Source organism: Pelophylax lessonae (genome assembly GCF_965119305.1).
Source record: "Pelophylax lessonae genome assembly, chromosome: 4".
NCBI classification, from domain to species: Eukaryota; Metazoa; Chordata; class Amphibia; order Anura; family Ranidae; genus Pelophylax; species Pelophylax lessonae.
Window position 1 is genome coordinate 569,148,711 of NC_138771.1, and position 72,089 is coordinate 569,220,799.

The window sequence follows — 72,089 nt, forward strand, 5'->3', positions numbered from 1 at the left end:
GTACATTGCTTGTAAACTGTTTGTCTGTATTTTGCAAAACATGAAAAAAAACATTCTTAAAAAATAAAAAAAATAAACAAATTCCAGAAACAGACACAGGAAACTGGGTTTTTGATGAAGGGTTGTTTATTTTTGGTAGTTTTATATTTTAGATATTTTTTATTATTTTCCATTTTTTTACAAAAACATAAGTTATAAAACTATATAGTTTATAAAACTACATAGTTTTATTAATATTTACAACAAAAAGTTCAACTCCATCCAACATTTAGTTTAGTCTTTTGGATTTCGATGGAGTGGGAAACAGTTAGACTATCTGTCAAGTTTTAATTGCTGTCTGTGAGCTTTCTCCTCACTTCCTGTTTTGTGTTAGAACAGGAAGTGAGAGAAGCCTCTCCAGTGGGGACACAGATATCAATAAAAACATATCAGGTTTATACTGATTTCTATGTCCCCTTGGGTAGATTTCTTTCAGGTGTTAGAATATCCTGAAGAAACAGCAGTAGCAACCAGAACAGGGGTTCTAACTCTTTCCCACTCTATCCAAATCTAAAAAAAAAAAAGAAAACGTTTGTCTGGAGTCAGACTTTACCGCTGGTCATCAACACAAATACACAATGACAAATCAGAATCATGTTCCAGGCCAAAGGTCAAAACCGGAAATCACAAGAGGAAAGTACCACATTGAAATGATCAAGCCTTATTGTTGGCTCTGTTCGATGTACAGTTCTTCACTGATCAGCTGATGCGTGATGTCATGTGCAGCCTTTTCCATGTCTAGCTTCCGCAGGGCTTTTAGAAGGGTATTGATGTCAAATTGACCTTTCTGGTACCAGGCTTGCAGCATGGCACTGTACTGATTATTGACATTGTTAGGGTTGTCCGCTTTAGCTGTTTCAATTTCATTAAGCCTCAGTCCCAGAGAGTACATTAAACTCTCAAACCCTTTTGTGGGAACACACCGCACAATAATGGGCCATGATTTAAAGATGTCTGTGAAGAAAACAAGACAGAATGTGTTAGGCTAAAGAATATGTTTATTCTATTACTCCACATATTTCAAGTTTATATTTTAGTGTTTACTTCACTTGGTTTACAATACTTTCACAGCTTTATACGATCTCTGCATCAATTTTCAGTATCCCCCAATCACCAGCAGCACATACCTTTTCTTCACTCTTCTGACATTACATGTAGCTGCTGGGAAAGACTAAAAACAGTCCTGCGTGAGGTCTGAGTTGCCCTAGTAGTCACAGCTTACACTGGACTGAGGCCACATATGATAGCAATGGGCTAACCACTAAGCACCAGCACTGTCTCATGAAGGAGAAATACCATACCTGGCAGTAGAGGATATTTTCCTTACTCTCTTTGGCCGGACAAATCAACAGGTAGCAGAGGAAAGGATGTTAGGGGATCAGAATTTCAGAGACTACGGGGTTGATTTACTATAACTGGAGAGAGCTTCCAGGTTTTTTTTTTGTCAAAGCTTAATTGAACAAGTTGAAGTTAGAAGCTAATTGGCTACCATGCACAGATGCACCAGTTTTTTGCACTCTAGTTTTAGTAAATCAACCCCTATGCCTTCTATTGTATAATGTACAAACTATGTAACTCACAAAAATATAACATCAGCAAGGTTCCACCTTCCATTCAACCAAGCATGCATGCTCTGGTGACCTGAGTATCATTTTTTGGGTCCCAGATAGTTGCCAGGATATTTGACTAATAGTCCAGTTGTGTCAATGCAGTACAAAGCAACATGTCTTTATTAATACTGTCCCCTTCATCTGCACTTCCCTTGCACTTGTTAAGCCGCTCTTTCTAGTGCTGACCATACACCCACAGATTACTTTTCTAACATATCCTGCCATCCATGCTAAGCAATGTTGATAGCATTGTATTGGCAGCTCTGGCTATCAAGAAGACCCAAATGGTGCCGGCATCTAACTTAATGCAGCTGCTGTTTAACGATCAAATTTCCAACAGGCTACTTCGATTTTCTTCAATCGAAGGATGTTGGGTGAAGTGGTGCTGACAGGGCCACCCACTGATCAAGTTTTGTACAGTTCATTAGAATCTGTCCAAAGTTTGCTTAGTGTATGGTTAGCTTAAGCACCAATGTGTGACTTTTGATATACATCGGACTGAGGACCCTCCCTCTCCTTCAACATGTGACAAAGCTGAGTTCTTGAGCAGCCAACGGCCAAGCACTGTTACATGGGGAGGAATGCCCATTGGCCAAAGTGACTGGGCATGCTTATGTTAAGAATGATTGTCCAGTGCCCAGATCTCCCAAACACAATCTTATGTCTATGCGGGGCTCTAAAGGTAACTGTTGATTGGTCTATTAATGGCACTAAATGTAATTGTTGATTGGTCTCACTGGGCACTGCACTTTAAACATTGTTTGTTACATGAGCATATATCTAAGATGTTACCTAAATACTACATACAGTCAGGTCCATAAATATTGGGACATCAACACAATTCTAATCTTTTTGGCTCTATACACCACTAGAATGGATTTGAAATGAAACAAACAAGATGTGCTTTAACTGCAGACTTTCAGCTTTAATTTAATGGTATATACATCCAAATCAGGTGAACTGTGTAGGAATTACAACTGTTTGTATATGTGCCTCCCACTTTTTAAGGGACCAAAAGTAATGGGACAGATTAACAATCATAAATCAAACTTTCACTTTTTAATACTTGGTTGCAAATCCTTTGCAGTCAATTACAGCCTGAAGTCTGGAACGCATAGACATCGCCAGACGCTGGGTTTCATCCCTGGTGATGCTCTGCCAGGCCTCTACTGTAACTGTCTTCAGTTCCTGCTTGTTCTTGGGGCATTTTCCCTTCAGTTTTGCCTTCAGCAAGTGAAATGCATGCTCAATCGGATTCAGGTCAGGTGATCGACTTGGCCATTGCATAACATTCCACTTCTTTCACTTAAAAAACTCTGGTTGCTTTTGCAGTATGCTTCGGGTCATTGTCCATCTGCACTCTGAAGCGCCATCCAATGAGTTCTGAAGCATTTGGCTGAATATGAGCAGATAATATTGCCCGAAACACTTCAGAGTTCATCCTGCTGCTTTTGTCAGCAGTCACATCATCAATAAATACAAGAGAACCAGTTCCATTGGCAGCCATACATGCCCACGCCATGACACTACCACCACCATGCTTCACTGATGAGGTGGTATGCTTTGGATCATGAGCAGTTCCTTTCCTTCTCCATACTCTTCTCTTCCCATCACTCTGCTACAAGTTGATCTTCTTCTCATCTGTCCATAGGATGTTGTTCCAGAATTTTGAAGGCTTTTTTAGATGTTGTTTAGCAAACTCGAATCTGGCCTTCCTGTTTTTGAGGCTCACCAATGTTTTACATCTTGTGGTGAACCCTCTGTATTCACTCTGGTAAAGTCTTCTCTTGATTGTTGACTTTGACACACATACACCTACCTCCTGGAGAGTGTTCTTGATCTGGCCAACTGTTGTAAAGGGTGTTTTCTTCATCAGAGAAAGAATTCTTCGGTCATTCACCACAGTTGTTTTCCGTAGTCTTCCAGGTATTTTGGTGTTGCTGAGCTCACTGGTGCGTTCTTTCTTTTTAAGGATGTTCCAAACAGTTGATTTGGCCACACCTAATGTTTTTGCTATCTCTCTGATGGGTTTGTTTTGTTTTTTTCAGTCTAATGATGGCTTGCTTCAATGATAGTTACAGCTCTTTGGATCTCATATTGAGAGTTGACAGCAACAGATTCCAAATGCAAATAGCACACTTGAAATTAACTCTGGACCTTTTATCTGCTCCTAGTAAATGGGATAATGAGGGAATAACACACACCTGGCCATGGGACAGCTGAGCAGCCAATTGTCCCATTACTTTTGGTCCCTTAAAAAGTGGGAGGTACATATACAAACTGTTGTAATTCCTACACCTTTCACCTGATTTGGATGTAAATACCCTCAAATTAAAGCTGAAAGTCTGCAGCTAAAGTACATCTTGTTTGTTTCAGTTCAAATCCATTGTGGTGGTGTATAGAGCCAAAAAGATTAGAATTGTGTTGATGTCCCAATATTTATGGACCTGACTGTATGTAATCTCTGAAAAAACAGTGTAGCAGCTTGTGTGAAGGGTACATGCCCACTTACTTTCTTCTTTTGTTTCTTTATCGGTCCCTTCTTTAAACTCCAATTTAATGCGTCTTTGAAGCAGGTCACCTTTGGCCTCATCATGGTCTTCATTTCCCTTGCAGATATGTATAGTTAGCTGTGAGCATAAAACAATGAGTGTGAACTATCCCACTGGCGTTCACATTAATATTTTTATTTGAAAGTCAAATACAGTTAAAAACTATATATAATATAATATATATATATATATATATATTGTGACAGGAAGTCAGGTAAATCTATGGGTGTTGTCACAGACGGGAGATACATTTCTGCCTTGTTTAGACAATTCACCAATTACTATCGGGTGTCGGCTGCGAGAGATAGCCAGAAAGGTTTAGGACGTGGAAAAGGCTTCAGCTATTCAGGATGAGGCAATTAAGGCCTCTATAAGTTATCCAGAGGATGACTACTGATTGCTGCCTCCTGAAGCTGTGTGCGTTAAGGAGAGCAGTGAGCTGAAAGACTTCTGAAGGTGAGGTGATGGACTTTTTCTGTGTGAAAAGAAAACAAATGGACTATTGGTTTTCTGCTGTATGACCAGCAGTGTCTGCCCAGCAGTAGGTTGGGACAGACTCCATAGGTAGGTTCCTGTGTGTGAAGGTAGACGCCCACATTGGCCAGGGTTTATTTTATGTTTATTTGGATTTATGCTGTTTTGATGCTTGCACTTGTTTGAAGAAAATTGGAAGAATAAACCATAGACTGTTGTTTTCAACCACTCCTCGGCTATCTCTCTGTGTAACGAACCCCCCCAAGGGGTCATCCACACCAGCTACCGAGCGAACCCCTCACAATATATATATATATATATATATACATATATATATATATATATATATATATATACATACACACACACACACACCCTCCAAACTGCAAATGCAAATGGTCAAAGTATGGTCAAATTTCACTAACAGTGGGAATCTTAAATGGGCATTAAATACCAGGAGTGCATTATGTACATAGTGCAGATTTCTGTGGGGTTACACACAGAGTGCAGAGTTCGGAAGTGTGCTACGTATATGGTGCAGAGTTCAGAGGTGCGCTACACACAGAGTGCAGAGTTCAACCATTTTGCACAGCTGCTTACCTCTGCTTCCCAGATTATCATCTCACTTTTACCCCTCTTCTTCTCTAGTACCTCCCTGCACACTGTAGGTGGCTTGCCCTCTATCACTTGCAGGGAGATTAATCAGTTGGGGTGTAGGCATCTGCACTGTGCCCCAGGCACCTGTATCTCCCTTGTCCCCATTCTGTACTTAGTGGAAGCCACTCAGGAGATCAGATCTATGGGAACCGTTGGGAGGCAAGCTGTCAATTGTAAACACAGAAGACAGACCTCTGTGTTTACAAGTGATAGGGGTGAGCAGAAGGCCTGAGCAAAAGGTGGTGGAACAGAGTTCCACCAAGTTTCAGCTGAAAAAAAAAAGCAATATATATTATTAAAAATTTTTGAGATTGGGCAAAGGCCACAAAGGGAATGTATTGTTTTTGATGACTGTGTAGTGTACAGCGTGTGTATGTGATCAGCTAACATGGCTCTAATTATAATATATATATAAATATATTTATGTAGTATCTCACAAAAGTAGGTACACCCCTCACATTTTTGTAAATAATTTTATTATACCTTTTCATATGACAACATTGAAGAAATTACACTTTGCTACAATGTAAAGTAGTGAGTGTACAGCCTGTATAACAGTGTAAGTTTGCTGTCCCCTCAAAATAACTCAACACACAGCCATTAATGTCTAAACTGCTGGCAACAAAAGTGAGTACACCCTTCAGTGAAAATGTCCAAAATGGGCCCAATTAGCCATTTTCCGTCCCCAAAGTCATGTGACTCGTTAGTGTTACAAGGTCTCATGTGTGAATGAAGTGCAGGTGTGTTAAATTTGGTGTTATCGCTCTCACTCTCTCATACTGGTCACTGAATGTTGAACATGGCACCTCATGGCAAAGAACATTCTGAGGATCTGAAAAAAGAATTGTTGCTCTACATAAAGATGGCCTAGGCTAAAAGAAGATTGCCAAGACCCTGAAACTGAGCTAGAGCATGGTAGCCAAGAGCATACAGCAGTTTACCAGGACAGGTTCCACTTAGAATAGGCCTCGCCATGGTCGACCAAAGAAGCTGAGTGCATGTGCTCAGCTTCATATACATAGCTTGTCTTTGGGAAATAGACGTATGAGTGCTGCCAGCATTGCTGCAGATCTTGAAGGGGTGGGGCGTTAGCCTGTCAGTGCTCAGACCATACACCGCACACTGCATCAAATTGGTCTGCATGGCTGTCCCAGAAGGAAGCCTCTTCTAAAGATGATGCATAAGAAAGCCCGCAAACAGTTTGCTGAAGACAAGCAGACTAAGGACATGGATTACTGGAACCATGTCCTGTGGTCTGATGAGACCAAGATGAACTTATTTGGTTCAGATGGTGTCTAGCGTGTGTGGCTGCAACTAGGTGAGGAGTGCAAAGACAAGTGTGTCTTGCCTACAGTCAAGCATGGTGGTGGGAGTGTCATGGTCTGGGGCTGCATGAGTGGTACCGGCACTGGGGAGCTACAGTTCATTGAGAGAACCATGAATGCCAACATGTACTGTGACATACTGAAGCAAAGCATGATCCCCTCCCTTTGGAGACTGGGCCACAGCGCAGTATTCCAACATGATAACGACCCCAAACACACCTCCAAGATGACCACTGCCTTGCTAAAGAAGCTGGGGGTAAAGGTGATGGTAAAGGTGATGGACTGTCTCCAGACCTAAACCCTATTGAGCACCTGTGGGCATCTTCAAAAGGAAGGTGGAGAAGCGCAAGGTCTCTAACATTCACCAGCTCTGTGATGTCGTCACGAGTGGAAGAGGACTCCAGTGGTAACCTGTGAAGCTCTGGTGAACTCCATGCCCAAGAGGGTTAAGGCAGTGATAGAAAATAATGGTGGCCACACAAAATATTGACACCTTGGGCCCAATTTGGACATTTTCACTTAAGGGTGTACTCACTTTTGTTGCCAGCAGTTAAGACAGTAATGGCTGTGTGTTGAGTTATTTTGAGGGGACAACAAATTTACACTGTTATACAAGCTGTACATTCACTACTTTGTATTGTAGCAAAGTGTCATTTTTTCAGTGTTGTCACATGAAAAGATGTAATAAAATATTCACAAAAATATGAGGGGTGTACTCACTTTTGTGAGATACTATATATATATATAATTTCTGCCAAATTATAAGTTAAATTTAAGTCTAATTAAGTAACTATCTTTTAGGAGTCTGCATTCGGCTATGTAACCAGCTTGAAATGCTTGTTTAATTCTATTCCAGACATAATGTAGTTTACTAAAGCAAATGTATTACCAAGGCAACCTATATCGTTAAAAGGCTAAGCAAATAGTGAAAAGTCAAGGTACAAACAGGTTTATTTGCATAGAGTGAAAGTGAAAATTTGCACTTCTAAAGAGAAGAAGCATATACCATGTGTGAAATACATGAAGTGATACAACCAATCAGATCCCACTGGCCATTTTTTAAAGACAGGCCTGAAAATAAAAGCTGGCTCTGAATTGGTTGTTGCCGCAATAACAGCAGTGTTAGATAATGTCAGTTATGTGCCTGCAGTGTTATCCTTCTGAAGTGCTCAGCCACATGCTACTCCTGGCTCATCCATCCTCTATATTAAATTATAAATTGCTTTGGATCCACAATAATGTTTACTGTATTATTACATTCTTTTTTATACTACCCACAAAATACATTACATACTTACTTTTCCAAAGAGTTTAGACCCTAAAAAAAAAAAAAAAAAAAGACAAAATAAACAGCAGTTATGGCATGCTCTATACATAAGGTCAACTTAAAAAAGAATACATTGAATTTTATATTTGGCTAATGTTCATATAAGGTGTTGTAGGATGTGAATATTTTATATTTGGTTAGCCACATGTGTTTTTAGGTAACAAATATTAGTTTCTGTACCCCATACATAAAAGAAGATAGACACAACATCAAACTGCAGAATTATCATACTAATCCTAAAGTGGTTGTAAGAGGGCACAAGGTTTTTTTTACCTTAATGAATTCTATACATCAAGGTAAAAAACCTTCTGTGTGCAGCAGACCCCCATCCCCCTCCCAATACTTGCCTGAGTCCCCTCTTAATCCAGTGATGTCCACGAGAGTCTCAACTCTCTGGGGACTCCCACTCCTGATTGGCTTTTGGCAGGAGAGGGTGCCACTGTCTCCCGCTGCTGTCAATCACAGCCAATGAGCCAAGAGTCAATCAGGAGATGGAGGGGGCAGAGCCGAGCCGCGGCTCTGTGTGTCCATTCAGGGAGTGCCCCTATATCAATTTAAAGAATGATCAGTGCATACGGGCATGTCTCTACTGTCTGATCACACAGGTTTATCTACTACAGGGATCCTCAAACTACGGCCCTCCAGCTGTTTTGCGGGACTACACATCTCATGAGGCATTGTAAAACTCTGGCATTCACAGACATGACTAGGCATGATGGGAATTGTAGTTCCTGAACAACTGGAGGGCCATAGTTTGAAGACCCCTGATCTAATCTTGGGGGGACAACAAAAATGTCATGGATGGATTGCTTTCATAAGACCGGTTGGCCTGAACATTACTGCTCTAAGCTCACTTATTTATGCCCAACAGAAATACACACTCCTGGTGATTCTCTTGACCTGTATACAAACCCTAACAGACTTCCATGATCTGCTCCCTTTTTATCCTGTTACTGAAAGCTATTATTATTATTATTAATGTTATTATTTCTTTAAGAGAAGTGAAAAAAATACCTGTTCTAATGTCAGAAATTCAGAGCTGTCCTGTGTCCACAGCGCACTCCCTATGTTATCCCAGGGAGAGTAGTTAGCCCACTCGGCTCTTATCTTGGGACTATAAAATGCCTTCATGTTGTGGAGATGGGAACGTGGGTGGGTCTGAGTAGTTTGGCAAATAAAGCAAGGCAGGGCTGACACCACATAAAAACTATGACGTTGTTTTACTAAAACTGGAGAGTGCAAAATCTTGTGCAGCTTTCCATAGACACCAATCAGCTTCTTGTTTTTGTTTTGTCAAAGCTTAGGGCCCTTTCCCACAGGCGGACCGTTCAGATTCGCCTGTCAGTTTTTTTGGCGGATCTGAACGGTCCCCCCATGCATCTCTATGGGGGCATCGGATGTCAGCGGAGACATGTCCGCTGACATCCGATCCAATCCGTCAAATCTGGATGGATGGAAACCCTATTTTCCATCCGTCCAGCGGATCGGATGGGATCGGATGAGAACGGACCGACGATTCCCCCATAGAGATGTATGGGGCTCTGACAGCTGTGTCTCCGCACACAGCGCAGAGAACAGCTGTCATTCTCCTGCTCAGCGGGGGATCGGCGGATTGATCCCTCGCTGAGATAAACGGAGTCCATCCGACGGACATCCTGTGTGAAAGAGCCCTAATTGAACAAGCTGAAATTAGAAACTGATTGGCTACCATGCACAGCTGCACCAGATTTTTCACTCTCCAATTTTAATCATTTGTTGCCGGCTGATATCAGGAGATAAATCTATTTCTGGCAGTTCAACAGGTACTTGTAGGGTCTTTAAAGTTGATAAAACATGGGGAAATTTGCATGTATTGCAGAGATGTACTGTATATTTTGCCTTGACAGATTAAAAAGACAAAAGTGCAAGCGCAGCCAACCATAGTGTAGTAAATAAAAACATATTTTTTTGATATAAAAGTGCAGTAATAAAATCATAAACATTTGGGAAGCAAGGCAAGAACAAGCAATAAGCTAAACTCAGTCTCTACATATCTGTGGCCAGTGGCTGGGAATGCTGGTGGCTGAAGAACTGTGGGTGAAGTCAGGATCGCTGACACCGGACTTTTCACTTCTTTTGCTGCACGGACTCGTTCTTTTCTTGCTTCTCAAGCATTTGTGAGTGTATTACTGCTCTTTTTTACTTAATAAATCTGTATTTATTTACTGCAGTATGGTTGGCTATGCTGCTCTTCCACCTTTGTCCTGATTTTGAAACACTTTGTGCTAGTGCTACAATTTAGTTGCTTCTCTGGGGGCTACCTTAGCTACAATTTAATAATTAGTGTGATTTGTGATATTACATTGAATTCTCCATTTAGTCATTATTTCCTTTATTATATATGTACAATAAATATTTCTCTATTCCTCCTTTTAAAGTGGTTGTATCCCCTGTGTAAAAAAAAAAAGAAAAAAAAAAAGAAAAACCCTGCAGGACAATGGCATAATATGTTAGTACGCATTGCATACTAGCACATTATGAAATACTTACCTTAGAACAAAGCCCCCACGCAGTCACCGGACACCGCTGAGGGAGCTGACATGTTCCCTCTGCGTCTCTTCCAGGTTCGGCAGCTCCAGCGTTGTGAGTGTCCGGAGCCGCGATGACGTCACTTTCCGGCTAGGAGCAAGCAAGGAGCTCTGAAGGTCCGGCATGATACGCCGGACCTTCAGAGCGCATGCGCCACTGGTGTCAGCGGCTGCATGCAGGGTGAATATCTTCTAAACCATGCAGGTTTAGGAGATATTAATATTAAAAGTAAGCCTTATTATAGGGCTTACCTGTATGTAAAAATGAAAAAGCGGAGTGTACTACCACTTTAATACCTATATTTTTTTTCACGTCTTCCATTGATCTGTATTACTATAATGTGCACTTTACTATGCCTATATCCCATTGATCCTCACCTGTGTCATTGCTCCTCTTCTTCTTCCGATAAACACAAAAAGCAATGATGACGATGAGAATGATCAATGAAACTACAGAGGCTGCTATGATAATATCTGAAAAATAAATGAGAGTAGCCAATAGTAAGATTGCTTTGTAAAACAAGGAGAGGTCCACATTAGGAAATATTGCCGAGTAAGTAGAGTGATAAAGTCAGAGAAATTGGAAAATAATGACATGTATACACAAATAGCATTAAATGCCCTGTGACTGCACCACTTGGAATATATTTCCTGACCTATGGTCTAATAGCTGGAGCTAAAGGAAATGTATAGGGTATATTCAACAAGCACGCATTTTGAACACGCCATTTGATGTCATTTTGACATTCCTAAATATTTTATTTTGCAGTTAATCGTTTTGCGAATAGGCCAGCAGAGGGAGCTCCCAGTCACTCAGTGCTATTACTCAGTCTCTCTACAAAAAAGTTTTGAGATTGGGCAAAGGCCACAAAGGGAATGTATTGCTTTTGATGACTGTGTAGCATAAAGCGTGTTTATGTGATCAGCTAACATGGCTCTAATTTTATATATATATATATATATATATATATAACACCTACAAAGTTTTTTTCAAGCAGGGACATGCAGTGAAAAAATGATTATATCTAGCTGAATTCTATCACATTTAACATTAGAATACATTGCATGTGCACCTTAGAAGATAATGGCATACAGTAGCTCCTGGGTAATACAGGGAGAGCTTACCTCTTGTGCTAGAGGAAGAACTTGGAGGGGTGCACTCTTTATCCGATGTTGGATTGCAGGGCGCCTTTGACACATCTTCTGGGCAGCTAAAAAAATAATTGTGTAGATGAGAATAAAAACAATTAGGTGGAGGTGAAATAGATTTTTTTAAGCTTTTTTAGACAATTTTAACAGAGACAGGTAAAAGCACTTAAAATGAATCTAAAACCAAAAAGCTTTAACCATTCCCTACTTTATCCAAAATGAAAAAAGTTAAAATGGACACAGGCACCACTCCCAATTTGATTTCCATGTGGGTGCGGGTGCAGGTGTGTGTCTCTGAACGCAGGCATTGTAAGTTCAGAGACACGCACCGGCACCCTCGCAGATGTCAAATTGGGAGAACCCGCTGTGTCCGTGCAGCCGCTGCATCTCAATTAACATGAATTGGGCTGCCTGTACATGGATACACAGACCTCTGTGCAGCCCATGCAAGCAAACTTACAAATATGCCCTAGCGAACGAGGCCTTACAGTGGTTGCTAGTAGATGCATACCCCCCACACACACATCAGTGGTACCATAAATATATACTTACTTTAGTTTTACTTTAAAGAGGTACTAAACCACACCGTTTAAAAAAAAAAAAAAAACCTGCAAGACAATTGCATCATGTGCTTGTATACATCACATACTAGCACATTATGAAATACTTACTAAAGAATGAAGCCCTCTAGCAGTGCGTTGTCGCCGCTGACAGGACTTTCATCTACACCCAGGCTTACTTCCCGGTTTGAGTGCCCTGGCCATCTCATTGGCCGAGCAGCGATGACGTCACGGCTGCAGCTGGAAGCTCTGAAGGGATGGCACAGGTATACCATCCCTTTAGAGCAGGGATGGGGAACCTAAGGCCCGGGGCCGTATGCGGCCCTCGAAGTCATCTGATCCGGCCCCCCGTGCAGCTGAGTCTCAGCTGATCTGTCAGAATGGAGCTGATGCTTCTTGTATAGTTCCGGCTGAGTGAGTCACAGTGGAGTGATATCAAATGAACTATGCCTGTGACCAATACAGGAAACATCGCCTCTTCCTCCAGCGCGGCGCCGCTGCTAGCCAGCATTTCCCACCAGCAGTACACACAGCAGTACCAGCCAGAACCAGCAGTACCAGCCAGAATCAGCAGTACTCGCAACAGTACCAGCCAGAGCCGGCAGTACCAGCCAGAATCAGCAGTACCAGCAGTACTCACTGCAGTGCCAGCCAGGAACAGCAGTACCAGCCAGAGCCAGCAGTATTCACAACAGTACCAGCCAGAACCAGCAGTATTCACAGCAGTACCAGCCAGAACCAGCAGTACTCACAGCAGTACCAGCCAGAGCCAGCAGTACCTACAGCACAGTACCAGCCTATGTCAGCAGTACCCACAGCAGTACCAGCCAGAACCAGGGGTACCAGCCAGAGCCAGCAGTACTCAACAACAGTACCAGCCAGAACCAGCAGTGCCAGCCAGAGCCAGCAGTACTCACAGCAGTACCAGCCAGAGCCAGCAGTACCTACAGCACAGTACTAGCCAAAGCCAGCAGTACTCACAGCAGTACCAGCCAGAACCAGCAGTACCAGCCAGAGCCAGCAGTACTCACAGCAGTACCAGCCAGGGCCAGCAATACCTACAGCACAGTACCAGCCTGTGTCAGCAGTACCCACAGCAGTACCAGCCTGAGCCAGCAGTACCCACAGCACAGTACAAGCCAGCCGTACCAGCCTGAGCCAGCTGTACCCACCAGCAAGACCCGCCAACAGTTATTTTCAAAACTTACCACCACAAAGATTTGAGTGCACTGCAGACTGACCGACGCAAACATGAAAAACCAGGTGCGAGTAGCATCATCAATACCAGCTAACATCACACACCTCACCAAAGAGAAGCAGTTGAAGCCATCACATTAGGGGTGAGTTAATTAAATATTTGACCAAATATAACAGGCACATTTTTAAGTTGATAATTTTATACGGCCCCCGAATGATTTTATAAATACCCAAATGGCCCTTAGCAGAAAAAAGGTTCCTCACCCCTGCTTTAGAGTGACGTCACCGGCTGCATGAAGAATATTTCTTTAACAGTGCAAGTTTAGGAGACATTCACTGTACCTACAGGTAAGCCTTATTATAGGCTTACCTGTAAATACAAATCTAAAAGAAGATTTTACTACCACTTTAACTTTAAACGGGATGAGTAGTAGTGTTTGAATGTGTCACCTATTTTAAAACCAGATACATTTTTTTGGGATTTATTCAAGCTGAGCTCCAGCAAACAGCTGAATGACCAGTTGAAACACGTCAGGCAGCTGTTTTACCAGCCAGAAGATTTGTATTTCTCTGCATTCTAAAGCTTTGGCTGATTAAGAGAGTGTGCAGACAGAAACTCTGCAGTGTGTTTTTCTTGTACTCCATCTACATTGTTGTGCATTGTATCGCTGTCACCTTGTAGAGAATTGTCTGATGTATAACAAACTGACACCTCACCTGTCTATACAGGGCAAGCAGATCTCACATGGCTGGTCTGGAGGACAGAAGGTTCCATTCTTGCAGTGGCAGACGGTGTTTTTAGTGATGGTACAGTGGGACACTTCTTCTTGATCTGTAAAGACACAAAAATAAAGTACATTGTGGGTTCAAGTGTACTAGAGCCTACATTTGAGCATACCTGTGATCATTTTCTCAGCCCTGATTTATAAATAGCTACCTGTGCTCATAGGCTCAGTCCTGATTTATATACAGCATATCAGTGTTCATAGGCTCAGTCCTGATTTATATACAGCATATCTGTGTTCATAGGCTCAGTCCTGATTTATATGCAACATATCTGTGTTCATAGGCTCAGTCCTGATTTATATACAGCATATCAGTGTTCATAGGCTCAGTCCTGATTTATATACAGCATATCTGTGTTCATAGGCTCAGTCCTGATTTATATGCAGCATATCTGTGTTCATAGGCTCAGTCCTGATTTATATACAGCATATCAGTGTTCATAGGCTCAGTCCTGATTTATATACAGCATATCTGTGTTCATAGGCTCAGTCCTGATTTATATACAGCATATCTATGTTCATAGGCTCAGTCCTGATTTATATACAGCATAACTGTGTTCATTGGCTCAGTCCTGATTTATATACATCATATCTGTGCTCATAGACTCAGTCCTGATTTATATACAGCATATCAGTGTTCATAGGCTCAGTCCTGATTTATATACAGCATATCTATGTTCATAGGCTCAGTCCTGATTTATATACAGCATATCTATGTTCATAGGCTCAGTGTTGATTTACACATAACATACCTTTATTCATAGGCTTGGCCCTGACCTATATAGAGCATACCTTTGTTTAATCAGCAACAGACACAGGAGTGACAGGAGGTCTGAGGACAGACAGTGGGTGTTTGGTGGACCGGTCTGGTGGTGAGTTATGGAAGAAGATAACAGTATATATAACGTATATTTTCTAAATTTTATATTTATAAAAAATAATGGATGTGGGGGCCTTTTGTTGGGCGCAATTTTTGTTTTGGGGGGGGGGGGGGCGCAACATTTCATTCTTGGACCCAGGCAGCACAATGTCTTGGGCCAGCCCTGTATATGTTCATGTGTATATGTATGAATTTCGCTCTCTCCTTGTGCCTTATTTGCCTTATTATGCCTTATTATGAGAATGTAATGTTTGGGGTCTTCCCCTCTAATGTGGTTTAATATTCTTTTACTTTAATCTCCTTTTTACGGCATATTGCATTTTGCTAAAAATTCTAAATAATTAATCAAAAAACCAACCAAAAAGAATGAGAGGTATGTGCAGGAACCTCACAGTTTACAAGTAACATTGTATTAGATTTAGAGACAGGCTCCCTTTAAAGGTAAGCTACACCAACAATTGACGCTGAATCAGCCATCACCTTCATATATTTGTTGGATTTGTTGTCAGTAGTTCCTGCTGTAATCGCTATATCCATCCTCTCCTATGAGGCCAAAATAAAGGTGTCACACTCTTCCTGGTGGACTTCCAAGCTATTGTTTATCCTACATCACAGATCTATTGGAGGAGAGTGACACCATCACTTGGTTATATAATAGCTTTAGCAGAGTCCCTGAGCCATGACAAGCCTTACCTCTTGATTCATCATCCCGCCACTTGTGTAAGCAAAAAAAAAATGACAAGTTTTGGGTGGGGTTGACCTTTTATTCACGAATCACAGAACAAGGTAATATTACATTGAGCTCATTTTTCCTAGACTATAGGGGGTTCATTTTCAAGATGTACATCATCTTCTTCTCGATGGGCTTTTTAGTTATGGGCTAAACTGTATGGACTCTTGAGTCGGCTTATAACCGTTCTTACTGCTAAAAATCATTCCAACTTAATAATTAGGTACCTTTGGCACCATATAAATAGTGCGTCCGCATATCAATACGAAACATATGTTTTAGACCACAGGTGTCAAACACAAGGCCCGCGGGCCGAATGCGGCCCCCCAGGCCATTTCATGTGGCCCTCGCACCTCTCCTGCAGCTGCAGCACCCCCCTTGTTTCTGCCCCCACCTTGTCTCAGTAGTCCGCAGCAGAGAGGACAGAACTCCTTTGCCAGATCCAGAGCTTCTCTGTGCAGCTGCAGAAAGGCTCGCCTTTACCCAACCCCCCTTCCCAGCAGTCCGCAGCAGAGAGGAGGGCAGAACTCCTCCTACAGATCCTGCACCTCTCTGTGCAGCCGCTACACCACCTTGTCTATGCCTCCCCTGATCTGAGCATTTAGCAGACTCTGGAAGCTGACTCCAGCCGGACTCTGGTCCTCCTCCAGACCCTGTACTTCTTTCCGGATCCACCCACATCTTCTTCCTGGCAGCAGCACAAGGTAAGGAGGTGCATTGTGATGTAAGGAAAAGGTGGGTGACTCTTGACTTGTGGGGGAGCTCTTGAGTCTTGACATCTCATGTAAGGTTGTAAGGGGGGTGGGGTGCTCTGGACAATCTAGTCTTACAGATATAACCGGCCCTTTGAGGGCAACCATAATGCTGATGCGGCCCGCGATGAAAATGGAGTTTGACACCCCTGTTTTAGACTATGTGTTTCTCCTGTACCAGACACTAAGGGGTTAATCTTTACACATACATCATCCTCTTCTTGATAGGACTTATAATTATAGGTCAAATAATATGGGTTAATTACTCATTGGAGTTACGAAGATATACTTTTTAACCGCTTGCCGACCGCCGCAAGTAGATATACTGCGGCGGTCAGCCCCTCACAGGCAAAGTGACGTATATATACGTCACTAGCCTGTGAGGCTCTGGGGAGCGAGCGCGCGCCGCCGGCGGCGCGCTCCCGTTCCCGCACGGTCATGGTCCCCCCGCGCGTGTGACCGGCGGACCCGATGTCCGCCGGTCACTCTGCGATCGTCGGGGGAGAGGGAGAAAGGCAGGCAGCTTGTGTAAACAAGCTGCCTGTCATTCTCCCCTGTGTAGAAACACTGATCATACGGTTCTACTATGTAGGACCGTTGATCAGTGTTCCTACAGCTCAAGCCACAGCCAATCACAGTTAGAATCACGCCCCTAGGGACACACACAGCCCCTCCCTCTCAAATAAAGTTAACCCCTTCACTGCCAGTGTAATTTTACAGGAACAGTGCATATATATAGCACTGATTACTGTAGAAATATCCCTGGTAACCCCAAAAGTGTCAAAAATGTCAGTCAAGGGTCCGATCTGTCCGCCCCAATGTCGCAGTACCGCAAAAAAAAAAAATCGCAGATCGCCGCCATTACGCGTAAAAAAAAAACAACAAAAATGACAAAAATCTTTCCCTTTGTTAGTAAACGCGATAACTTTTGTGCAAACCAATCAAAATACGCTTTTTGCAATTTTTTTTACCAACCATATGTAGCAGAAAACAAATTGTCTGAAAATGTTAAAAAATTTAGATTTTTACTTTTTTTTGGGGGGGAATTTCATATAAAAAAATGTGAAAAATATTGTTATTTTTGCAAAATTGACGCTCTTTTTTTGTTTATAGCGCATGATCATAAAATCGCACAGGTGATCAAATACCACCAAAAGAAAGCTCTGTTTGTGGGAAAAAAAGGATGTCAAATTCATTTAGGTACAGCGGCGCACGACCGCGCAATTGTCCGTTAAAGTCACGCAGTGCCGAATCACAAAATACCCCCTGGTCTTTTAGCAGCCAAATCCTCCGGGGCTTAAGTGGTTAATTGTAACAATTTTGTGAAGATTTTTTCACTGTTTATAAATACATCTTTGATTGTATCTTTTCCAAGTGTACTTATACATCCGAGATGATGGCAAGCTTTTACATGTGATTTTTTGAAGGTTACTTATCTATTTATTATACATATAAACATGAATATAAACTTTTCTCGTATGCATGTCAGATTTCAGTGGTACGGGTGTCAGGGGGGAAGAGAGATTTTTTAGTGTTCAGTTGATTTCCAACTAACATCACTGAGGTGTGTACACTGTCAGTACAGATTACACAGAAACATTTGCCTCGTAGATGGATTATGTTTTTTTTTTAGAAACCATAAATGAAGGTGAAACAGCACCCTTTCTATCAAAAACAGAAACAAAACATGGTAACCTAATAATTGTTACAGTTAAACATGAAATGCTCTGTCTTGCCTGAATTTCATTTTTAAGGAAACACTAAGGATCGTTCCAGATGAATTAGGAATTGCCAGCAGCAGATTCACTGACATTCAACTTCCATTAGCAATAGAAGAGTGACACATCTCTGGTCCAGACAGCGATGGAACAACTCCATAGGATAATGTAGGTTCAATTTTACGGATTCTGTCCTTGGAAACACGCCACTATTGATAGAACTGCCAATGTGACATCAGACTAAGCATCGTCTCAAGGTTCTGCAACTTTCACCGAAGCAGTAAGCTTATGGCCTTGTGCTCCATTCCTGGAATGTCTGAGAACTTCAATTCTTAATAACAGCAGGACATACATAATAGATGTTGCATTCAAATTGGTGTTTATAAAGAAAGTACTTACCATCACGGCATGTTTCGCAGCTGAGGCACTCGGGCAACCCTGACGCAAATTGGCTAAAAGTGCCTTCAGGACAAATCTCACATGATCCCCTTGTGTATGGCACAATACAATCTTCTGTAACATAACTACCTTCAAAAGGAAAAAAAACGTTTTAGTCAACACTCTGATCAATTTATAAGAGCTGATTGATTATGCAGAGAGAAAATCCAATCGGATGACAGACAGGACAGTGAAGAGAAAACAGGACAGGAACTAAACAGACAAGGAGTCACTGCTCAAGGTGGTGTAATTGCCTGATGACTCACACAGGTGCATGCCCCGGCTCGCCTCCGTGAAAACTTGATAAAAGAAAAGAAATTGGCAGCACTCCAGGTTGAGTCAAAATCCAGGTTTATTGACTGGACATCCAAATATGACAATCGTGACAAGGTAGACGCGTTTCACACACTGACTGTGTGCTTAATCATTACCATAATGATTAAGCACACAGTCAGTGTGTGAAACACGTCTACCTTGTCACGATTGTCATATTTGGATGTCCAGTCAATAAACCTGGATTTTGACTCAACCTGGAGTGCTGCCAATTTCTTTTCTTTTATCAGGACAGGAACTAACACCTTATATCAAAAGTGTATCCATATATGTGGCTGCCGTTAGGATATTCAGTGGAGCATAGCCCCACATATTCAACCTGGTAACCACCTAAGGACCGCAAGGTTTTACCCCCTTATGACCAGGCCATTTTTTGCGATTGGGCACTGCATTACATTTACTTTAACTGATTGCACGGTTGTGCGACGCTGTACCTAAATTAAGTGTATGTCCTTTTTTTGGTGGTATTTGATCACATCTGCAGTTTTAATTTTTTGCGCTATAAACAAAAAAAGAGCGACAATTCTGATAAAAAAAAACAATATTTTTTACTTTCTGTTATAAAACATTTCCAATAAAAAAAAAAAATCAAGGAGGAAATAAATAATTAGGAGGAGGATCCCTGTGTTCATCTCTGACAGAACAGCGGTCTGCCTTGTTTACATCAGCAGACCGCTGTTCTGTCTCCATGGAGAGCCATCGCGGGTGCCCGGCAGACATCGCGTCTGCCGGATCCACTGATTGGCTTCACCTCTAGCCAATCAGCACGCGCTCCCACTATCTGTTATATGGAGCGACGTACAAGTACGGCTAGTTGGCAAGCAGTAATATGTTTTATGTGGTGTTCATCCACAGGGGGGGGTTTTCCACTAATATTAGTTCTTCCCTGATTTCTCTTCATGTTATTGTATACATACATTGTGCATATGGGCCATTAGTGCTCACTGTCTGTTTTTTTGTGTTTTTTTGCTTTTTTTTCTTCCCAATTTTATTTGTTTGATTCTTTTGTATTGTGAAAACTTTGAATAAAGAATTAAAATAAAAAGTGTATTCGTATTAAAAAGTTTGTTGTGTTTCTTTCCACTCATACTTATCAAAGTAGAAACTTTTTATTCCATTTTGTATAGAGTAAGGGAGGGTTATAACCTCTGTTTTTTTGCCATCTGTGTCCCATTGTGAGCATTTTCCTTCACTTCCTGCCCCATAGTCAAAACAGGAAGTGAGAGGAAATCCCTCCAAAGTGATGGAGTCTGTGGTTGTCACCAAAGTCAGAACTAGTGTCCCCATTGGAAGATTTCCCCTCTATTTCTGTTGGGGGGGGGGGGGCAACCCAAAATTTGGGATTTCTTTTCCTTGGTATGCAGGACATATAATGAGGATGAATCTCCCTAACTGGGGCACAGAGAGTGATAAAAACCTGACAGGTGTTCTGATCCCTCTCCATTCTATCCAAAATGTAAAAAAATGTTTTGGCTTTAGTTACACATTAATTATTGTTATACATACATATATAGGACCAAAAGCAGCTCTTCTCCTTCACTGTATTGAGGGCCCCTTATAATCCTAAATGGATGGGTTGGACTTATCATCGGGGAGCTTGTGGCCTAACATCCAGCTGGTCAGCCAGGCAAGGAAACCCTCCTCACCAAAGCCCAATGCCAGCCTGCTCACACTTACATACAAAACCACCCGTGATTCCCCGAAAATAAGACCGGGTCTTATATTAATTTTGGCTACATAAAACACACTAGGGCTTATTTTCAGGGGATGTCTTGCTTATTTACGGTATGTAAAGGACGATCTTAAAGTGGTTGTAACCATGGGCGTCCGCAGAACTTTTTTCAGGGGGGGGCAACATTTTAAGGTCACCAATGCTCTGCCCCTTTTTCAACAATGTCATGAAGGGGAGGGGCTTATTCCGTATACTTATTTTGAGTATTCATTTTTAAAGAGCAAACAGGAGCATTTATTTTTAAAGCATTTGTTAACCTAAAAAAAAAAATGTATCCTGTTCCCTTAAAGCATGTTATACAACACAGTGCTTTTGCTGTGTAATTTGGCCCCTTCTATCACCTAAAATACCTGGCTGATCCTGCCTGGCTATGTCCTCCCCTCTGTAAACTGACCACGGTATACCATGGCGACTAAGCCCTGACACTGTGGTCAGTTTATGTGCCTCCGTCATCCATAGCTCTCCTGTCCTCCTCTGTCCTCTCCGCTGCAGGCAGCTGTCAGATAGGGAGAGGAGAGAGACAACGGGTCATGTGAGCGGCCTCAGCCCTCTGAAAACTGGTAAAGAATGGCTTATTTTTTTTAAAACACAGACTCTGGGGCAAACAGGTCTATTAAAAAGACCAGACAGGATGGTATAAAGTGGCTTAACAATCACTTTAAAGGGGGAAGTAGAGATTCCAGGGGGGGCATTTGCCCCCCCTTGCCCCTACCTGCGGATGCCCATGGTTGTAACCCTACAAAAAAAAATATATATATATCCTTATCCATTAAAGCATGATAGGCAGCACAGTCCTGTCATTTACCCCTCTCTGTTTTAAAAAAACCTGGAATAAAACAATATTTTTTTTTTAAAAAATGTGTCCCCTATCTTCTCTTCTCCTCATTGAAACATTATGTAATCTGCTTTGTAAAAAGATTATATAATGTCCAGTGAGTCTCCTTTTTTAACTTTATTGTGAAAAATATCTTATTTACGAGGTCTCTGGGCGCTCACGTGACCCGCCAGGGCTCTTCTTCCCTGCTCCAAATACTGCAGAGGGAGGGGACAAGATCACAGCTTATGTCAGCCCTGCTCTGAGCACTGCAGAGGGAGGGGCTGCTGATGTCATCCGGGAGGAGAGGAGAAGATCTCCTGCTGGTCATGTGAGCGCCCAGCAGCGCTGTAAATAAGGTATTTTCCCCATTAAAGTTACAAACGGAGACACACTGCACATTATATAATCTTTTTACAAAGCAGATTACATGTTTTTCCAAGGATTTTAACTAGGGCTTATTTTCGGGGTAGAGCTTATATTGCAGCCATCCCCAAAAAACACGCTAGGTCTTATTTTCGAGGTAGGTCTTATTTTCAGAGAAACAGGGTACTACTACATTGCCACAGCACTGAACCATTCACTGATTTCTAAAGTGAAACTTCTGCTCAGTGTTTTGTAACCTTTCTCAGTAGCAATCAGCTTCTGAGAGAGGTTAAAACTATTAAAGACTAAAGCCTCGTACACACCCACCGATTGGTGGCCGACCGATCGGCCGTCTTTTGTCCAGTGTTGCTGTGTTGGTTGGAATGTGCCTAGACTGCACACGAATTTTCTCGGCCAACAACAACCAACTTCAGAAGTGATTTAATGTTCTGGTTTACTTTCCGTGTGTTTTTTCTTCTCTGAGCATGCCCAGTCTTGCTCATCAGATTTTTGTCTGCCGAAATCTGTACTGACTGACGAAAAATCGGCCGTTCTGTTGACGGCCAACACAAATTTTATAGCATGCACACCAGATTTTGTTCGGCCGAAAAGTCGGAGTCGGTTGTCGAAAGCATCATACTAACAAGCCGAAAATCGGCCGATCGGACGTTGGCCGAAAATTCACGGCCAACTATCGATGTGTGTGTACGGGGCATTAGTATACTTTTTATAATAATGTATATTTTTATATAGTTACATTAGTCCAGCTTGGAATAATGTAACTATGTATATACCGTACCTGGCAGATCCCACTGAAAGCTGGAAATCATTGTAGTAGGCACAATGACCTCCACTTGCTTCCAGGTCCAGAGCTGAGCAGCCATCCTGATGCATTGTAAATAAAGGTCAGCCGCACGACGCAGGCTTCATTCACAGAATGCTTCGCATTTTCTAAATGAATGCAAATCATTCTCTGATTGGACGAGGTGGAGAGGCAGAACAGTGATGTCAGGTTCTCTACCTTGTCCAACAGGACCTTTACCCAACAGTCAAATATATCACAATGGTTTGTTTCAGCTGGCTTTTCTCTAATGTCTATCACCTAAAGTGGTACACATGGCAAAGGTGACAATGAATTTTGTAGCAGTGCACTCCTTCCCTAATACCAGTAATAAAAGAGACAGAAACCTTTTACTCATCAGAAAAATTGTATTTATTCCAAGTGCACCACCCTGGAATCTCCTGAACTTATGGCATATCAGCATGCAAATACCAACTAAAACACCGACCCAAGTTACATCTCAGGCATTTCACAATGCCCTGTAGACCTCTTTCTATAGACCTAAGGTGCATGCATTGCATTGTTGGGTGTGGATCTTGTAAACCTTGTATTTGCATACTGAGCATGCTCTGCATTCTGGATGCTTGAGGTATGGAAAGAAGGAATCTGAGTCTATGTATTGTCATTTTATGGGCCTAGCAAGGTCTCTTTTTTCACTTTGACTTCATAACTTGGCATAATTTTGGACTTCATAACTTGGCATAACTTTGGACTTCATAACTTGGCTGATACTTGGCTAAATTCTTCTCAAGATTCCACATTTTAGGCTAAAGAGGCAATGGGAGACACAAGGCCAAGTGATAGATGATAGAAGGTCACATAACCTATCCCAATTCTTTAGTTCTCTATATCCTCTAACTGCTGAAATTTTGATATCTCTAGCAATTGTGGTAATAGGCAAAAGAAGACTGAAGGCAATATTGTGTAAAACACATCTAAGGATTGGATTGGAGAAAAATAAATGAATTGCATCGCCCACAGCAGCCCCTTGCATTTTTTACTTGGTAGCCTTAAAAGAGGAACTAAACTCCCCTATACTTTACAGCCAAGGAAGCTGCCATGTTAGCCTTTGTTTCGTCTTCATTTGTTATTTGATGGCTTGACAGTTTGGTTGAGAGCTAACATAAGCGCACTAATATGTATAACAGTCATCATCCACACCATGCTTTGAAAGTAACTGTTTTGTGAAACTGTTAAGTCTGTGGGTTTAGTTCCCCTTTTAAAAGAAAACAAATAACTACCATCTGATTGGCCCATGAAGGCAAAACTACCTTCCTCCACTGCACTATGCATCCTGTGCAAATGACAGTTTCAATTATAAAATTATAGCCTTGATATAAAGTTTCCACCAATAGGAAAACGCCCAGAGAGAGGTGTGTGATATTCATTTATTCTTGAAGCCATAATTAGCAATAAAAGATTGAACAATTTAATACACAGGAAATTCCAAGCATTCTAATCTAGGTGTCAAGCACTCTATTAAAGGACCAGTGATCCAGAAATACATTTCTTTCTAATACCCAGTGCTTCAATGTATGGGAGAGCATGTGACCTTCCCCATTTCTTCCAAAAGTTTGTATTTGGGCCTGAGTGGCCAACTGCCATACCTGAATGTTAGGGTTTACGTAGACTTTTTTAATGCCCCTTCCTCCTACCTAACAATGAACTCCTCTTTTTTGCTCCATTTTGGTCTGTTAAAGCGGAGTTCCACCCAAAAGTGGAACTTCCGCTTTAGGTATTCTAACCCCCCGACATGCCACATTTGGCATGTCATTTTTTTTGGGGGGGAGCGGGTACCTAGTTTTGACAGGTACCCGCTCCCACTTCCGCTCGGAGCGCCGCGGCGCCCTGAGCGGAAGTTCTCCTCTCCCCCTCCCTCCCTGCAATCTTCTGGGACATGTCAGAGGTCCCAGAAGATTGCCGGCCAATCAAGACGCGCAGCGCGACTCGCGCATGCGCAGTGGGTACCCGGCTGTGAAGCCGCAAACTGTCACAGCCGGGTGCCCACAGCAGTGATGCCGGCGCCGAGGGAGAGGATCGAGTCTTCGGGCGGCCGCATCGCTGGACCGTTGGACAGGTGAGTGAAATGGCTGGAACTCCACTTTAACTATTTCCAAACAGGACACTTTCACCCCCTTCCTGCCTAGGCAGGTTTTCAGATTTCAGCGCTGTCTTGCTTTGACTGACAATTACTCAGTCATGCAACACTGTACTCCAACATTTTTTTCTCTGCTATATAAATGAAAAAATACAAAAAAATAAAAATAAATAATAAAAAAAACATGTTTTTCTTAGTTTGTTATAAAAAAATTTTGCAAGTAAATAATCTTTCCTCATAAATTTAGGCCAAAATGTATTCTGCTTCATTAATTTGGTAAAAATACCCAAATCAGTGTATATTATTTAGTACAGTACAGCCTTTCTCGTTATGCCGCCCGGGGTCCTCAGATGTGCCGTGGGATCATGGGAGAGTTGAGCCCAATCTCCCGATCCCCAGCCGAACTGGACATCGGCACTGCGAGGGAGCTCCAACAGCCTCAGCAAATTGAAAGTAAAGAGGAGTGAGCATGGCGAGTTTTAACCATTTAAAAGTGTTTTGTTATAACTGTTCCATAAGTGCAAAAAATGGCTCTTGATTTTGGCAGAAGTTTGAAGAGCTGGTAACTTCCTGTGCATAGGAAGGGTTATGGAGACGAGGAAGGAGGGAGGAGATGGCTGGAGGTTTGTGTGTCTTTGCAATTTATTAGAAATTAAATAGTCAGGGCTGGCACAACGTGCTTGGTATTTCAGAGCCAAATAAATACACTGTGTTGTCATATCAAGGAGGAACACGTTATATTTCTGGAACACCAACAGTAACCTTTCTGTACGTGCAGCAAGTTTAAAGTGTAACTAAAGGCAAAACTAGATTTTCTCCCACTTCCTGTTTTGACTATAGGACAGGAAGTGAAGGGAAATCTCCCCTATGGGACACAGATGGCAAAAACACACAAAAAAACAAAAACAAATGGGGTTATAACCCTTCTTTACTCTATCCAAAATAGGAAAAAAAGGTAAAGCTACACAACATGGGGAATGTCCACGTACTGCAAAGATGTGTTTTTTTTATTTGTCTTGTCATACGCTTTACCTCTGTGGATTAAACACTCACAGCTCCAACAGAGAGATGTACCCGAAACACAACAGGAAGTTATGGGAAATATGTGCAAAGCAAGGGAAGTTATGGGAATCGTGTGCAAAGCAAGGGGCATGTCATTGGAACAGGCGTCCACAATGGAAGATTTTCCCCCACCTTGTATTCTGGTGATGTTACAATTTTGGATGCCCTATCACAGTGTTGGCCAACCTTGGCACCTAGATGTTTTGGAACTACATTTCCCATGATGCTCAACTACACTGCAGAGTGCAGGAGCATCATGGGAAATGTAGTTACAAAACATCTGGGGTGCCAAGGTTCGCCATCACTGCGGCCTATCACATTCTGACATTGATCTCCAAGACAAGTAGAAAAGGTGGAAATCTAACTAAAGCTGGGTACACACAGGCCGAATGTCAGGAGACATTTACCGGTTCCAAAGAAAACTGTCCGACAATTGGCCTGTGTGTATATCGGTCTCTCTAAAAGAAGCCGGCCATATGGCTGGCTTCTGTTGGACGAGCATGCTGGAAAACCAAAGGAAAACAGGTGCATAGGTGCTACAACCTTCCCACAGTGCTCAGACCTTGAGGCTGCTGACACCTCCAACGTACCAAAGTAAAGAAAGGGATGATCGGCACTCAGGATGACATTCAAAATATTCCTTTATTAGGTAAACTTGTACAATGCTGAAAAACAGTCTAAGCATTTCAGACGTTAGTCCTTAGTCATGGCTCAAGGACTAACGTCTGAAACTGTCGTTGCATTGTACATATTTACTTAATAAAGGAATACTATTTTGGATGTCATCCTGAGTGCCGACCATCCCTTTCCTTATGTTGGAAAACAGCTCAACCATGTGGTTTTACCACCCCTCGCAGCCGACTGAATCCCAATCCCAATCAGCGCTCTCAGCCAATCAGAGTGTTCTGGCGGGGAGCGGGGATGGGGTCCCCCAGTCAGAATTCAACAGCTCAGCAGGGGAGATCGGTGTACTAATGTCGGGTGGTTAGTACAGCGGCTCCGACCAGGGCTGACAGTTTTTTTATTTATTTTTTTTCGCAACCCAGCTTTAGGCAGGCCCATACAGTGATTAATGTTCTTTCCTTCAACCATGGATTGAAGAAAAGAAAATTGCTAGATTCCCCCATCAACACTAAATGTCCCTTCTGCTGAGCTATTATATTCTCACAGTGGGAGGTTTTCCAGTCCTCATAATACAATGATCACTACTTGCGGCTATAGTCGCCTCTCAGTGATTGCATGCAAAAAAATCCAACAGGCTGGTCGATCGATCTACTTCAGTACAATGAGCCTGCCCATGCATGGATTGAAGTTTGCCTGATTCCTGCTGAACTGGCTGAATTTCGATCTGTCTGTGGCCGGCTTTAGAGGGTTACAGGCAGCAATAAAAAAACTGGCAGGGGTTCACACAGACAGCATGGATTAAGGAATCTGCACTGCCAGCTATTGTATTCAGACAGCTGTCCAAATACCAAACAGTGACTACATCTGATAGAATGCAGTCACTGTTTGGGCAATCATTTCCCACCTAGGTTAATCAATATTTGAATGAACTTTTGTTGTGCTGGAAGAGTGCTGACAGGGCCACCCACCTCACAAATTTTGGGCAATTCGCCAGCGTTCGGACAAATTTTGAGCCAGTTATGGCTGGCTTCACACTTCCCTACCTCCTCTAAAAAGTTTTGGCTGTACATATAATTAAAAAAATAAAAATAAAATGAAAAAAAAAAAAAATTTAAATAACAGGACACAATCTGTATCTCCTACCAGCTTCACGTTTTAGCCCCCATGCACACTGTACGTTTTTGGAGCTGCTGTTAGCAGCGTCAGACGTTTTTTTTTGCAGCTGCAGAACGCCCATCCATGTTATTCTATGGCCTCATGCACACATAGAGCTTTTAGGAGCTCCAAGTGGCATGGGCGTTTTACAGCTCCAAAAAAAAAACCCAGGAACTGTGCGTTCTGGTGCTGCAGCGTCAAGCTGTAAAGCGTCTGACGCTGCTAAAGGCTGAATAACGTTGCTTAACGTGCGTTAAGCCACTTTATACTTTTTTTTTTCTTCCATTCAAAATCAATGGTTCCCAATGGGAGCCTATTGATTTGAATGGAAGGCACACCGCAAGTCGGATCAGGATAATCCGACTTGCGGTGCGACTTGCGCTGTGAGAATCTTGAGGGGGAACTCCACGCCAAAATGGGGAAAAAAATGGTGTGGGGTTCCCCCCTTGGTTCCAAACCAGGCCCTTAGGGTCTGGTATGGAATTTGAGGGTAGCCCCACGCCGAAAAAACAGCGTGGGGTCCCCCTCAAAATCCATACCAGACCCTTATCCGACACCTCCCCATGTTGAGGGCGTGTGGCCTGGTATGGTCCAGGGGGGGTGGGACCGCTCGCTCGTCCCCTCCCCTTTCCTAGGCTGCAGGGCTGCATGCTCGGATAAGGGTTTGGTATGGATTTTGGGGGGGACCCCACGCCGTTTTTTTCCCCATTTTGACGTGGAGTTCCCCCTCAAGATTCTCACAGCGCAAGTTGCACCGCAAGTCGGATCATCCTGATCCGACTTGCGGTGCGCCTTCCATTCAAATCAATAGGCTCCCATAGGGAACCATTGATTTTGAATGGAGGCAGAAAAACGCTGCTAAAAGCGACATGGCCAAACGTGCAATAACGCCAGTGGAAAAAGCTACTGAAAGCACGTTTAACAGCTGCTTTTTCCTGGCGTTAGAAGTGGCTCTGCAGCTCGTTTATTCTGACGCCCAGTGTGCAAGAGGCCTTACAGTTAAAAGGCATTCTTTCACATCTGATGTTCATTTTTCTGAAAGGACGGCTAAAGGATCAAATTGCAATCACGCGATCCCTAACTGAAACTCATTACCACTGGAAAAACCCGTCTCCTCCCTCAAAGTCCAAATTCCCCGGCTAGCAGCACGAGGCTTGTTTCCTTCCTGTACGCTGTATATTGTGTGTGCTATCTATTGTATTGTATGTAAACCACATTACACAACTTCCAGACCCTTGTTTTCAGGCTGTAAACAGATAAAGCCATTGCTACAAGTGTATTGAGTCATGCAAGGCTTCGCACTTGCATAACGTTTTAGTCACTATTTGGAATTTTTTGTGAAGCATTCATTTTTTTTCCATGTACTTTTTTCTCTGCTGCTTAAAACCAAGTTAACCCTTCCCATCTAATTCTGGACACCCTGACTGTTATCAAAGCCTGCAACTCTATTATCTACTAGAATTTAGCTCATCTGGATATTAGGGTGGTCATACATGGACTCTTTTTTTTTTCTTCGAACACCCCACAGCCAGTGTTATTGTATTCTGACAGCGGGGACTCCTCTGCTGTCAGAATACACGGATTGGCTGCAGGCACTGATCAAATAAAACATTTTGAACAGAGGTCAATTTGAACGAGGTCAATCATTAGATCGACTTTGAATGGCTACAGATGGATCACAATTTGGCCAGTCCCTGCTGAACCAGCCAATTTCCAATACATCTATGGCCAGCTTTAGTCCTGAGAAAAATGGGCTCATTCACAATATTTGCAGTGACTGGTGCTTCTCTGCGTCTGAGCAATGCCAGTCACCGAGGGGTACAAAAAAAAACAATTGATTTCTATGTGCCCCATTTACACCACAATTCTGGTGTGAAGGGTGGTGCGGACAAATGCAGATGTGGTGCTTTTATTGGAAAAAGGAAATTAATTGATTCCCCCATCCACACATGCAGGGTGGATGGAGGAATCCTTCCCGCTGTGCCATTTGTACCCTGACAGTGGGTTTGTGTTAGAATACACCTGTTGGCCGCAACCGGCTGATCAACAAAAGTTTTCAAACAGTCCGATTGGACATAATTCAGTTGTAGATAGACTTCTGTCCCGTGGGAACAGCCATAGGTAGGCGGAAATTAAGCCGATCCCCGCTGAGCCGAACAAATTTCGATTCATCTAAGGGCAGCCTGACTTAAGTTCCTCAATTGGCTGCTCACTTGCGACACTCAACACTTCTTAATTCTGCATCTATTTAAGTGGAAATCAGTTTTATCTTCAGTAATAAATCTGTCTTTTCATTTTTTAAAGTGTCATACTTGGCTGCCATAAAATACAGAAGCACAGGTCTGTAAATGTTTTGCAGAGAGTTTGCTAAAGGAGAAGCAACCTCATTTGTGACTAATCGTGTTGCTAGTTTGCTAGATAAATGTCTCCCAATGTGGGACAAGCAATAAAAAGCTGTCAGGGGTTCTAGCCTCTACTAAAAAAGCATAAACAAATGGTCACTGCCCTCACCTATAACTGGCCTTTGCAGCAAGGAGCACATGGAAGGGCAACGCATGCTACAGAGCCCCATCTGGGCACCTCTTATTTTCTGTAGTCCTAACTCTAAATATTGAGAGCCTGCACAATGGAAGCACATGCATTATAATGTGTGCAAATTAAACCCCTTTTAAACGCATACTGTTAGACAGGACAAATTCGGTTTGTTAGCAGACTGATCAGTAAGTTGAGCTTGGAATTTCTTTAATTTTGTTTCGGATGATTTGCCCTTTCATGTGCTCCTTGCTGCTAAGGCCAGTTATAGGTGAGGGCAGTGGCCATTTGTTTGTATTGCTGGAATACTGGTGAGGGGACGCACTGGACACCTTTGCTGCCATGGTGCTATACGCTGGTGTGCCCCTTTGCCTTTAAGGAGGGCTGGGCTCCCTCCAGGTTTACCTTACCTCTGCCTATTCATTATAATACATGTACTTCTATTGTGGAGGCTCTTAAAATTTAGAGTTAGGACTGCAGAAAATAATGGGATGCCTTGACGGGGCTCTGTAGCTTACAAATGTATTTGCAAATGTGTGCAAATGAAACCCCTGTTTTTAACACAAATTGTTAGACAGGACAATTCAGTTGGTTAGCAAGCTGGTCGGTAAGCTGAGCTTGGAATTTATTTGGTTTTGTTTCACATGCGTTGCCCTTCCATGTGCTCCTTGCTGCAAAAGGCCTGTTATAGGTGAGGGCAGTGGCCATTTGTTTGTCCTGTTGGAATACTGGTGAGGGGACGCACTGGACACCTTTGCTGCCATGGTACTATACACTGGGTGTCTGGTACACCCCTATGCCTTTAAGAAGGGGTGGGCACCCTCCAGGCTACCTCCAGGCTCACCTCCCCTCTGCCTATCCATTATAATGCATGTGCTTCCATTGTGGATGCTCTCATAATTTAGAGTTAGGATTACAGAAAATAATGGATTGCCTCAACGGGGCTCTGTAGCTTACGCATGTATTTGCAAATGTGTGAAAACTGTTAGAATGGACAATTCAGTTGGTCACAGGCTTGTCGGTTAGTTGAGCTCGAAAATTCTTTGGTTTTGTTCCGCCTACTAAAAAAGCAACTTTATTTTTGTTCGTTTTGTTGTTGGAGACCTGTCTGGTAAAACTATTGTCACTACAACAAGAAATAATGGAAGTCTCTCCAATGGAGCTCCAGATAGGAGAAAAAAAAAGACATGGGTTATTATCCTTCCCCACACTATTTAAAACTAAAAACTAAGAAATACATGTTTTGGCTGGGCAAATGCTCTTAGATTTAGGCTCTATCAAGCAGGGCCCTCTAATTTCTCCTAATTCAATTGCATTGTGACTGTGCAAACTGCTGGGGCAATCCTGTATAATAATAATAATAATTATAATAATAAAATGACAGAAAAGTTAGAATGATCATAGCCTCCTGTAGTTCTTGTTCAGCTAAAAGACTAGATGACAACCAGATATCCATGGGTAAAAGATCATAAAGTGAAGTGAATTACCTGCTGGGCACAGGAGACACCAGATTTGGCCATTACGTCCATCTACTGGGTAGAACTGATCGTGTTCAGATATCAGTCTTTCAGTCTTTGTAGGGAGGCCATATGCAGTTGGAAGTACCTGCAGAGAGAAAAAGATACCACTAATCAGCTACATCTTATCACAGCACCAAATGCATTTATATCATATTCAATATCCTTGTAAAGTTTGTAGCATATCATTGTGTGAACTGTTAACCACTTAAGCCCCGGAGGATTTGGCTGCTAAAAGACCAGGGTTTTTTTTGCGATTTTTTACTGCGTGACGGACAATTGCGCGGTCGTGCGACGCTGTACCTAAACGAATTTCAAGTCCTTTATTTCCCACAAACAGAGCTTTCTTTTGGTGGTATTTGATCACCTGTGCGATTTTTTGATCATGCGCTATAAACAAAAAAAGAGCGTAATTTTTGCAAAAATAACAATAATTTTCACATTTTTTTTATATGAAATTCCCCCCAAAAAAAATTAAAAAATCAAAGTTTTTTAACATTTTCGGCCAAATTGTTTTACGCTACATATGTTTGGTAAAAAAAATCGCAAAAAAGTGTATTTTGATTGGTTTGCGCAAAAGTTATCGCGTTTACTAACAAAGGGAAAGATTTTTGTCATTTTTGGTGTTTTTTTTTTTAACGAGTAATGGCGGCGATCTGCGATTTTTTTTTTCGGTACTGCGACATTGCGGCGGACAGATCGGACCCTTGACTGACATTTTTGACACTTTTGGGGGTACCAGTGACATTACTGCAGTAATCAGTGCTATATATATGCACTGTTACTGCAAAAATGACACTGGCAGGGAAGGGGTTAACTTTATTGGACAGGGAGGGGTTAAGTGTGTCCTAGGGGCGTGTTTCTAACTGTGCAGGGACATTGCTATTGGTGTAAAAACAAAGATCAACAGTTCTACATAGTAGAACTGTCTGATCTTCATTTTTACACCAGGGAGAATGACGGGCGGCTTGTTTACATAAGCCGCTCCGCCTTTCTCCCTTCACAGGAGCGATCGTAGTGTGACCGGCGGACATCGAGTCCGCCGGACACACGCACTGACTTGTCTGTGAACGCGCCGCGGCGGGCGCGCGCCCGCCCGCAATAGGCTCGCAAGTCAGTGACAGGCGAGTGACGTATCCATACGTCACTCTGCCTGGCCGGGGCTGACCGCCGCAGTACATAGTCGTGCGGCGGTCGGCAACCGGTTAATAGGAAAATAAAGTCGAATGCAATGCATGTTTGTAGCACTAGGGTCCTGGCCTCAAAACACAGAAAGCAATCTTTCTGCCCTGTCCTCAAATCGTTTTAGAGCCCATTCAGACTAGCGCGACTTGTCAGGCGACTTGTCAGCCTGACAAGTCGCGGTAGGTTGCGGTCCATTGAGTAGTAAGTTATCGCGTTTACTCCATTGAGTAGTACAGGACCCGTTCTAATAGGAGCGACACAAGTCGCTCCGACTTAGAAAAAGGGTGCTGTACTACTTTGGGGCGACCTGGGAGCGACTTGCATAGACTTCCATTATGTGAAGTCCCTACAAGTCGCGCCAAAGTCGCGGTGCACGCGACTTCACATGTCGCCCCCCAAAGTCGGATCGCCTCAGTGTGAACCGGCTCTTAGTCTTCCTACGTTCCTGGGGTTCTTCCATGACCCTGAACCATGGGAGAAGATAGGAAGAGTGACTATCCTAAGCCCCAATGTTCACATATACAAGTTGCTTTAGCATGGTTTCACAATAATTCGAAAGACTGCACGGATTAAGCAGAGGTGGGTTTCAATTTTACCCAAGTTATTCTGTATAAGGGCAAGAATAAAGGCATTGTGTCACAATTCACTTTCTATAAAAAGCATATATAACAAACAGCATGGTGGCTTAGGGCCAACATCGTGGGATCCATGTCCAACTTCCACAAGACACACTATGTGCATGGGGGGAGTACGTAGTCCCTGTATTTGTGTGGGTTTCCTTCAGTCACTGCTTCTACCCGTATGGCCTGCTGTGAGAGTGACAACATTACTTTAGTGGGGACAACCTTTTTGGGCTCCTGTGTAGTGGTTATTTTTTTGCCTTCTTTACTTAAAACTAGCCAATGAAAATGCTGACACAGGAGGTGTATTGACTAAATTTTGTCCAACCAGTACTAAGATTTATACAACTAGGATGGAGATCCCACTTTTTCAGTTTCAGAAAAGAAATGTAGCCTCCCTGCCCCTGCCCTGCGATTGGTCAATGATGGAGCATTAGCACACTGGTGAGGTCACCCCTTTCCTCCTGACGACAAATGTGTGTGCAGCAAGGTCTGATTGGCTCAGAGAACTGACCTTCCTACTCTTAGGGCATTTTAACACTAGCACTTTTTGGTGCGCACCCGGGTTCGATTGACATCAGAATTCGGTTCTTTTTGATGATGTGAACACTGTCTTTGAACTTGGGTGCGCACCCGCGAACTTAAAAATGGTGGTCTGGGGTACGGTTCATGTGAACTCCAGTACAGTTCGCTGCTGATGAGAAGGCAATCGTACCAAAGCGAGCAATTCTATCCATTTTGGCACCTTCTCGTTTACAGCGGTTGCCGTGCAACATGAGTATGCGCCGGCTGCAGCTTAATGACACAAGTGTACCGCGGTTCGGATACAAAAATAAAATGTGAACACAGTCCATCGGGGGCAGGGGGGGAGCAATCGAACTCGGGTTCGGACCAGGCAAAAAACACCCTGAATCTCATGTACAATGAATTATAGGAGACTATTATCAAGACAGAATTGAATACATAAACTCATACACCCTTTGCTCAAACAAAAAATGTGACATCATGGAGGTGGACATGGCCACAACCATGTTACTCCATCGAGCTAAATTTACCTCCACCTAGCAAAAAAATTCAACGTTTACTCTATTTTACTACTTTCTGTTGTTCTGATATGTATATGATATCTTTTACTGCTATGTAAAATCAAAATTCTTGTGTAAATATCATTGTCCCATGCCCATGTTTGTTGAAATAACTAAAAATTATTTTTTGAAAGAACATAGATCTGGGTTTAATTTTGTAGTTTATATCTGTTTTCCTTTCTCCGTTCCTGGGTTAGAGGGTAAAGTCTCGTTATGGCTCCACTCCGTTCCTGGGTTAGAAGGTAAAGTCTCGTTATGGCTCCACATTCCCAAGTTGGGTGTTATGGATAAGAGGGGACAATGTGCAAGGATTGTGATCACCCTGTAGTAATCGAAAGCAACTAGGAAAATGTCAATTCCCGGTAACAAGAGTGGTAAAAGAATAAATCTTTGGTTTACCGCTTTTGATGTGTAATCACTACACTTTTCTAATTAGGTTGGCCACAGACCACAGATGGGTCTAACTGGTTTTGTCCAATTTGTATCTTGCTCAATGATTGTCCAATTTGTATCTTGTTCAATGATTGCCCACTTTGTATCTTGTTCAATTAATCATTTGCATGGCAAAGCACAGTAGAAGCTTATTTACACAGATATTTCTTCCAACACAAACCCAGAGTGGTTTGTTCTTGATTTTAGAAAAGCATTCCTTTAGGTCCTATGGTACACCTAGAACTGCTGGTTTACAGGACAGATACAGCCTAATATTAAAGACGCCATTTATCTCAAAGTGCATATACGTTAGAATTCATACTAGTAATATTATTCAGGAGTTTTATGGTGCCAAAGGTATGAGTAGCACTTTACAAAATAAGGGCAACAGTACAGTTACAATACAAGAGGGCTTGGAGGGCCCGGCTCATGAGAACCTACCATTTAAAAGGTAACACCAAGTAATACAAAACTTATATTAATTATTTTTGCTTTAGAAAAATCAGGTTTCCCCACTGTCCTGTAGATCGGTGTTTCTCAACCTTTTTTCAGTCAAGGCGCTCTTTAAAATTATAGACAATCTCGAGGCACCCTCCAAAATTATGGACAATCTCAAGGCACCCTCCAAAATTATGGACAGCCTCGAGGCACCCTCCAAAATTATGGACAGTCTCGAGGCACCCTCCAAAATTATGGACAATCTTGAGGCACCCTCCAAAATTATGGACAATCTCGAGGCACCCTCCAAAACTATGGACAATCTCGAGGCACCCTCCAAAATTATGGACAATCTCGAGGCACCCTCCAAAATTATGGACAGTCTCGAGGCACCCTCCAAAATTATGGACAATCTCAAGGCACCCTCCAAAATTATGGACAATCTCGAGGCACCCTCCAAAACTATGGACAATCTCGAGGCACCCTCCAAAATTATGGACAATCTCGAGGCACCCTCCAAAATTATGGACAATCTCGAGGCACCCTCCAAAATTATGGACAATCTCAAGGCACCCTCCAAAATTATGGACAATCTCGAGGCACCCTCCAAAACTATGGACAATCTCGAGGCACCCTCCAAAATTATGGACAGTCTCGAGGCACCCTCCAAAATTATGGACAATCTCAAGGCACCCTCCAAAATTATGGACAATCTCGAGGCACCCTCCAAAATTATGGACAGTCTCGAGGCACCCTCCAAAATTATGGACAATCTCGAGGCACCCTCCAAAATTATGGACAATCTCAAGGCACCCTCCAAAATTATGGACAATCTCGAGGCACCCTCCAAAACTATGGACAATCTCGAGGCACCCTCCAAAATTATGGACAATCTCAAGGCACCCTCCAAAATTATGGACAATCTCGAGGCACCCTCCAAAATTATGGACAATCTCGAGGCACCCTCCAAAACTATGGACAATCTCGAGGCACCCTCCAAAACTATGGACAATCTCGAGGCACCCTCCAAAATTATGGACAATCTCGAGGCACCCTCCAAAATTATGGACAATCTCGAGGCACCCTCCAAAATTATGGACAATCTCAAGGCACCCTCCAAAATTATGGACAATCTCGAGGCACCCTCCAAAATTATGGACAATCTCGAGGCACCCTCCAAAACTATGGATAATCTCGAGGCACCCTCCAAAATTATGGACAATCTCGAGGCACCCTCCAAAATTATGGACAGTCTTGATGCGCCACCATTATAAAACCTAAAAACTATTCTTATAGTTTTACATAATACAGCAACATCAATACACGTAGGACACCCAGCATTAGAGGTGATTTATTCTTCCAAAGCAAATACACTTTTGCAAGCTGGTACTGACTAGTATTCCAATGTTTCTTTTCTCCCTCACTTAGCTAATGAGACCCCAAAGCTGACGGAGAGAGGCAAGAGAGGGTCAAACAAGGATGCTATGCAGGCAACTGACATCCTCCTTATCAACTGACGATGTCATTGGTCGTTAGGTGGTTTTAATGGTGAAGAATTAAAACCAGTGACTTTGTGTAGATAAAAGGCAGGTTTCATCCACCCACCAGCCATGTATACAATTGTGGGGCAAATTTTAGGCATTTTGCCAAGGCACCACTGAAGAAACCTCAAGGCGCCCCAGGGTGAAAAAGGCTGCTGTAGATGATAGTGTGCCAATATTAGAGGCGAAGAGGAGTCTATTGGGGGAATTGTCCTCCTGTGGACTCCATCAGGGTCTTAGAAAAGCCAGCTGTCTGTTTGGGCACTGCAACCTCTGGAGACCTCAGACAGCCATCTTGCCCCGGGAACCTTTTTTATAGGGTCTCCTGCATCATTTGGGCCGGGAGCAAGTGGTAGGTCAGGGATAGAGACCTCACTGGCTATTGATAGTGATTAGGATAGGGAAAGGTTCCTGGCAAGTAGGGTCAGAACAGGGACTTTGCCTGCAGTGAGGAAACATCTTATTATCTGTAATAGTCATATACAGCTCTCCTGTATTGCAGACCCCAAGCCTTGCAATAATATGAAATTGCTATTGATCAATGCCTACAAGAACTGTCATTCAATACTGTTAGCCTATATATGCAATATACCAGATAAATACAACAATCAACTGTGTGTGTGGTGTCTTTCTGTCTGGGTGCCATGGGCCTGGGGTCTGCCAACAAGCTGATAGAGACAGTAGGAGTTTCATTTGATAGGTGGAGGTGGGATAGACTTTCCTGAAGAGATGAGTGTTCAGGTAATGCCTAAGGAGAAACAGGGTAGTAGATAGTACAACAGATTGGGTTAGGATCTGTTTTAGGCCCCTTCCACATGGGGTGGACTCCTCCTGCTCAGCAGGGAATCTGTCTGCTTTTCCCAGTTGAGCAGATGGATAGCTGCCATAACCCCGGTATTTTTTTAAACAGCAGGTGGTCTGCTTTAACAGAAGGGTGGTCCCAGCTGCGGATTCGCTGTGGGAACTCCTTTATGGGCGGCAGCAGAGGTGCCCCTCTCCCCTCCTCCCGCCACTTCCCGGAGCTGCGGGTAGCGGGGAAAATGACCCGGTCCGCTGTCCCCTCAGGCAGGGAGTCAAGTGAGGGCAAGATGGCCCTCACTCGACTCTATGGCCTTGGAGTACCGGAGCGATGTCATATATTGCTTCCAAGCAACGGATTTTACAGAGCCCATTTTTTTCATCATAAAAAAAAATCACTTTTTTTCTTTTTTAGTATAGATGTGAGATGTTAGGTCTTTTTGACCCCAGATCTCACATTAAAGAGGTCCTATCCTGCTTATTTCTATTGCAAGGGATGTTTACAATTCCTTGTAATAGGAATAAAAGTGATCAAACATTTTTTTTTTTTAAAGGACAGTGTAAAAATAAAAGATAAAATAAATAAGAAAAAAAAATGAAAGCACTTCGCCCCTGTTCGCTTGTGCGCAGAAGCGAATGCATACGCAAGTCGCACCCACATATGTAAACGGTGTTCAAACCACACAGCGATTGTTAGAGAGAGAGCAATAATTTGAGCCCTAAACCTCCTCTGTAACTCTTTAAAAGTAATTTTAAAAGTATTGCCTATGGGGATTTTTAAGTTCCAATGTTTGTCGCCATTCCAGGAGCGTGCACAATTTTGAAGCATGACATGTTGGGTATCTATTTACTTGGGGTAACATTATCTTTCACATTTTAGAAAAGAATTGGCCTAACTTTACTGTTTTCTTATTTGTTTTTTAAAAAAGTATATTTTTTCCCAAAAAAAACTGCGTTTGTAAGAGCGCTGTGCAAACGGTGTGATAAAAAAATATCGCAATGATCTCCATTTTATTCTCCAGGGTCTCTGCTAAAAAAAAATATATAATGTTTGGGGGTTCTAAGTAATTTTCTAGCAAAAAAAAAAACTGAAACAAATGTCAGAAAAAGGCCAGTCCAGAAGTGGTTAAGAACTACCGGTACTGTGCTGGTTATATTAATATTTGATGAAAAAAAGTGATCACAGTAGTGATAACTATAGCGCTTGCAGTGTCCCCTAATGGGAGAATTTTATATATTTCACAATAGTGCTTAATATGGATAAATGGTGATATTATCAAATAAATAATTAATTAATTACACTGATAAATAGACAATTAATAAATAAGTGGATAAATAAATAAACCACTGGTGATTATAGTCCTTCACAGTGTGCAGTGAAAAAAACTTTCAAATGGGTAAAAAATAAATAAATCATGTAGTCCTAAACACAATTCATATAATAATAAAGTGCTGGTGCTCCTTGCTGGATTCCTTAGTGCTTCCTTCACCGTGAGTAAATGAATGAAATGCCCACTCACCGAAAGCTGTGGGTTTTATATGTCATATGACACTAAAACCGTCTGTGCTTGTTAAGAGATCCTGCCCGGATCGAATGGATCTCCCTGGGTCTTTACAGCCACTACGGGTATTTCTTCTACCTCGGGTAGTCTCCTTCAGCCACGATCCCAGCCTTGGAATGTGGCTGTAAAGACCCAGGGAGATCCATTCGATCCGGGCAGGATCTCTTAACAAGCACAGACGGTTTTAGTGTCATATGACATATAAAACCCACAGCTTTCGGTGAGTGGGCATTTCATTCATTTACTCACGGTGAAGGAAGCACTAAGGAATCCAGCAAGGAGCACCAGCACTTTATTATTATATGAATTGTGTTTAGGACTACATGATTTATTTATTTTTTACCCATTTGAAAGTTTTTTTCACTGCACACTGTGAAGGACTATAATCACCAGTGGTTTATTTATTTATCCACTTATTTATTAATTGTCTATTTATCAGTGTAATTAATTAATTATTTATTTGATAATATCACCATTTATCCATATTAAGCACTATTGTGAAATATATAAAATTCTCCCATTAGGGGACACTGCAAGCGCTATAGTTATCACTACTGTGATCACTTTTTTTCATCACCAGCACCCGCACTTTACATAGCAGCTGCAACATATTAATTAAATTAATTTAAATTATTTTATTTATTGATTTAAATCACTAATCACTTTATCTAATCCACTTATTATCATACAATTAGTAAACCAGGTCCTGTTAATTATCTCCCTGGCGCGCTAATATATACAATTCGTATATATTTTTTGTACAACTATATTAATATTTGCCTTGAGATGGGCTTTAATGGAAGGTCTTGTAATTCCTTTTAGTCCATCTCACCATAACCAGTCCAGTTACACTTTCTTCTGTGAAAAATATATGAACTAACCACAGATAAAGCAAATATGTTACATCATACCACAAGATAAAAAAAACATTTTTTGTATCTCCGTGTCACGTCCCCCTTCACCCATCCCTGCCAGTGTTTTGTATAGCCCCTATCATTTTGCAAAATGTCCTTTATCAGTCGTGCCAGATGGAATGACTCAAATGTGGTTTCCAGAATGCTGCAACCTTCACCCTTCACTCAGATAGTAGCAGGGTGTGTTCTGTACATCAGGGCTACATGAGTAATGTGGAATGAGGACAGGAAATGTCTGTTACCAGGGCTTTTTTTCGCTCAGAAAAAAGGTGCAGGAACTCAACCACGACTCCCCTCAAAACCCCCTTCCAAAACTGGTCAAAATTTCACTAACAGTGGGAGAGACTTTAGGGGGAATCAAATACCAGGAGTGCATTATGTACAGAGTGCAGAGTTTGGCGGGGTTACACACAGAATGCAGAGTTCAGGAGTGTGTTACGCACATAGTGCAGAGTTCAGGGGTGGACTACACACAGAGTGCAGAGTTCAGGGGTGGACTACACACAGAGTGCAGAGTTCAGGAGTGTGTTACGTACATAGTGCAGAGTTCAGGGGTGGACTACACACAGAGTGCAGAGTTCAGGGGTGGACTACACACAGAGTGCAGAGTTCAGGAGTGTGTTACGTACATAGTGCAGAGTTCAGGAGTGTGTTATGCACATAGTGCAGAGTTCAGGAGTGTGTTATGTACATAGTACAGAGTTCAGGGTTGTGTTAACGTACATAGTGCAGGGTTCAGGGGTGTGTTACGTACATAGTGCAGAATTCAGGAGTGTGCTACATACATAGTGCAGAGTTCAGGAGTGTGCTACATACATAGTGCAGAGTTCAGGAGTGTGCTGCGTACAGAGTTCAGGGGTGTGCTGCGTACATAGTGCAGAGTTCAGGAGTGTGCTGCGTACAGAGTTCAGGGGTGTGCTGCATACAGAGTTCAGGGGTGTGCTGCGTACAGAGTTCAGGGGTGTGCTGCGTACAGAGTTCAGGGGTGTGCTGCGTACATAGTGCAGAGTTCAGGGGTGTGCTGCATACAGAGTTCAGGGGTGTGCTGCGTACAGAGTTCAGGGGTGTGCTGCGTACAGAGTTCAGGGGTGTGCTGCGTACAGAGTTCAGGGGGTTCAGTTTATCCCTCTTCTTCTCTAGTACCTCCCCTCACACTGTAGATGGCGTCACCTCTCTCACTTGCAGGGAGATCATCCAGTGGGGATGTCAGCAGTCGCACTGCACCCCAGGCACCGGCATCACTTTTGTCCTCATACTGCACTTGGAAAACAGAGGAAGTCAGACCTCTGTGTTTACAAGTGATAATGGTGAGCAGGGAGCAGAGAGCCTGAGCCAAAGGTGGTGGAGCTGAGTTCCACCAAGTTCCAGCTGAAAAGAAGCCCTGTCTGTTACAATGTAATACATATACTTTAGAAAAGTTTTAGGTTCTAAAGATTTTTTTATGTCGTCCATGAACCCTGGCTAACAATTATGTGATGCGGAAAACGCACAAGATTCACTGCATTTCCCTGCATTGCATCATACTGCATGGCAATGGCACAGCGTCCATGTGATCTTCTGTGGGTGTCAATGTTAGATTAGTGACACCCCAAAACAGATCGCAAAGCGCAGTGCGATTGTCAGAATCACATCGCATTGGTGTGAACCCCCATGCAAAGCGATTCAGGTGCGGGGAAAAAAAAAGGGTCCTGCATAGTTTTGGTGCAGATGCGATGTGATTGGAGCCATACAAAATGACACAGACATCGCATGTGATGTGCACAGAAATGTGGTGCGATTCTTACATGAATCACATGCAGTGTTTTACATGCACCAGTATGAACCTAGGCTGAAGAAAAAAGGAAACCCCAGATTCATATCTACTGATGTCCTTTGTTATACAATTGACAAGTTAACGAAAAAAAAATCCACAGTTTTTGTGTGCTTGAGTGTTTTTGAGTGTGAGCTCTGTGGTCCTACGACTTCGACTTAAAATAAACAGTTGACTTTCTTTGTGTGCCAGAACCACAGAGCTCACTGTTCAAAGCTACAAGAGATCATCGGTAACATTGTATTTTTGCTTGCTTCTCTTCTAACAAAAAGTTTTTTTTTTTCTTGCCCAAATAATGGCATTTGGTGACCCGGCTGATTACAAGCAGTGCTGCTGTGGTGAAGCTGCATGTCCAGACATGCCCTGTCAGTCTAACATACAGTACAAGGTTCCTCAGTTGGCGACATACGCTTACACAATACTTAAAGTTGAAATCCAGCCAAAACCGGTTTCTCTCTTTTGGTTTGGAAGAAGGGAAGTGATAAAACATCTATCATTTTATGTCAGGAAGTCCAACATGAGATAGGATAGGAAAGGGTTAAATGCTGTGTTGGATTCTGATATGGTGTCCTTATTGGGGGGATTTTCTACCACTTCCTGTGGTGCCACCTAGACAGGAAATGACGAAAAGCCTCTCCAATAGGAGTACAGATATTTAAAAAAATTAACAGAGGTTCTAAACCTCCCATGCAATGTCCAAATGGCTGCAGTTCCACATTAAAACAACCCTGTACCTCCCCAAAACGTAGAAAACATAACACAGAGGTGTATACAGTATATGCACTTTAATGTGCCAGATCTGGGAGCTGTGGGTGTCAGCTGTCAGAATACAGACAACACCCATAGTGCAGACTTGCCACCCGACACCCACTTTGCTGATTCATCCATCCATGCTGTTTACCATGGATGGAGATATTCAGTTACTTCTGTTCACAGAAAAGAAATCCTAGCATGCATGGCCAGCCTGTCTACATCAGTGGTCTCCAAACTGTCACCTGGGACTTTGCTTGCTTTTATCTGGCCCTTGGGGCACGGTTTCCATCCACTGATGCCAACAATGGGGCATAATTTCCCCCAATGACATCAATGAAAGGGCAGAATTCCTCCCTAAGACACCAATGATGGGGCAGAATTCCTCCCAATGACACCAATGAAAGGGCAGAATTCCTCCCAATGACACCAATGATGGGGCAGAATTCCTCCCAATGACACCAATGATGGGGCAGAATTCCTCCCTAAGACACCAATGATGGGGCAGAATTCCTCCCAATGACACCAATGATGGAGCAGAATTCCTCCCAATGACACCAATGATGGGGCAGAATTCCTCCCAATGACACCAATGAAAGCGCAGAATTCCTCTATAAGACACCAATGATGGGGCAGAATTCCTCCCAATGACACCAATGATGGGGCAGAATTCGTCTATAAGACACCAATGATAGGGGCAGAATTCCTCTATAAGACACCAATGATGGGGCAGAATTCCTCTCTAAGACACCAATGATGGGGCAGAATTCCTCCCAATGACACCAATGATGGGGCAGAAATTCTCCCTAAGACACCAATGATGGGGCAGAATTCCTCTGTAAGACACCAATGATGGGGCAGAATTCCTCCCTAAGACACCAATGATGTGGCAGAATTCCTCTCTAAGGCACCAATGATGGGGCAGAATTCCTCCCAATGACACCAATGAAGGGGCAGAATTCCTGTCTAAGACACCAATGATGGGGCAGAATTCCTCCCTAAGACACCAATGAAGGGGCAGAATTCCTCCCTAAGACACCAATGATGGGGCAGACTTCCTCCCTAAGACACCAATGATGGGGCAGAATTCTTCCCAATGACACCAATGATGGGGCAGAATTCTTCCCAATGACACCAATGATGGGGCAGAATTCCTCTCTAAGACACCAATGATGGGGCAGAATTCCTCCCTAAGACACCAATGATGGGGCAGAATTCCTCCCTAAGACACCAATGATGGGGCAGAATTCCTCCCTAAGACACCAATGATGGGGCAGAATTCCTCTCTAAGACACCAATGATGGGGCAGAATTCCTCTCTAAGACACCAATGATGGGGCAGAATTCCTCCCAATGACACCAATGATGGGGCAGAATTCCTCTCTAAGACACCAATGATGGGGCAGAATTCCTCTCTAAGACACCAATGATGGGGCAGAATTCCTCCCAATGACACCAATGATGGGGTAGAATTCCTCCCAATGACACCAATGATGGGGCAGAATTCCTCTCTAAGACACCAATGATGGGGCAGAATTCCTCCCAATGACACCAATGATGGGGTAGAATTCCTCCCAATGACACGAAAGAAAGGGCAGAATCCCTCCCAATGACACCAATGAAAGGGACAAGGAAAGCAAACTGGCCCTTTGTTTAGAAAGTCTAGAGACCCCTGGTCTACATAAAGTTCTGTAGAGCCTTTGGAAAATACTATGCAAATATCAATATTAGCAAAGGCTTAGGCAAGCATGCCACTCTGCACAACATTGGTCCGACCTGACAATTGGTTGCTCAGACAGCAAGCATTGTGGTGGTGGTAAAGGGTTACTATACTGTCCTTACCCCAAAGTCATGCCTCGTACACACAATCAGATCATTTTACTAATAAAAAAATTAAAAAAAAATCGCTTTCAAATTGATCGCACGATAATCTAATCGTTAGTACACAGCTTTCCCCAGCCGATCACCACATTTTGTCCAACAAAATCCGAAGGGACAAACATGAAACATTTGTCGTACGATAGCCTAGCGAATGACAATCGTGTAATCCGTACAGTATGCGTCCGCTAAAAATCGATAGACAAAGAGCACGCATGATCAGAAACACTAAAATAACCCGGAAAAAGCCTGGCTGCCATTGTTTTTGGTTTGCACTATCCGATACGTAGCTACGCAACCAGGAAGATTTTCCAGAATCATACAAAAAAAATAACACATTTAGTAGGCATTGTTGAATTCAATACTAGTATAATGCAACAAAATGCGAACGATAAGTTGTCCGATTATCTGATTGTGTGTACGAGGCATAGGAAAACTTCACAAGGCTTCTACAAGGCAAACTTCTACAAACTTCACAAGGCTTCTACATTTAAAGTGTATATGAAACCAAAACTTTTTTCGTAATTTACATAGGGAAGGATCAAAACCCTTGTTGTTGTTCGATTGCTGTCTGAGACTCCGTTAGGGAGATTTACTCCAACTTCCTGCCCTGATAACAATTTCACCAAACAAGAACTGAAGGAAAATCTGCAACAGGAATCAATACAGAAAAAAAGAACCTTCCCCTTTACTACTAAAGCTAAGCCTTTTTAGTAATGTATTGCTGTTGGAGAGTTGCCCTCACTTCCTGTCTGGTAAAACATCATCAGCGGGACAGGAAGTGACGATAAATCGCTCCAATAGAGCCCTGAATAGCACCAAACACCTGACAGGGGCCCTAACCATTCCACGCTCTATAGAAAATCAAGAAAAAATGATTTGGCTTAAAATACACGTTACGCAGAATCCTGGAAAGTAAAAGATGAGACCTGCCATGTTATTGGGCCTACTACACGGGTTTGCTTTTAGGTTTGTGACATTAGTATTGGTAGTAGTATTGTTGCTTTAAAGTGAACCTGTCCCAGTTATACGAACAACACAACAGGCATACACTGACTGATATCCCATTTTTTATTTTATTTTTTTAGAGGAAAAGTTGCATGATCTACAGTGATTTTCACTGGTGAGGAGTTCCAGTCTTCAAAATAACATTGTGTGTAGTAATTCCTTCCCAATAGCACCCCGATGCACATGTACAGCGCACCCACAAACAATGCCGTTTGCTACATTGTACAAAATAGTGCAACACCGATTTTTTCACACTTCGAGGTGTGTGGACAGACCATTTTAAACAAATCGGCTGCCTCCTGCAATGCCTTTCAGCACACAACAATGTCTGCATTAAAGTGTGTGCATTGTGGTATGCACGGGCCTGAAATGTAGCTCATTTCACTATGTCACTATGAGTTATATCACTCACAGCTAGTTACCTTGAGCTGGAGCATGCATAGGTTTCTAGCCACCTGAGGTGGCTATTTGCCTTTCCAAACATTTAAACGCAAAATACGATCTACAGAAGGAGTCGCTGTCCCATTTTTGGCCTCCCCTTCTTTTGGTTGCTAGGACGCTGCAGCAACCACCAATGTGCAGCTGTGGGTCATTGGTTGCTAGGATGCTGCAGTAACAACCAATGTGCAGCTGTGGGCCATTGGTTGCTAGGACGCTGCAGCAACAACCAATGTGCAGCTGTGGGTCATTGGTTGCTAGGATGCTGCTGCAACAACCAATGTGCAGCTGTGGGTCATTGGTTGCTAGGTTGCTGCAGGAACAACCAATGTGCAGCTGTGGGTCATTGGTTGCTAGGATGTTGCAGCAACAACCAATGTGCAGCTGTGGGTCATTGGTTGCTAGGATGCTGCAGCAACAACCAATGTGCAGCTGTGGGTCATTGGTTGCTAGGATGTTGCAGCAACAACCAATGTGCAGCTGTGGGTCATTGGTTGCTAGGATGCTGCAGCAACAACCAATGTGCAGCTGTGGGTCATTGGTTGATAGGACGCTGCAGCAACAACCAATGTGTAGCTGTGGGCCATTGGTTGCTAGGACGCTGCAGCAACATCCAATGTGCAGCTGTGGGCCATTGGTTGCTAGGACGCTGCAGCAACAACCAATGTGCAGCTGTGGGTCATTGGTTGCTAGGAGGCTGGTGGCTGGCCCACAAAGCACCACTGTCTGCTAGGACACAGATGTACAGTGTCCATAGGCATCTTCAGGGCGTGTGCCTGGGCACACCCTAATCATTATGTGCAGTGCTGATTCCCCCTACTGCCTACTGGGCTCCACCCCTCCCCCTTGTTGGGCTTCCGGGCTGGCTTCCCTCTTCTCCTCTCCCCCCAGCTGCTCCGCTGGGATATTTAAGGATGGAGAGCGGAGGAGGGGGCTAGCAAATATGTAATTTACTGCCCCCTTAATTTTCTAAATGAACACAGTGAACACACTCGCTTAATGTGTCCATTCATAACTAAAGCATAGTAAACTGTTTACTATGCTTCAATTAGTGAATGAACAGGAAGCCACTCAGCACAGAGCACTTCCCATTCATTCACTGCCCCATGCAGCTGAGGCTGCAAAGAAGGCATGTGTGTTTAAGCTTTGGGGTGCACACCCTAATGCTATAGGCTGCGTACACCTATGACAGTGTCAATGGTTGTTATGGTGCATGCGGCCGCCTGAATCATAACAACCAATGGGGCTGTGTGGCCGGCCCATCCAAAGGCGTCCTAGCAGCCAGCTCAGTAATGCTGCTTTGTGTATACAGGGCAATGTTGCTGAGCTGCAGTGAGGATGGCGTGTCCATCTGAGCGCTGCCTGGGGTGGTCACCTCATTCTGCCTAATTGGCGGTATGCCCTTGACCCTGAGATTTACCACGCTAAAATTAGCCCACCAACCCCAGATTTTTATGTGTAAAGGTGTGAAACCTCTGTCACCATGGAAGGACATTAGGGCCTGTGTGTGCTATGTCTCCTGTACGGATTATGTCTGTAAACAGTATTTTCATTTACACAACATGAAAACCAGAATGGTAGAATGGTGTAGCCACTTCCTATGCTGTCTCACAGTGAGAACCTGTGGTTATAGACGTCACAGAGCTGGGCCGGGGTGAAATCTGAGGTCACATGACACCAAAATAAATGCAGCGAATTAATACGTCACCTCACACCAAACTAGTGTTCATTTTCGCTTCAAACTTTGATTTAGTTTTAGTCATAGTCTTTTGCCATTTTAGTTTTAGTCACATTGTAGTCATCTACAATTGTTTTAGTGTTAGTCATATTTAGCCGACTAAAACTCCAACACATTTTAGTGGAATAAATCATGAATAAATGAATGATGAAAATGTTTTTGTCAACTAAATAACACGGCACAAAATGTGGCCTGACATTGCTAAAACCAACCTAAACCAGACTGTCTAGTTCTTATGAGGTGCTAGAAGTGTTTGTAAAGTCACAGCGAGGCTTCATTCAGCAGAAGCTTTTACAGACGCATTCGCTATGACCGCATTCCAAACATAGGTGCTCATCGGTCACATTCTTTCCTCGCCCACCTCACTTTATACACCTCGCCCATTACACTCTCCACAGGAGCAGGAAGCCAGCCGGTCACCAAGTATCGGTCGTATCCATAAAGATTATGCAGAGCCCAAATCTCCCCTTGTAGTGAACCTCCTCCTGCACTGTACTCCCTATGTTTAGGGGGTACAGGAACAGGCAGACTACGTATCCACTGCCCTGGCCTTCCCTGATACTGCTGGGGGGGGGGGGGCAGTCACACCGCTGGAGCGACCCTGCTGAAGCACGGAATAAGGTGTTTAGTCCTAATTTTAGCACCCCTAAACATAAGGAGTAGTTAACCCTTGCAGTATGGGAGGGGGTCTGGCACTGCAAGGGTGTTTTTTTTTCTTTCATATCTGGAGTTATATCTGGAGTTGGTCTTTAAAGCGGAGTTCCACCTAAAACCAAAAAAAATACATAAAAATACCCCCGGGACAGTCAGGTCTAGTGCATTCCACAATGGATAGCCTCTGAACTGTTCCGGGTTGCACTTACCTGCAAGAAGAAATACTTACCTTGAAAATGTCTTGTCCAGCGCTGCCATCTCAGGTGTGGGCAGCTTGAAGCCAGCGTGATCCTCTTCTGCGTCCTCTTCCGCCTTCTTCGGTCCCACGATGCACTGCACCGCCTCCGCCGTCACTTCCAGGACTGCAGCGTCATCCCTGCACAGCTTCTGGACATGCACAGAAGCTGTTTAGCAAGGTATGACGGCGCCTGCACCGGAACTGACATCGGGGCCAGTGCAGGCGCATTGATTCCTGGGAGCGATGATGTTCAGCTCCCAGGAATCATTGCAAGCCAGGAAGTGACGACTCGCCGTGGCCGCCGAGGGAGGAAGAGGAAGTAAGGTAAGTATATTATCTTCTAAAACAAGGTAAGTAAAAAAAAAAAAAATTGCGATTATCCATTTGTTTTTCAGGTGACCCGGAGCAAGAAGATGGACGGAAGTTACATTTTAGGGTGGAACTCCACTTTAAGCAAAAACAAATCTCTATTGTTAAAGGTCTTACTTGGAAATCCTGCACTTTCTGACGCAGGCTGACAACACTAAGGGCTTGTACACACTATAAGAAAATCGGGCGAACATTTTAGTCCAAAGAAATTTCGTACGATTTTCGTATAGTGTGTACAGAACTTTCTATAGACGAATCCGAATTTTCGCATGAAAATTCTCAAAGGGACAAACTCCAAAATTTTTCTCGTATGGGAAAAAACGAACGATTTTTGTTTAACGTGTACCGTTTTCGTACGATTTTTGTACAAGAAAAATCAGAAAAGAAAGACTGCGCTTGATCAGAAACAATAAACAGCCACACGGATCACTTCTGTCTGAAAGGGGATCGCTGGCTGCAAACAATAATACTGGGATGATGCCTGTAGGTGCAGTTATCATCCCAGTATAACCACTGAAACCCAAGGACGTGGCAAGTGGTTAATTAGGAATGCAATTAATACAATGGATGTATGCAATGGCAAGATGCCAAATACACTGATATATGGTAAATTTAGTGTTTACCTATGCTTTAAAATGAATAACATTTCGAGGGGGAGTGGGGGCTAAGGGCCACATGTTAGATTTAAAGGATACGTTTAATTTCAGAGAAAGTACAGGTATCCTTTTCCACTACCCCGTTGATTTATAGTGGTTGTAAATCCTAGACAAAATATGAACAAGGCAAATCCCACTATAGTGTGTACTATCTCAATAAGAAGCCCTAAGTGTAATTTATGACTGCTGCTTCATTCCTCTGCTATCGGCATGATTCACTTCTGACAAGTTTCCCTGACACCAAGAGAAAAATGGTGACGGGGGGGGGGGTCTAGCACACACACACTCATCATAGGTTGAACTGGTGTCTTTTTTTTAACCTCACTATTTAAATATTGACAGCCTCAGTTATGTTTTTGTGTGTTGTGTGGAGGGGGAGTGGGGGGTGTCCCTTACCTCCCCTCCAATCATCTCTCAGAGTTCTCCTCACTAAGCTCTGCAGAGTGTAACTTCAGTTCCCCGCCCCCTTTTTTCTGAACTCTCAGACAATTTATTTTAATTTTGGACTTTGAATGGCTTTTTTGAAAAGAAGTCAGCAGGTACAACTTATGTGGGAAGATTTATTTCATCTCTGCGTATTACCTGAGGCCAGTCAGTAATATGTATAGGTTTACATTCACTTTAAAGTATCCCTCCCTGTACCCGATGCCTACTTCCCTGAATCAGACATCCCACAGGGTACGGGAATCTTCACCACCTCCAGCCAAAACCTTCCTTTCCCCTGACATCTATGGGGCTCTCTTGAATCAGGAGATGAACCCAATGGAGGATTCCAGCAAGCCATAGCTGTCCAATTCAGGACTGAATGCTTCTTGGTCAGTGATAGGGATGAGCTTGGGTTTGTTCTGAACCTGCAAGGCAGCTGCCAGTGCTGGGCCAATGAGCTGATAATGAGCTGTGGATGAGGATTCCACACCCGGGTGTTCTATCAGAATAGCGCCACATATCAGATTCTGCAACCGGAAGTGACGTACGGAATAGAACAACTTACTGCGCATGCGCTATGCTTTCCAATATGGCCGCTATGCGTTCCAATAGGTTTCCTAATGTAACAGAACATGAAGCAGAGGGGGACATCTTACACCTACGCATGTCTTAAATTTTACATTTATTTTACCAATAAACTCACCTTATAGACTGAATCAAAGTACAGTAAACCCCCCTCCATTGCGGGGGTTACGTTCCGGACTCAGCCGCGAAAAGTGAAAATCCGCGAAATAGAAAAACCCTATTAAAATGCATTGTAGGCATGTTTTTTTTACTGTCACTGTACGTGTAAAAGCATTTTAAGGTCTTTAAACACACTTTTAAAACGATAGAAACTCATTTAAACACATAAAAGATACTGAGAGACATAGCAAGAGCTATGGAAAACACAAAAATATTTCATTCTTAATGATTTATATAGTAAAATAACATTACAAAATAAACCGCAATATACCGGGACCGCAAAAACTGAACCGCGATGGAGCGGGGGTTTACTGTATTACATTTCTATTATTATTGTCTTCTACTAAGTATAGCGAGAAACCTGCAGGTAGAAGGTGGTGACGGCCATCTTGGTACACCCTGCACTGCTCAGTGACAAACTGATTATATAGTGAAATAGACTATTTCACTCAGTCGCTGTAAAAATAGTCTTATTTCAGTCTATAAGGTGAGTTTACTGCTAAAATAAATTTAAAATTCAAGACTTGCATGGGTGTAAGAAGATGTCCGCCTCTACACCAATCAGTACATGATTATCAGTCACCCCTCCCCCAGGGGGTTTAGTTTGACTGTGAACAATTCCAAGCAGGATTTTTTCTACTGTCCCTGAAACTATCTACAGATGCAAAAAAGAGGGTGTGTCTTCATAAAGAAATTGGCGTGGATTAACACACATCTGACGTAAATGCTGACGTCTTTTCCCTGCCAGGTAAGTTCGCTGTGTGCAAGAAGAGCCCTAAAAATGCTCCTAGTACAGAAAGAGCTGAGCAGACGTAAGGAGATGTACACAACACTTCTAAAACGTGCCAAAAATCTGTTCTAGGAACTGGTACAAGGCGGTGTCCAGACTTTATACATATACAGTACTAATAATGACACCCAGCATACAGAATAAGAGAATCCATGCATAGAGAATATTAGATACTGAGAATTACAGCCCTGTACAGGACAGGAGAAGACTGTCACATTTCTATACAAAGAACAGAACATTCTATTCACTGGATAACAAAGGACAAACAATATCTTATATCCTTATGTACAAAGTGTCAGATATTAGAGTCACCAACCACACTGCAACATTTCATTTACTTGTTATATACTGTATATATCAACATCATTTACTTGTTATATACTGTATATATTCACATTTTATTTACTTGTTATATACTATATACAGTATATATATCAACATATCAGGACTATCCTGCACCATACACCACTCCGCTTTCCTAGTTTTCTCCTATCTCTCTCAATCACTTTTTATCTCCTCTTTCTTTTATTTCTCTCTATCTCTTTCCCCCTCTCTGATATTTACTTTAATTTCTCTCTCTTTTCTATCTCTCCTCTATCTCACTCTCATGTTCCTTCTCATTCCTGCCTCTTTCTCTCTCTAATTTTTCCTTTCTCTCTCCCTCTCTGATCTCCTCTTTCCTTCTCTCTCTCTCTTTGCAGTTTCCTTCTCTCATCATTCTATGGTAATACATACACACCATATCTATTTATAGACTATTATATACAGTCCATGTATCTATCTATAGACGTATAGAGTATTATATAAAGTCCATATATCTATCAATAGAGTATTATATAAAGTCCATATATCTATCCATAGAGTATTATATAAAGTCCATATATCTATCTATAGAGTATTATATAAAGTCCATATATCTATCTATAGAGTATTACATGGAGTCCATATATATATCTATTAGGGTATTACATGCATTCCATATATCTATAGAGTATTATATACAGTCTCTCTATATATCTATTTATAGAGTGTTATATACATTCCATATATCTATAGTGTATTATATACAGTCTGTCTCTCTCTCTCTATATATATATATACACACATCTATAGATTATTATATACAAACTATGTATATATCTATAGAGTATTGCATGTAGTCCATATATCTATATATAGAGTATTATATAGTATATATATCTTATTTATCAATAGAGTATTATATACAGTCTATATATCTATCTATAGATTATTATATACAGTCTATATATCTATCTATAGATTATTATATACAGTCTATATATCTATCTATAGAATATCATATACAGTCTATATATCTATCTATAGATTATTGTATACAGTCTATATATCTATCTATAGAGTATTATATACAATCTATATATCTATCTATAGAGTATTATATACAATCTATATATCTATCTATAGAGTATTATATAGAGTCTATATATCTATCTATAGATTATTATATACAGTCTATATATCTATCTATAGAGTATTATATACAATCTATATATCTATCTATAGAGTATTATATACAATCTATATATCTATCTATAGAGTATTATATAGAGTCTATATATCTATCTATAGATTATTATATACAGTCTATATATCTATCTATAGAGTATTATATACAGTCTATATATCTATCTATAGAGTATTATATACAATCTATATATCTATCTATAGAGTATTATATAGAGTCTATATATCTATCTATAGAGTATTATATACAATCTATATATCTATCTATAGAGTATTATATACAGTCTATATATCTATCTATAGAGTATTATATACAGTCTATATATCTATCTATAGAGTATTATATACAATCTATATATCTATCTATAGAGTATTATATAGAGTCTATATATCTATCTATAGAGTATTATATACAATCTATATATCTATCTATAGAGTATTATATACAATCTATATATCTATCTATAGAGTATTATATAGAGTCTATATATCTATCTATAGAGTATTATATACAATCTATATATCTATCTATAGAGTATTATATACAATCTATATATCTATCTATAGAGTATTATATACAGTCTATATATCTATCTATAGAGTATTATATACAGTCTATATATCTATCTATAGAGTATTATATACAGTCTATATACCTATCTATAGATTATTATATACAGTCTATATATCTATCTATAGATTATTATATACATTCTATATATCTATAGATTATTATATACAGTCTATATATCTATCTATAGAATATTATATACAGTCTATATATCTATCTATAGAGTATTATATACAGTCTATATATCTATCTATAGATTATTATATACAGTCTATATATCTATCTATAGAGTATTATATACAGTATATATATCTATCTATAGTGTTATATACATACAGTCTATATATCTATCTATAGAATATTATATACAGTCTATATAAAGCAGCTCCCCCCTCCCAGTACTATGGATGTGTCCGGACCCTGGTAATAGAATGGATCGGTAGAAGGGATGATCTCGGTATTCTGTAATATGGGGGGAAGCCCCCTAATCACATCCACAGACCATTATCTCCCATACCATCGGCCAGTCTGAGCCCAGACACCCCACCCATCCAGGACCCGTTCAGGGCGGTGTATAGGTAGATCGGAGCCCGATGTACTGACCATGGTGAGGAAGAAAAAGAGAAATCCGGTGAAGAAAGCCAGGAGGTCCGGTCCGGGGGTCGCAGGTCGGCGGGGTGCCCCTGTTGGGGCCATAATTATCCAATCCAAAAATGAAGGAGGAGAGAAGAGTAATGTCTCAATGTATCCACAGATCCCAGGAACAGCGCAATCAACGATCTCCCTGATAATGGGTGCAGAACATCGGCCGCTCTCCACTTTTGTCACTTTAACTCCTCCCCCCTGCTTGTGTCCCGCCTGTGTTCCCTTTACCTGCCCTCCCTGCCCTGCCAGCACAGGGCACTCACTCTACTTCCCAGCACAGGGCACTCCCTCTTACATGGGTGTGCTAGATGTGAATTTGAAGAACTTGAAACATGAGCTGATTGTTTTTCCATTTGTCTCTGGAAATGTTTTACCCGTGCTTGAAGGCCAGATCTTTTCTGACACGTTTTGATCACACGTAAAAATCAATATTGTTTTGCAGGAAAATTATTTTGAACCCTCAAACATTATACATATATATATATATATATATTAGCAGAGACCCTAGAGAATGAAATGGCAATCACTTTTTTTTTATTTCACACAGTATTTGTGAAATACTTTCAAATGCAATTTTTTTTGGAAAAAATACACTTTGATGAATCTTTTTTTTTTTAATCAGAATTTTTTTTTACACTTTAATGAATCTTAATGCAAAAACACTCACTATATATATATAATTATTATTATTATACAGAATTTATATAGCGCCAACAGTTTGCACAGCACTTTACAACATGAGGGAGGACAATACAGTTACAATACAATTAAATACAGGAGAAATTAGACCCCGTTCACACTGCCATGACTTGTCAGGCGACTTGGTCACCTGACAAGTCACGCTCCATTCTGTGCAATGGAACCGTTCTAATCAGAGCGACTCAAGTCAACTCAGATTTAGAAAAAGGTTCCTGCACTACTTGGGGGCGACTTTGGAGCGGCTTGCATTGACTTCTATTAGAGAAGTCGTTTGCAAGTCGCAATTAAGTTGTGCTGCACGGGCGGCTTCAAAGTTGGGGCGACCTTGAGTTGCCCCAGTGTGAACCGGCTATTAGAGGACCCTGCTCTTTAGAGCTTACAATCTAGAAGAGAGAGTCAAGTGAGACAAAAGGTAATAACTGTGGGGGATGAGCTGATGGAGAAATTGGAAGTACAGTTGTTAGTAGTGGGTAGGATAGGCTTCTCTGAAGAGGAGGGTTTTCAGCAATCATCTAAAAGCTAATAGAGCAGGAGATAATCTGACAGATTGGGGTAAGGAGTTCCACAGGATTGGAGAGGCTCTGGAAAAGTCCTGGAGGCAAGCATTGAAGGAAGTGACAAGGGAGCTACAGAGCAGGAGGTTTTGAGAGGAACGAAGAAAGCGGTTAAGTTGATATTTTGAGACTAGGCTAGTGATGTAGCTGGGGGCTAAACTGTGGATGGCTTTGTAAGATGTTAGTATTTTGAATTTAATTTGTTGGGTGAGCAGAAGACAGTGGAGGGATTGACGGAGAGGAGTAGCGGCCGGACACCGAGCGATTGGTAAAGTGGATGAGTCTGGCGGCAGCGAGAAGGGAATTGCAGTAGTCGAGGTGCGAGATGACCAGAGAGTGAACTAGGAGCTTTGTTTTGTCATTGGTTTAAAAAATTTGGAAATGTTGCAGAGGTTGAGGTGGCCAGTGATTGGATGTGGGGGCTTGAGGCTCGGTTCACATTTGTGCGATGCAGGAACTTCCTACCATCCCACCCCCTGTCATCTTCACCCCCCATCAGCTTCCTACCATCCCACCCCCTGTCATCTTCACCCCCCATCAGCTTCCTACCATCCCACCCCCTGTCATTGTCATCCCCCATCAGCTTCCTACCATCCCACCCCCTGTCATCGTCATCCCCCCTGTCAGTCCTACCATCCCACCCCCCATCGGCTTCCTACCATCCCACCCCCTGTCATCGTCATCCCCCATCAGCTTCCTACCATCCCACCCCCTGTCATCTTCATCCCCCCTGTCAGCTTCCTACCATATCACCCCCTGTCAGCTTCCTACCATCCCACCCCCTGTCATCTTCATCCCCCCTGTCAGCTTCCTACCATCCCACCCCCTGTCATCTTCATCCCCCCTGTCAGCTTCCTACCATCCCACCCCTGTCATCTTCATCCCCCATAAGCTTCCTCCCATCCCACACCCTGTCATCTTCATCCCCCTGTCAGCTTCCTACCATCCCACCCCCTGTCAGCTTCATCCACCATCAGCTTCCTACCATCCCACCGCCTGTCATCTTCATCCCCCTGTTATCTTCCTACCATCCCACCCCCTGCCATCTTCATCCCCCATCAGCTTTCTACCATCCCACCCCCTGTCATCTTCATCCCCCCTGTCATATTCCTACCATCCCACCCCCTGCCATCTTCATCCCCCATCAGCTTTCTACCATCCCACCCCCTGTCATCTTCATCCCCCCTGTCATCTTCCTACCATCCCACCCCCTGTCATCTTCATCCCTCCTGTCAGCTTCCTACCATCCCACCCCCTGTCATCTTCATCCCCCTGTTATCTTCCTACCATCCCACCCCCTGCCATCTTCATCCCCCATCAGCTTTCTACCATCCCACCCCCTGTCATCTTCATCCCCCCTGTCATATTCCTACCATCCCACCCCCTGCCATCTTCATCCCCCATCAGCTTTCTACCATCCCACCCCCTGTCATCTTCATCCCCCCTGTCATCTTCCTACCATCCCACCCCCTGTCATCTTCATCCCTCCTGTCAGCTTCCTACCATCCCACCCCCTGTCATCTTCATCCCCCCTGTCATCTTCCTACCATCCAACCCCCTGTCATCTTCATGCCCCCTGTCATCTTCCTACCATCCCACCCCCTGTCATCTTCATCCCCCATCACCTTCCTACCATCCCACCCCCCGTCATCTTCATCCCCCCTGTCAGCTTCCTACCATCCCACCCCCTGTCATCCTCATCCACCATCAGCTTCCTACCATCCCACCCCCTGTCATCTTCACCCCCCATCAGCTTCCTACCATCCCACCCCCTGTCATCTTTACCCCCATCAGCTTCCTACCATCCCACCCCCTGTCATCGTCATCCCCCATCAGCTTCCTACCATCCCACCCCCTGTCATCGTCATCCCCCCTGTCAGCTTCCTACCATCCCACCCCCCATCAGCTTCCTACCATCCCACCCCCTGTCATCGTCATCCCCCATCAGCTTCCTACCATCCCACCCCCTGTCATCTTCATCCCCCCTGTCAGCTTCCTACCATATCACCCCCTGTCATCTTCATCCCCCTGTCAGCTTCCTACCATCCCACCCCCTGTCATCTTCATCCAACCTGTCAGCTTCCTACCATCCCACCCCCTGTCATCTTCACCCCCCCTGTCAGCTTCCTACCATCCCACCCCCTGTCATCTTCATCCCCCATAAGCTTCCTCCCATCCCACACCCTGTCATCTTCATCCCCCTGTCAGCTTCCTACCATCCCACCCCCTGTCAGCTTCATCCCCCATCAACTTCCTACCATCCCACCCCCTGTCATCTTCATCCGCATCAGCTTCCAACCATCCCACCCCCTGTCATCTTCATCCCCCTGTTATCTTCCTACCATCCCACCCCCTGCCATCTTCATCCCCCATCAGCTTTCTACCATCCCACCCCCTGTCATCTTCATCCCCCCTGTCATCTTCCTACCATCCCACCCCTGTCATCTTCATCCCTCCTGTCAGCTTCCTACCATCCCACCCCCTGTCATCTTCACCCCCCCTGTCATCTTCCTACCATCCAAACCCCTGTCATCTTCATACCCCCTGTCATCTTCCTACCATCCCACCCCCTGTCATCTTCATCCCCCATCACCTTCCTACCATCCCACCCCCCGTCATCTTCATCCCCCCTTTCAGCTTCCTACCATCCCACCCCCTGTCATCCTCATCCACCATCAGCTTCCTACCATCCCACCCCCTGTCATCTTCACCCCCCATCAGCTTGCTACCATCCCACCCCCTGTCATCTTTACCCCCATCAGCTTCCTACCATCCCACCCCCTGTCATCGTCATCCCCCATCAGCTTCCTCCCATCCCACCCCCTGTCATCTTCATCCCCCCTGTCAGCTTCCTACCATATCACCCCCTGTCATCTTCATCCCCCTTGTCAGCTTCCTACCATCCCACCCCCTGTCATCTTCATCCCCCATAAGCTTCCTCCCATCCCACACCCTGTCATCTTCATCCCCCCCTATCAGCTTCCTACCATCCCACCCCCTGTCATCTTCATCCCCCATCAGCTTCCTACCATCCCACCCCCTGTCATCTTCATCCCCCTGTCATCTTTCTACCATCCCACTCCCTGTCATCTTCATCCCCCATCAGCTTCCTACCATCCCACCCCCTGTCATCTTCATCCCCCATCTGCTTCCTACCATCCCACCCCCTGTCATCTTCATCCCCCTGTTATCTTCCTACCATCCCACCCCCTGTCATCTTCATCCCCCATAAGCTTCCTACCATCCTACCCCTGTCATCTTCATCCCCCCTGTCATCTTCCTAACATCCCACCCCCTGTCATCTTCATCCCCCCTATCAGCTTCCTACCATCCCACCCCCTGTCATCTTCATCCCCCTGTCATCTTCCTACCATCCAATCCCCTGTCATCTTCATCCCCCCCTGTCATCTTTCTACCATCCCACCCCCTGTCATCTTCATCTCCCATCAGCTTCCTACCATCCCACCCCCTGTCATCTTCATCCTACCTGTACCCCACTGCCAGCTTCCTACCACCCAAGCCCCTTAAATTAACTGGTGCACATCATATATGATGGACGCAGGGGCAATTTTTTTCTTCCAGTGAGAACATGGACACAAGGACATTTGTCCTTCCAGTGAAACCACCAATGCAGGGGATTTTTTATTTCAGTGACACCAAGGATGCAGGGACAATCTTTTTTCCAGTGACACCACAGATGCAGGTGCATTTCTATTTTTTTTTGGGGGGGCGCAAGTAGCTGGTCTTGCCTAAGGCGCAAAATAGTCTAGCACCAGCCCTGATTGGAAGCAGTGGGAGGCGATCAGCTGACCCAGAGAGGAGGTGTAGATTGAAAATAGGATAGGTCTAAGAACAGAACCTTGGGGGATCCCAACAGAGAAAGGAAGAGGAGAGGAGGAAGTAGAAATGTAAGTAACGATAAAGGTGCGGTTGGATAAATAGGATGAGAACCAGTGAAGAGTACAGTCACGGAGACCAAAAGCGTGGAATTTTTTGAGGAGTGGGGGGTGGTCAATCATATCAAAGGCAGCAGAAAGATACAGGAGTAGGAGTACAGAATAGTGTCCATTGGTTTTGGCCGTTAGTAGATTGTTAGTTTTAGGAGAGCAGTTTCTGTGGAGTGTTGAGGCCGAAATCCAGACTGAAGGGGATCAAGAAGGCTATTCTCGGCAAGGTGGTCGCTCAGTCGGTTGTAGACCAGACGTTCAAGGAGTTTGGATAAAAAGGGGAGCAAGGAAATAGTGCGTAGGTTGTTAAAATTGGTTGGGTCCAGTGAGGGCTTTTTAAGTATGGGGCTGACTAGTGTATGTTTTAGAGAGTTGGGGAAAATGCCAGAAGGAGGGAGAGATTGAAGATGTGGGTTAGAGAGTGTAGAATAGAGCCAGAGGGTGAACGTATCATTGGCGAGGGAACAGGATCCAGAGGGTAGGTGGTTAACTGGACGTTAGCAAGTAGTTTAGCAACCTTGTCTACAGTGGGGGGGTTGAATGAGGGAAGTAGTGATTTTATATGTGGGCATGAAGTGTAAAGCGTGAAAGGTATCTGAACAGCAGAGATCTCTTCATGAATTGTATCAATCTTCTGTCTGTAGGGATTGGCGATCTCCTGGGCATTGAGTGAGTTAGTGGGTGGAGGTAGTGGAGGATGAAGTAAAGAAATGAAGGTATCGAAGAGTTGTCAGGGACGGGATGAAAAGTTATTGATGAGAGTGATAAAATAGGTCTGCTTAGCAGTGTGAAGACTGGAATTGTATTTTTGGAGGGCAGATTTATATTGGTTGAAATCTTTCTGAGACCTAGTCTTACGCCATAGGCGCTCAAGAGCACGGCTATACTTTTTCAGACTTCTAGTGTTATCTGTTTGCCAAGGTTGAAGGGGTCGGGGCCTGATTCGATGTGTAGTGAGGGGGACCAGTGTGTCCAGGGAGGCTAAAAGTGAAGCGTTGTAGACAGAAGTGGCTAGGTTGGTGCAGGACAGGGGTGCAATTTTGTCAGAGAGGTGGTCGGTAGCAGAGAAGAGAAGAGTTGAGATGGCGTAGGTTTCTACGGGTAACTGTAAGGCAGTTGGAGGGAGAGATTGAAGCTTATAAGGTAGTGATCAGAGAGAGGGAAAGGATAGTTGTAGAGGTTGCATGGAGTGCATAGGTGGAAGAAAACAAGGTCAAGGATATTGCTTTCAGAGTGAGTAGAAGCATGTATCCATTGCTTTAGGTCAAAGGAGGAGGTTAGACTGAAAAGTTTGGAAGTGGCGGGAGTGTTAGTATTATTAGGGATGTTGAAGTCGCCGAGAACGATTGTGGGGATTTCAGAAGAGAGGAAGTAGAGTAGCCAGGTAGAGAAGTTGTCAAGAAAGGTTGATACTGGTCCAGGGGGTCAGTAGATCACAGCTATCCTGGAGAGAAAAGACGAATGCAGTGTGCCTCTAATGAGGGAGTGACAGAGAGGGAGGTGGGTGAAGTACCTGAAAGGCGCTATGTGGGGCTAGAAGAATCCAGACACCCCCTCCCATGCACCCACTGGGTCTGGGGAAGTGAGTCCAGAGAAGAACACCTTGGGATAGGGCAGCAGAAGACGCAGTGTCGGATTTATGAAGCCAGGTTTCGGTAATGGCAAGTAGATTAAATGAGTTAGCGATAAAGAGGTCATGGAGAGACGTGAGTTTATTACAGACAGAGCGAGCATTCCAAAGGGCCCAAGAGAAAGGGAACCTGGACTTGGGAAGAAGGGAGATGGGAACTAAATTGTGCTGATTGCGGCTGAAGGCAGAGGATGCAGGATAATAGGTGTGTTGAGTACAGGTAAATGATTGAGGCCCAGGGTTTGGGATATATTTCCAGGAGAAGCAAAAAGGTGAGGGAGGTAATATGAGAGTGTGATTTATATGAAGGGACATGCCCCAGTGTCCTGGAGATTTTGTTTGTGTGTAGATTTAGAAATAGCAGGAGATGGTAAGTGCAGTAATAAGGAGAGGACAGAAGTGAGGGTGATATATATAAGCTGTGGGGTGGAGAAGAAGGATGAAGGAGAGAGAGTTTAAGGATAGAGGACACAGCTGTCAGAAGGAGTGGTAGAGTGCATGTCACAAGGAGAAAGAGCTGAAGGGTAAACAAGGTCAACTGTAGTCTGTGTGGTGTTTATCTCAGCCTTTCCCGTGTTCATTCACTTTGTGCATTCGCTGAAGTGCAGAGTCAGAAGTGCTCCCACTTATACAAAAAGCTCCACAGCAAACGTGCCTTCCTCAAGAGATGCTTATATACTGTTGGAGATGGGGGGTGGGTGCTTTCCAATAAACTAATCAGGAGTTAATAAAGTATGACTGGCTAAACAGAGCAACATTTTCACTTTAGAAACAGACTTACAAGAGGACAGCTAATAAAGATAAGAACAGGCTACAGATGGTTAAGCAAAATAAACATACCACAGTATAAGACAAAACATAAGGAGAGCAGTTTTCAGTATCACAGCTTTGGGTGGAGTTGCAGCAGTATGAACATACTTATATATACATATAGATTAATCTCATACATTTAGAATATCATCAAAAAATTATTGTATTTCAGTAATTCAATTTAAAAAGTGAAAATCATATACTATAAATAGATGTGTTACACACAGAGTGATACATTTCAAGCATTTCTTTCTTTTTATTTTGATGATCATGGCTTAAAATTAGTGAAAACTCAAAATTCCGTATTGGAATTAGAATATTACACAAGACCAATACATAAGACCAATAAAAAAAAAAAAATGTTGGCTTACTGAATAGTATGTCCATGTACAGTATAGTTTTGACTCAATACTTGGTTGGGGCACCTTTTGCAGGAATTACTGCATCAATGTGGCGTGGCATGGAGGGGATCAGCCTGTGGCACTGCTGGGGTATTATGGAAGCCCAGGTTGCTTTGATAGTGGCTTTCAGCTCATCTGCATTGTTGGGTCTGGTGTCTCTCATCTTCCTCTTGGCAATACCCCCCCAGATTCTCTATGGGGTTTTGGTCGGACGAGTTTGCTGGCCAATCAAGCATAGTGATACGATGATTATTAAACCAGGTATTGGTACTTTTGGCAGTGTGGGCAGGTGCCAAGTCCTGGTGGAAAATTAAATCAGCATCTCCATAAAGCTGGTCAGCAGAGGAAAGCAAGAAGTGATCTAGAATTTCCTGGTAGAGGGATGTGCTATGAACCAACACCAGCAGATGACATGGCTATATATACAGTATCTAGGGCCATATATACATTTTTGTTCTGGGGGGGGGGGGGGGGGGTTAGCAGTAGGTACTAAGTAAAACTCTTTTTAAATAAAAAAAATTGCGCCAATTTAAAAAAAGCTGGAAAAAGGAAAGAAATTTGTGTTTCATATAGTAAGTAATAACATTCTTAATTCTATTTTCTCAGATCATCTTGAAAATTGAGCCTGATTTCAGTTTTGCCTTCTACCAGTTCTTATGAATATTCCCCAGTTTGGTTGGCTATTGTCCAGTCTAAAGCTGGGTACTGGCTGAAGGAAAAAAACTGACAGATCACTTTACTAAAACTTGCTGTGTTAGTACAGCGATCTCCCCAGCTGTGCTATTGTGTTCCCCCCCCCCCCCCATCCTCACCAGAACACAGTGGACAGTGCCCTCAGCGATTGGACTGCACATAGGGTGGTGCGCTGTAATAGCCAATCTTACTGGGCAGGTGCAAAGTGCACCATCTTGTGGAAGGAAGCACAAACTGTTTTTCTTTGTTAACCTGGCATACCAGACAAGAGAAGTGGCACTGTGCATTGTTCATACATACAGAGCATACCTGACATGACAGGAAGGAAGTGATTTGCAGCGCGCTAGCAAAGAAGTGAGTGTGGCAAAACATTAGAGTGGAGGGTCTAAGGGACATGGTTAAACAAAACCTGGGCTTTCTTGTACCTTTCAAATACATTGAGGCAGGGGCCTCCATAATTGCTGTTGTGTTAGGCTGTTAGGCCCTGACTTTTCACATGTATCAATTTGGGATCTTTACTGGGCAGATGCAAAGGGCACCATCTTGTGGAAGGAAGCAGCAAAGCACACACTGATTTTTTGTTAAACAGGCATACAGGACAAGAGAAGTGTTACTTTGCAGACACCGCAGAGTCCATACATACAGAAAAATAGAAGATACTTAGAATACAGCGCACCCGGGAAACACAACAGTATCACAACAGCAATTGAAGACTCAGCACAGCCTTAGTCAATGTCATTAAGGCCCTGTTCACATGTAGAGATTTGTCATCACGGGCTGGTAGTATCCCCGTGATTCTGCCTGCAATTCCAAATCACACTGCAACGCTGGCAAAACGCAGCACGTGTGTTTGTGTTCCATTCATTTTTAGTGGCATCAAAACATGGTGTGGTTTTGGATCCTTGTGTGATAAATCACTCAATCACAGCAAAACCACACCACATTTTGGTGTCACTAAAAATGAATAGAACACAAACTCACGTGCTGCATTTTGTCAGCATTGCCGTGCGATTTGGATTAGAATCTGGGTGTGGCGGCAGGCGGAATCACAGGGATATTCTTCCCACAATCCCGCATTATTACAGAAACAGTGCATATTTTTAGCACTGATTACTGTAGTAATGTCACTGGTACCCCCAGAAGTGTCAAAAATATCAGTTAGGGATCCGATCTGTCCGCCGCAATGTCGCAGTCCCACAGAAAATCACAGATCGCCGCCATTACTAGTAAAAAAAAAAAAAACAATAAAAATGACATAAATCTTTCCCGTAGTTAGTAGACGCAATAACTTTTGCGCAAACCAATCAAAATACGCTTATTGTGATTTTTTTTTTACCAAAAATATGTAGCAGAAGACAAATTGGCCTAAAATGTTAAAAAATTTTGATTTTTACATTTTTTTTTGAGAATGATATATAGCAGAATGTGAAAAATATTGTTTTTTTTTTTTTTTCAATATTGTCGCTATTTTTTTGTTTATAGCGCAAAAAAAAAATAATCTCACAAGTGATTAAATGCCACCAAAAGAAAGCTCTATTTGTGGGAAAAAAGGACATAAATTTTGTTTGGGTACAGCGTTGCATGACCGTTAAAGTAACACAGTGCCAAATCGCAAAATAGGGCCTGTTCAGGAAGGGGGTAAAATCTTCAGGGGCTGAAGTGGTTAAATAGGGATTAAAAGCCTTCAGTCAGCATTCAAATGTAATAGCACAGCACTCCATACATCTAAGGGTAAATCTCAGAATGTTCCAACTGGTATGTGAATGTGCAGATAGCACACACATGCAGAGAGAGAGAGAGAGCCTGTTCATTTGTAGGTCTTCTTCCTTTTTTTCAGAGCCAATCTTTGTCATAAAATAAATAACACAAGAGCAAAAAAAACAAAAAAATCCCTCCTGCCCACTGTGCTTATATTTAGAATGGCAGGATTGGCTTTTGTAAGAGATCAGCAACCTTACACCTATTTTGCACTCCAATGTTGAGACTGAGGTATGCATTGCAAGCATGAAATAAGAGGAGGGAAAAAGAGATAGTTTGAAAGAGTTTATAAAAGAACAAAAGAAAAAAAATGAACTCCACCTGTTCTAGCAGCCCTGAACTTGATCCATGGTTGAAATTCAGATCTAGAATACAGCGCACAGAGAGAGACACGCCTGGTGGTTGTTGGTGACCTGCCCTCCTAGAGTTAAGGTTAAGGTCTAGACTCCAGCACAGCAGCACTGCAGAGAAAGATGAGATGATCCTTCCACGTGGTACTGGCAGCTCGAAGAGAGGAGGAGCTGATCTTTTGTGTCAGTGGGCAGGATAGGTGCTACCCGCTCCCTTCCGCTCTGCTCTCAGTGCTGCTGTCCTCCTGGAAGCTTCTGTAACTGGCTGGACAAGTCAAGACATGTCTCTGGAGTCTCAGTCTGCACTAGAGAGGAGGTGTGGAGGCCGAGCAGACAGACAAGAGCACTGTCAGCCAGAGCCTCCCTCATCCCAAGCCAAGCCTACTTTTTTTTTTTCTATGTATATTGTACACTGATGCTCTGGGGGGTTTCAAATCCCCTATCCCCCCCTTATCTACGTCCCTGCCTATCCACCCCAATGCCATCTGATCCAATCCGGCCAGAAGGAGGGGAACAGATCCCCTCCTGTTTGTTTTGCCAGATCGGATTAGATTGGAGGTAGGCGGGTGTAAATGGACACATGTCCATTTACATCCACAGCTCCATAGAGGAGAATGGTTGGTCTGATCGGGTCCACCTGAAAAATGGACAGGCGGACTCGATCAGGCCTCATGTGTGAAAGGGGCCTTAGGGGATTCCCCTTTGGAAGACTTATCTATTTCTGTTCTGGTAATGACTGGTAACATTTTAAATGTCCCATCACTTTCTTTCCAAATGACAATGAGCATCAGAATAAATGGAGCTGGTGAATCTTCCCCTTTATCTTTTATGTAGATATGCACATACACACTTTTACTGCCTGAAATGACCTACAACAGCAGCCGCCCAAAACATTTTTTGACCTTTAAATGTTTGGCTTCAGGCAACTTGAAGTAGAGATGTAAACTTTAGAGAATTGTTGATTTTTTTTTTACCTTGAGCGTTTTGGAGCTTTGAGCTACACAAAGCTCAGGTGTGAATGGGGCCTTTTACCAGGGAAGATAGTGCTACAAGTTCCTAGTTTTCTGAAACTTTGCTTTTGTGATCCAGGGCCAGTGTGATCCATCTATAAATCTGGGTCTTGATATTGAATAGAGCAGACTTTCTCAACTTTTTTAACACAGAGGAACCCTTGAAATAAATTTCTGGTCTCGGGGAACCCCTGCTAAAAATTAAAAATCTACAACTCATGACACATTAGTGTGACAATCAGTGGGAAGAGTTCTCCTTACTCTGGTCATCATTGGGAAGAATTACCCTCTTACAGATAGCTAAAAGGAACAATGGTGTCATTGGAAACTTATCTGAGAGGAATAAATTGCCCATTGCTCCAGGAACCTCAGGAGGAACCCTAGTTGAGAAACCCTGGGATAGAGAGTTATCTGGGAGGTGGAGAAAGTCAGGGGCCCCATGATATGCACAGCAAACATTATTTTAGTCTATCCAGAGAGGCCTGGAGTAAAACCAGAAGGCACTAAACTGAGGGCCGGCATGAAAAGGGTTAAAAGGGCTTGGGTATAGGAAGGAAAAGAGTGTTTTGTCTGGACAAACAGGACAGTTAGCTGGCTGGGGGGCATGGTCAGGGTTGATTGAGTGATGGGGTTTTGATAACCTGAGGGAAATGAAGTCAATCGGTCAGCATACAGGGAACAACATCCCACCCTCCCGTTGTGGATTTGGTGGGATTTTTCAGTTGGATTATGGAATGTGGTAGGGAGCCTATTGTGATGGTGGCGGGGTGCAAGGTCCTTTTTAGGTTTATATGGGCACAAAAAGGTATGGTGTAGGGAGGGACCCGTCTGAGATAAGGCCCCCAATTGGTGTAGGTACCTGCGTGTTTTTTCTGCTGGATGCCTGGCAAGTGACATGCAGGTACTGTCTTTGATTTGGTTCCTTTAAGGACCTTGTGGCTCTATTTTAGTTTATGCACTGTGTGTTCAGGTTATGATGTTATTGATCAGTTATTTATTGGTTATTTATATTTTTCGGTTTAAAAAAGGCTCCTATCTCCAATTTAAGACAGCTAAATGTCCCAATCGCTCACTCTATCGGGAGTAGTAGGCGTGCTGCTCTCCTCAGATGGGGAACTCCAAAGACTGAAAACACAAAAGGAAGAGCTCTGAGGAAGGGAGCATGCCTCCCGAAATCCATCAACGATCCTAACACAGGGACACATCCTTTTAACATGAGGTGGACTTGTTTTATGCAATTTTACTCTTCATGTTTGTGAGTATGTTTTTGGCATTCAGAAAATTATTAGAAGGTGTCCAAGGATAATGCACTGTGCTTGTATCTCTAATTCAACTCCAATCGGTTGGGGTGTGGTTATTTTACTGGAAGGTGGGTTTTATTGGTATTGTAGTTAAGAACAAGCCATATTTAATACCTAAGGGCTCTTTCACACGGTCCGCTCCGTAGGCGGATCCGTGTTGCTCAGCGGGGATTGATCCGCGATCCCCACTGAACCGGGCGGATGACAGCTCCGTCTCCGCTTGCAGAGCGGAGAGGGAGGTGTCTCAGCCCCCGCTGCCCTCTATGGGGGATCGGATGAGAGCGGACCGCTTGTCCGCTCTCATCAGATCCGATCCGCTCCGATTACTGAACGGATGGAAAAATAGGGTTTCCATCCGTCCAGATTTCAAGCACAGGATCGGATGCGGATGGCAGCGGGTGTCAGCGGAGGTGTCTCCGCTGACACATAGAGCTGCATGGAGGATCCGATCAGATCCGCCTAAAAAACTGACAGGCGGATCTGATCGGATCGCCCGTGTGAAAGAGCCCTTAGTCATGTCTCCTGATACATTTTTCCGTGATGTAACTTAAAGAGCTTGTAGCATGACACAATATTGTTGAGAAAGAACGTTATTACAGAGGAAAATAACAACTTATCAGAGTCTGGAGAGATCACATATTTTAATAGTAAACTTTATTACTAGGAATTTATTGCTCATAAATGCTTTCAACTTAAAGCCCCAAAGGTGGATTTCAGCAGGTGTTATAAAACCTTTTTTATTTTTATAAAGAAATGAGTCTCCTGTAAAATATACTAAAAAACCTGACATGCAAAAACATCAAAGATTTAAATGTAACAATTTTTACATGATGTAATGTTGGCATTCTGCGTTTATGTTCAGTAAACAGAACATGTTCAGACCCTTAAAGGAGTGGTAAAGTCAGAAGCCTTTTTATCTTAATGCATTCTATGCATTAACCACTTTACCACCGGAGGATTTTGCTGTCTTACGTCCAGGCCACTTTTTGCGATTCGGCGCTGTGCGAATTTAACTGACAATTGCGTGGTCGTGCGACGCCGTACCCAAATGAAATTTACGTCCTTTTTTTCCCCACAAACAGAGCTTTCCTTTGGTGGTATTTGATCACCTGTGCGATTTTTACTTTTTGTGCTATAAACAAAAAAAAAGCGTTTATTTTGAAAAAATAACAATATTTTTAACATTTTTTTATATGAAATTCCCCCCCAAAAAAATGTAAAAATCTAAATTTTTTTAAATTTTTGGCCAATTTGTTTTCTGCTACCTATGTTTGGTAAAAAAAAATCACAATAAGCGTATTTTTATTGGTTTGCGCAAAAGTTATTGCGTTTACTAACTAAGGGAAAGATTTTTGTCATTTTTGGTGTTTTTTTTTAATGAGTAATGGCGGCGATCTGCGATTTTTTTTGCAGGACTGCGACATTGCGGCGGACAGATCGGACCCTGACTGACATTTTTGACACTTTTGGAGGTACCCGTGACATTACTGCAGTAATCAGTGCTATATATATATGCACTGTTACTGTAAAAATGACACTGGCAGGGAAGGGGTTAATTTTATTGGAGAGGGAGGGGTTAATGTATGCCTGGTGCTTACTAACGTGTGTGGGGGAGGTGACTGAGTGAGTCAGGGACAGATTGGATGTTCAGCTATGCTGAACACTGCAATCTGTCACTCCCTGTCACTTAGGAGATCCGCCCGCTTGTGTTTACACAGGCGGGCGGATCTCCAAACTAGATTCCCCGACGATCGGGGAAGAGCAGCAGCGATCGCTGCCGCTCCTCCCCTGGCCCTTGAACAGATGGGAGAGGGGAGAGCTGATCTGCTCCTTCTGCTCCTTCTGCTCCCGCCACTCTCCTCCTGTGTGTGCACCATGAGAAGTGTGAAGCCCAGCTGCTGAATGATCAAATTCAGCTGCTTAGCTTCACACTTTCTGCGGTGCACACAGGAGGAGAGTGGCGGAAGGAGAAGGAGCAGATCAGCTCTCCCCTCTCCCATCCGTTCAAGGGAGGAGGGAGGGGGAACTGTCAGTGCAGGCTCTCGACTGTATTAGAGAGACACTCAACTCAGAGCCCTGTGGCCTGCAACCCCGCCGGGGCCCCCATACAATGGCGGAACACCAGGGCCCAGTTGCAACTGTGGCCTTTGCGACCCTGGCAGTTCTGCCACTGTGATAGACATACCTTAATTTGGACCCCTCTAGCAACATGCTGTCACCGCTGACAGTGCTGCCATCTTCACCCAGCCTTTTTCCTGCGTTCGAGGTCTCCAGCTGTTTGAATGGCTGAGCTGTGATGATGTCACTCCCGCACATACTACAGCCACAGCACAGTGCTCTGAGTTGACCCCTCACTCTGTGTACTGTCGATTCGGAATGCAGTGCGCTGGCCCCAGTGACATCTGCTTCCAGTGTAAATGTCTCTTAAACCCCACATGTTTAGGCAATATTCACTGTACCTTATTATAGGCTTACCTGTAGGTACAAGTTCAAAAGCGGAGTTTACTAGCGCTTTAAGCTCGCCGTAGACAGATTGAAGTTTGACTGGTTCAGCAAGGACAGGCCAATTTCCCAGCATGGGGAATGTATTCTTTCACCTCTTTTGTGTGAATGGAAGAATCTTTTTGTTTTTGGGCTAAATAAGAAAAAATTATTCATCCATGGCCAGCTTTATTCTCATAGATCTGATGTTGTAATCTTTAAACAAAACAATGAGTTGAGTTTTCTGCCAGACACCACCCATTACCACATCTCCTTTCCATTTCCCCTTCACTCCTATTTTCTTAGTAGTTTAATGTACCCAACTACAACAATCAGCTATGAAGGTATTTATTGCCATATTTTTATTTAATTTCTTTAAACATAATTTAGGGATAAAGAATTAGAAAAAAAAAAAAAGATACCAAGAACATCTCTACATCTACAGCTTTCTTTCAGGAAACCACATTGACAAGTTGCACGTCTCTGTTAAAGCTCTGGTATACACATCTGTTCTTATAGAACAATTAACAGAACTGACCACAGTGGAATGTTGGAGAATGTTGATTCAAGCTAGAAATAGTCCCTGGTCCTGTGCCAACCGGTCATCTGACTTCTCTATAGCCTTCCGAGGAGCAGTTGGCTGTACGTATTACCAGTTGTGTAGCAAGATATTCCGTTATTTCATCAGATTCCTTTGTAAGCACATTTATGCGTAGAGATTCGTCCAGCCTAGTGTATGAGCAGAAGGGGGAAACAGTACTTCCTATAACCTCTATAGATGGGAGAGGGGGAGAACTTTTAGCAAAAAAATGGGGCAATGATCAAGTCTTTGATCCATTCCCCAATCTCGCAGACCATGACAAATTTACAAGTATCGATGGCCATACACACTTCAATTTTATTATCTGATCCATGTGTGCGTCAAATAAAACAATCGAACAGGTAAACAATGGAGTAGCCATAATTTCCTTTACATGCAACAGTGATAGCGGAGTGCCATATCACTGGCAGTGCTGTCATAGGCCTGAGCAGGGGAGTATATTGAGGACCAACTGATGATGTCACAAGCTGGTGGTCAGGGGGATGCAGAAGCAAGGGGACCTATATGCCCCTACATTTTATATTGATTCTTGTGTGAGTTAGCACTATCTCATGGCCAGAGGCCAAGTTGCTCCACCGGGCCAAACACACAGAAGGATCACGTCTTATCACTTACCTGTGACACAGAGGCATAACTAGAACCTTCAGGGCCCTGGTGCAAGAAACCATGAAGGACCCCCCTGACAACCAGGGCCCTTTCAATCGGTCCCGGGGCCCTTTACTCTCCTTCCTGGTGCAATTGGAGTGCCATAGAATGCAATGTTAAATCACAAAAGTCGCAAGCGAGTTGCAAGAAAGTTGCAAGGAAGTCGCAAGACTTTGGGGTTGCAGAGAGTGAACTGAGCCTTACAGTGCAGCGGGACCCTTTCACATGTTGTGCAGCTGTCTTTTTACTACCTCTTGGGGCCCCTCCATGGTGTCAGAACACCAGGACCCAGTCACAAGTGCAACCTTTGCGACCCTGGTTGTTCCGCCACTGCATGTGACACCTGTCCTGGCACTGAATATGAAGTCATTTTAAAGGGAAATAGCTCTGAAGACTGATTTCCCTCCACAAGTTCTTTACACATGTTACACTTTACACTTTCACTACTTTTCAACCTGAAGGCATGGAGGGAAGTGGGGCATACTTTGCGCGATCTCACACCTTTGTGGTCCAGGCCCAATCTGGCTTCTTCTCCTTCTTGTATCTCTCCCCAATACCCAGATAGTTAACATATAGACAT

At 43.1% G+C, this 72,089-nt stretch overlaps 1 protein-coding gene across 1 annotated transcript; it reads right to left on the reverse strand.

Moving 5' to 3' along the window:
- Positions 1-388: 388 nt before the first annotated feature.
- On the reverse strand, positions 389-54,735 carry LOC309552781 (tumor necrosis factor receptor superfamily member 10B-like). Its single transcript, XM_082253695.1, has 9 exons — positions 54,588-54,735; positions 31,805-31,922; positions 18,722-18,850; positions 14,175-14,289; positions 11,677-11,762; positions 10,930-11,025; positions 7,956-7,975; positions 4,162-4,279; positions 389-993 (listed from the first exon to the last, which is right to left on the reverse strand). The coding sequence occupies exons 1-9, from the start codon at positions 54,678-54,680 to the stop codon at positions 701-703; spliced, it is 1,068 nt and encodes a 355-aa protein (XP_082109821.1). The 5' UTR covers positions 54,681-54,735; the 3' UTR covers positions 389-700.
- Positions 54,736-72,089: the final 17,354 nt, after the last annotated feature.

Bases quoted from the DNA above. Each gene is read 5' to 3' on its own strand.
- LOC309552781 (XM_082253695.1), bottom strand. From the start codon at position 54,680: ATGGCCCCAACAGGGGCACCCCGCCGACCTGCGACCCCCGGACCGGAC. The intron at 14,290-18,721 runs GTAAGTACTTTC...GTGTCTTTACAG, and splicing joins CTGCGAAACATGCCGTGATG to ATCAAGAAGAAGTGTCCCAC. The intron at 994-4,161 runs GTAAGTGGGCAT...TTTTCTTCACAG, and splicing joins TAAAGAAACAAAAGAAGAAA to ACATCTTTAAATCATGGCCC.